This window comes from Mesocricetus auratus, unplaced genomic scaffold (genome assembly GCF_017639785.1).
Source record: "Mesocricetus auratus isolate SY011 unplaced genomic scaffold, BCM_Maur_2.0 Super-Scaffold_100707, whole genome shotgun sequence".
Taxonomy (NCBI): Eukaryota; Metazoa; Chordata; class Mammalia; order Rodentia; family Cricetidae; genus Mesocricetus; species Mesocricetus auratus.
In genome coordinates, this window is record NW_024429269.1 from 8150360 (window position 1) to 8222448 (window position 72089).

General features: G+C 41.9%; 2 protein-coding genes across 6 annotated transcripts in view; one reads left to right on the top strand and one right to left on the bottom strand.

Annotated features, from left to right (window-relative positions):
• Window positions 1-12084: 12084 nt before the first annotated feature.
• Window positions 12085-53392, bottom strand: Mtmr6 (myotubularin related protein 6). Of its 2 annotated transcripts, XM_040740567.1 has the most exons (15): window positions 53217-53392; window positions 39429-39545; window positions 35482-35644; window positions 34000-34157; window positions 30434-30562; window positions 27356-27490; window positions 26225-26338; window positions 24820-24952; window positions 23857-23966; window positions 23364-23489; window positions 20815-20864; window positions 20248-20448; window positions 18766-18897; window positions 17960-18086; window positions 12085-14138 (listed from the first exon to the last, which is right to left on the bottom strand). In XM_040740567.1, the coding sequence occupies exons 1-15, from the start codon at window positions 53238-53240 to the stop codon at window positions 13893-13895; spliced, it is 1965 nt and encodes a 654-aa protein (XP_040596501.1). In that variant the 5' UTR covers window positions 53241-53392; the 3' UTR covers window positions 12085-13892. The 2 variants fall into 2 exon arrangements, with proteins under 2 accessions (XP_040596501.1, XP_040596500.1); XM_040740566.1 differs by lacking the exons at window positions 26225-26338; window positions 53217-53392 and adding an exon at window positions 47985-48011.
• Window positions 53393-66706: 13314 nt separating this feature from the next.
• The window catches only part of Nup58 (nucleoporin 58), a 56909-nt gene continuing 51526 nt past the window's right edge, over window positions 66707-72089 (top strand). For 2 of the 4 annotated variants that reach the window (XR_005875086.1, XM_040740557.1), the window contains exons 1-2: window positions 66707-67000; window positions 70540-70682. Coding sequence is in view for 3 of the 4 variants with exons in the window: in XM_040740557.1 (XP_040596491.1) it covers window positions 66894-67000; window positions 70540-70682 (250 nt within the window). In the remaining variant the exon portion in view is untranslated. The remainder of the gene's footprint in view (window positions 67001-70539; window positions 70683-72089) is intronic. The other 2 variants (XM_040740558.1, XM_040740556.1) reach the window with 2 other exon arrangements.

The window sequence follows — 72089 nt, forward strand, 5'->3', positions numbered from 1 at the left end:
TTTATTTAAACTAGAAACAAGCTTGCTTCACTGCCAATCCCGGCTCCCTCACCCTCCCCTCCTCCCAGCCCCCCTTTGCCCCCCATCCCCACTCCACTCTCCAGGGAGGGTGAGGCCCTTCATGGGGGGAATCTCCAAAGTCTGTCATATCATCACGGGCAGGGCCTAGGCCCTCCCCCATGTGTCCAGCTGAGACATCATCCCTCCATGTGGAATGGGTTCCCAAAGTCAATTTGTGTGCCAGGGATAAATACTGATGTATTGCCTGAGGCCCCAAAGAATGCCGAGGCCTCCTCACTGACACCCACGTTCAGGGAGTCTAGATCAGTCCCATGCTTGCCTCTCAGCTATCAGTCTGGGGTCCACGAGCTCCCCCTTGTTCAGGTCAGCTGTTTCTGTGTGTTTCACCCGCCCAGTCTTGACCCCTTTGCTCATCACTCCTCCCTCTCTGCAACTGGTTTCCAAGAATTCAGTTCAGTGTTTAGCTGTGGGTGTCTGCCTCTGCTTCCTTCAGCCACTGGATGAAGGCTCTAGGACGACATACAAGGAAGTTGCCAATCACATTATTGGGAAGGGCATTTAAGCTAGACTCTCCACTATTGGTTAGATTGCCAGTTGGTGTCATCCTTGTAGGTCTCTGGAAATCTCACTAGTGCCAGATCTCTCTTCAAACTGATAATGGCTCCTTCTATTATGGTATCTCTCATCCTGTTCTCCTCTATTCTTCCCCAGACTCAACCTTCCTGCTCCTCCATGTCCTCCTCTCCCCTCTTCACCCCCTCTCTTTCTCCCAGCTCCATCTCCCCTCCCTCCACCCCCACTGCTCCCAATCCCCTCAGGAGATTCTGTCCTGTTCCCCTTCTCTGGGGTACCATGCATATCTCTCTCGGGGTCCTCCCTGTTTCCCAGACTCTCTGGCTGTGAGATTGTAAGTTGGCACTCTCCTGTTTCATGCCTAAAATCCACATATGAGTGAATACATACCATGCTTGACTTTTTGTGACTGGGTTACCTCACTCAGGATGGTTTCTTTTAGTTCCATCCATTTGCCTGTGAATTTCAAGATTTCATTGTTTTGCTTTGTTTTGTTTTCCACTTAGTACTGCATTGTGTAAATGTACCACATTTTCTCTATCCACTCTTGAGTTGATGGGCAGGTAGGTTGCTTCCAGGCTCTGGCTATTACAAATAATGCTGCTATGAACAGAGTGGAACAGATGTCCTTGTTGTATGAATGTGTATCTTTGGGGTATATGCCTAAGAGTGAAATTGCTGGATCTTGTGGTAGACTGATTTCCATTTTCCTGAGGAATCTCCGTACTGATTTCCAAAGTGGCTGTATGAGTCGGCATTCCCACCAGCAGTGTAGGAGTGTTCCCCTTTCTCCACATCCTCTCCAGCATAAACTGTCATTGGTGTTTTTTTATTTTAGCCATTCTGACAGGAGTGAGATGGTATCTCAGAGTTGTTTTGATTTGCATTTCCCTGATGGCTAAGGATGTTGAGCACTTTTTCAAGTGTCTCTTAGGCATTTTAGACTCCTCTATTGAGAATCTATTTAGTTCTGTACCCCACTTTTTAATTGGATCCTTTGGTGTTTTGGAGACTTGCTTCTTGAGTTCTTTGTAAATCTTGGAGATCAGCCCTCTGTCAGATGTGGGGTTAGTGAATATCTTTTTTTTTTTTTTTTTTTTTTTTTTTGGTTTTTACGAGACAGGGTTTCTCTGTATTGTTTTGGAGGCTATCGGTCCAGCCCAGCCTCGAACTCACAGAGATCCGCCTGCCTCTGCTTCCCGAGTGCTGGGATTAAAGGCGTGCGCCACCATCACCTGGCCAGTGAATATCTTTTCCCATTCTGTGGGCTGCCTTTTTGTCTTGTTGACTGTGTCCTTTACCTTACAGAAGCCTCTCAGTTTCAGGAGGAACCATTTGTTACTTGTCAGTCTCAGTGTCTGTGCTATTGGTGTTATGTTCATGAAGTGGTCTCCTTTACCAATTCTTTCAGGGTACCTCCCACTTTCTCTTCTAAGAGGTTCAGTGTAGCTGGATTTATGTTGAAGTCTTTGATCCACTTGGACTTAAGTTTTGTGCATGGTGATAGGCATGGATCTATCCGCAGTCCTCTACATGCCAGCATCCAGTTATGCCAGCACCATTTATTGAAGATACTTTCTTTTTTCCATAATTTTAGTTTCTTTGTCAAAAATCAAGTGTTTGTAGGTATGTAGGTTAATATCAGGGTTTTCAATCCCATTCCACTGGTTTACTTTTCTATTTTTGTGCCAATACCAAGCTGCTTTCAGGTCTTTAGCTCTATAATAGAGCTTTAAGTTAGGGATTGTGATGCCTCCGGAAGTTCCTTTATTGTACAGGGTTGTTTCAGCTATCCTGGGTCTTTTGTTTTTTCATATAAAGTTGATTATTGTTCTTTCAAGGTCTGTGAAGAATTGTGCCTGTATTTTGATGGGGATTGTGTTGAATCTGTAGATTGCTTTTGGCAAGTTTGCCATTTTTACTATGTTGATCCTACCAATTCAAGAGCATGGGAGATCTTTCTATTTTATGGTATCTTCTTTAATTTCTTTCTTTAAAGACTCAAAGTTCTTGCTATACAAGAATTATGATTGGTTAGCATTATCCCCAGATATTTTATGTTGTTTGGGGCTATAGTAAAGTGTGATGTTTCTCTGACTTCTTTCTCAGCCCATTTATCATCTGTATATATTAGGGCTACTGATTTTTTTTTAGTTCATCTTGTATCCTGCCACTTTGCTGAAGGTATTTTCAGGTGTAGGAGTTCCAGTGTAGAGTTTTTCGGGTCACTTATGTAAACTATCATATCATCTGTAAATAGTGAAAGTCTGACTTCTTCCTTTCCAATTTGTATCCCCTTGAGCTCCTTTTCTTGTGTTATTGCTCTAGCTAGAACTTTAAGTACAATATTGAAGAGATATGGAGAGAGTGGACAGCCTTGTCTTGTTCCTGATTTTAGAGGAATTACAGCCTTGTCTTTTTCCTGATTTTAGAGGAATTACATTGAGTTTCTCTCCACTTAGTTTGATGCTGTTGGTTTAGTGTATATTGATTTTATTATGTTCATGTATGTTCCTGTTATCTCTGATCTCTCCAGGACCTTGATCATGAAGGGGTGTTGGATTTTGTCAAAGGTTTTTTCATCATCTAGGGAGATGATCATGTGGGTTTTCTTTTTCAGTTTGTTTATATGGTGGACTATACTGATGGATTTTTGTATGTTGAACCATCCCTGCATCCCTGGGATGAAGTCTACTTGATCATGTTGGATGATTTTTCTGATGTGCTCTTGGATTCGATTTGCCAGTATTTTATTGAGTATTTTTATATTACTCTGAGATGTCTGTCTTTGAAGTTGAGGTGTTTCTTGTATGCAGAAGAAGGATAGATTCTGTTTTTGTATCCAGTCTGTTAGCCTGTGTCATTTTATATGAAAATTAAGACCATTAATATTGAGGGAGATTAAGGACCACTCAGTGTTAATTCTTGTTTGTTTTTGATTTGTTGTTTGTGCTTTTTTCTTTTAACTTTTGGTAAAGCTGGATTATCTATTGCCTTTGTTTTTGTGAGCATAGTTACCTTCCTTAGGTTGAAGTTTTCCTTCCAGTACTTTCTGTAGGGCTGGATTAGTGGATATGTATTGTTTAAATCTGGTTTTGTCATGGAATATCTTGTTTTCTCCATCTATACTGATTGAAAGCTTTGCTGGGTATAGAAGTCTGGGCTGGCATCCGTGGTCTCTTAGTGTTGGTAGAATATCAATCCAGGACCTTCTGGCTTTCAGAGTTTCCATGGAGAAGTCAGGTGTGATTCTGATAGGTTTGCCTTTGTATGTTAACTTGGCCTTTTTCCTTTGCTGGTGTTAATAGTCTTTCTTTACTCTGTATGTTTTGGGTTTTGATTATTATGTGGCAAGGGAACTTTTTTTGTGGTCCACTCTATTTGGTGTTCTGTAGGCTTCTTGTACTTTCATTGGCATGTCTTTCTTTAGGTTGGTAAAGTTTTCTTCTATGGTTTTGTTGAATATGTTTTCTGCCCCTTTGAGGTGGGTTTCTTCACCTTCTCCTATCCCTGTTATTCTTAGATTTGGCCTTTTCACAGTGTCCCATATTTCCTGGATATTTTGTATTAAGGATTTGTTGGACTTAAGATTTTCTTTGGTCGATGAATCTATTTCTCCTAGTGAACCATCAATGCCTGAGATTCTCTCTTCTAACTTCTGCATTCTGTTGGTTATGCTTGCATCTGTAGTTCCTGATTGTTTACTCACTTTTTCTAATTCCAGCATTCCTTCAGACTATGTTTGTTTTTATTTTCTCTATTTTAACTTTCAAAGCTTGTACTGTTTGAATTGTTTCTTGTAATTTTTGGCTTGTCTTTTCTTCCATTTCTTTACAGGATTTTCTCATTTCTACTTTTAGGGTCTCTATCATCATCATGAAGTTGTTTTTAAGGTCGTTCTCTTCTGCTTCATCTGTGTTGTGGTGTTCAGATATTGCTGGTGTACAGTCCCTAGACTCTGGTGGCATCATACTGGTTTTTCTGTCATTGAATTTGTTCTTATATTGTCATCTTCCCTTCCCTTCTTTCAGCAGGTACAAGTGGGGTCGATTCCTTTCCTGTTGGCTACGGATTCAAGGTTCTCTTCCAGTGGGTCCAGGCAGATCTGAAGCACTCCCTCTCCTGGTGGGTGGGAGCTGTGCCCTCTGCCCTGAGTGGGGGCAGGAGTAGACTGACTCTCTCAGCAGGCCCCTGGTTGCTCGGTCCTCAGGGGACGAGTCAAGCTGGCTGCAGTCCCCAGGTCAGGAGATCCCAGAGAGGCCATCCAGGGTCTTAATATTAATTATAAAATGCTTGGTCAATAACTCAGGCTTGTTACTAGCTAACTTTTAAAATAATTATCTTTATTTTACATGCATTGATGTTTTGCCTTCATGTATGTTTGTGTGAGAGTGTCAAGTCCCCTGGAACTGGACTTACAGTTGTGAGCTGCCAGGTGGGTGCAGGGAATTAAACCCAGGTCCTCTGGAAGGGCAAGTAGTCATTGCTCTTAACCACTGAGCCATCTCTCCAGCTCCACTCACTAACTCTTATATTTAAATTAACCCATATTTTTATCTACACTCTGACATGTGGCTTGGTAACTTTTCTCAGTATGACATGCTCATCTTGCTTCTCCCTGTGTCTGCTAGAGACTCGACTCTGCCCCGCCTCTTCCCAGCATTCTCTCTGTGTCCAATCTCTTCCTGCCCAGCTACTGGCCAATCAGCTTTTCATTAACATATATTAACATATATTTACAGTGTACAAAGATTGTTCCACGGCAGTGTAGGAAAGGATACAAGGCAGAGGAGGCCTGTGGGTCCTGTCAATCCAATTCACTTCTGTCTAAAATGTCTTCCTTGTGTAACATGTGCACATACTATTTAAACTTCTTCAGCTCAATGAGACTTAGAACCCAGCACCCACACACTGCAGAGGGAAGACCACAGAATATGACCACACACACACACATCCCCTGTCCCTGATCCTATCACCCCCCCTCCCATCCCATCAGTGTGATGGTCCCAGCTGTCAGAGCACCTGAAGTGCACTGGAATGGCATGCTCTATCTCATTCCTTTGAACTGGTCCACCTCCCCTCTCCTCTTCAATGAATGAATTCCTACCTATCTAGGCCAACTGCAGCTCTACCCTTCAATCACCCTGGCTCCTGCCACATGTCCTCCCCTGGCCAGTAGGGAGTGCTCCCTCCTACGAGCACTCTATGTCTCTATGAAAGTCATCACAGGTAAACGTGACGGACAGATCCCATGTGCAGCTTCATTGTGCTGTATGCTATCTCATGAGACTGTGGGGCTGAGATTACAATGTACTGTTTATTTTTGTATGTGTAGCGCCTTATACAATATCTGACACATAGGTCACTCACCAAATATTCTTTAAGGATAACATGAGATGGTCACTTGTTCAGGTGCTTCGTTGCCTCTTAACAGCATGGAGGATGTAGAGGTGTGTTCAAATAGCACGCGCCAGAGACCAGTGTATGGCAAAGGCATTAAGTGCACAAAGAGGTGGTTTTAAATAGCCAGGGCTTCAGCTCCTCTCCATTTGCCCTGCTCCACCAGTGGGAGCAGCTTTATCTTTTCCTTTTATATTTTACCCATTAAAATACAGTTCTGGAAGGGCAACTGCTATAAATTTTATTAGCTCCAATCAAAACCCCAGGAACTCAAGCTGGAATGCTACATGAGAGGCTTTGATGCAAGAGGCCCTGGGAAAGGGTAAGTGGAGAAAATGGCAGATAAAAAATTGGGTCAAAACATTCAATGAGAAAAATTGAAAAACCAGCCAAACACAAGCTCCACGCAGAGGAAACCTCTTCTCTAGCAGCTGCATAGGAAGGAAGGATGTGGAACATTTATTAACGCTGCACATTTTCAGACTCATTTGGCAAAGCACCCCTTGGCCTGACTCCTAGATTGAGGCCCGGCTGGCTACTACAGAGTGCACAGGCTTGCTAAGGGCCAGCTCCTATGTCAGCCAGCACAGGGGCCTGTAGCAATGTTAGGACATCTCCATTATCCAATTTCCTTATGTCTGTGGTCAACAGTCACATTTTAAAGTTCCAATTCAATTCCAATAATATAAGGCACTGAGATTTACTTGCCTGCAATTATGAGCGAGAAGAGAATATTAAAAGAGTAGTTCTAGTGAAGTGAAAAATTCCAGGCTAGTGAAGAATTAAAAGAATAAACTGGTGGGGGGGGGGGGTGATGCACGCCTTTAATCTCAGCACTCAGGAGACAGAGACAGATGGAGTTCAAGGCCAGCCTGGTCTACAGAGCAAGTTCCAGGACAATCATGGCTACACAAAGAAACCCTGTCTTGAAAAACAAAACAAAAAAGAATTAAAAGAATAATGTCAGAATCCCTCCTCATGGCAAGGAACCAATCAGAAGTTAGCTGGAAGGACTATGTTTTTTTTTTTAATTCTTTTTAACTTCATTTTAAATCAGGAATAAATGAGTCTGAGATGTCTAGCGTTATTTACATACATCCTCCTTAGCCATTTATCATCCCTCCAACCCACAACACACCTACCCACCCACTCATCCATCCATCCATCCATTTACTCATTCATTCATCCACTCACCTACCCTGTCAATCCATCCATCCTTGACATCCACTATGAGTATGGACCAACTGTTGAACACTTGACTTTGTGTTTAATCCTTGTAGGAAAAAAAAATGCTTCCCGACATAAAAAAGCTTATATTAAGGCTTAGGACAAAACTCCCCATGAGGTATCTTTTCTTTTTCATATTCAGTCTACAGGGCATGCTCATTCAAGTTTTCTGTTTTGATGATCTTTAATATAGTCATAGTGGAAAAGTTATACAGGTAAAGTTAAGGCGTGTTTTTCTTCCCATGTGTATAGTCTTCATATGCATCCTATCTGCTCATCTTCATGGATTACAAAGCCATGGGGATTTTATTTCTGTTCTATTACAATGACATAAAGAAATCCTTCTTGTGATGGTTAATTCCGACTGTCAGCTAGGATTTAGATGCACTAAGAATACAAGCCTCTGAAAGTATCTATGAACTGCCTTACTGAAACCAAGGGCAAGTCCAGACTCCAGCAGTTTTAGTTCTCGATTTCAGCACCATTTTTCTTTCCCTTTTCTCCTTTTTTTGGGGGGAGGAGTTAAGTCAACTGAGGTGAGATGATATACCCCAAATGCCCTTATTTGACCAGTCACCTCCTGCTCCTGTCACAATAACTTCCCTGCCACGATGATTGTGTCCCCTGGAACTGTGATCCAAACCAACCTTCCTTTCTTCCCTAATGCTTTTGTCAGGTATTTTGCCAAAGTAATGCAATGAGACTACTATACTAGTCTTAAAATAAAATGACCACTAGGTGGCATTTGAGATTGTTAGTAATTTTCTGCATAACCGAGTTTCTCTCTGGTTTTCCAGTGTTCTCCCCATCCCCAGCTCCTGGTCTGCGGATCAGGGCTCTATACTCATATACTCAGATCACCTATCTTATTCTAAGATGTCCTGGGAAATTGTACACACTTCCATAGCTTAATTCCCCAGCACAAAGAAGTGGGTTCCAGATCCCCTCTCTAACTGAGGTCTCTTCCCCTAATACTAGTTCCAGACTCCAAGTGTTATAAAAATAGCCCCTCCTCAGTGCCCCTCGGATGTTACCAACACCACACACCTTAACCCGGAACCATCTCCCCCAGCCTGTACTGATCCACTTTGGGAGTCCTGGCCCCCATTAATTGACTTTTCCTGTGCTCATGCCTAGGTCTAAACATTTAGGTTTGATCACTGTTTGTCTCCAACTGCCTTACTGAAACCAAGGGCAAGTCCTGACTCCAGTAGTTTTAGTTCTCGATTTCAGCACCATTTTTTAGAGGTCACATAGCTCAGCAATGCTCCCACTTGCTGTACGGCAAAAGGCACCAAAACATGTAGACCTCAACGGTATCAGGTGCATTAAAGGGTACTTTTGTCTATGCCAAATCACTTGAAACCTCTGGTTCAGCACTGCAGGGAGGGGAAGGGGCTAGCCAGCAGGGAAGAGAATTCCAGCCCAGTTCCAGCTTGACATTCCTGTCCTGCAACCAAGGCATGTGGTGTCTTCAGCAATAAAGTTTACTGCTAGTTCTTCCTGCTGACTGCCCGTATTGTTTTGGGTGCCTTGGGAGACACTCTGACCAGCTCCCAGGGAGACAGCCCACCCTTGGCACTGGTGTTTTTATTACTAACCTATGGCTGCTGGGAACAGCTTTATCCATTGACAAAGGTACAGTACCCATATTCAGGTTTTTTTGTGTATCTCTTACTTTATATTTTAGCTTACCAACAATCATACATCACTAGTTTGATTCACCCTTACCTCTGCTTCCCACCCTAGCCGCTCCATCTCCAGTATTCCCCTTTCATCTGAGATCATTCAACCACCATCCCCATATTAATCTTGCCCCCTTCTCATGGGCCCCTTTCTGCTTTCCTGGGCTCCGGACACACACACTCGTACAGAAATATGCACATATAAAAGAAGTTAGGATCCAGATACAAGAGAGAACATGTGGAGTTGTCTTACTGAGTCCAAGCTACCTTATTTAATGTATTTTCCGGTTCTATTCATTTTCATCTGTTGGTATGCTGACTCCGAGTCTTTACTATTATGCAGAGCAGCAATAACAAGACTACGCAAGCATCTCTATAGTAGGATGAACAAAAAGAAAAGCATTCTACCCACCGAACTACCCCCAGAAACTCCCTGATTGAAGACACTGAAAGCACGTGGAAGTCATGTTCAACATGTTATTCTAGACCCCCCCCCTTTTCCCCTGAGACATAGTCTTATGTAGCTCAGGCTGGCCTCAAATGCACATGCTCTTCCTGCTTCCATCCCAAGTGCATCCAGTCAGTATCTTGTCCTTGAAGGAGCTCAGGAAAAAAGCACTGTCAACTCTCTTTGCAACTTTGCTCTGTGGTTGAGATTGCCCAAAATGGGAGGGGGCAGCAAAGAAAGCCCCAAGACCCAGAGAGAAGAGTGACAAGACAAAAATCAGACTACATAACCTTGATAATTGCAACTGTGTCACCATATAGGGCATTCTGATTTGGTTTCTTGGTTGCTGAGTTTGTTTCACTTTTTTGAAACAGGATTTCCTTATGTAGCCCAGGTTGGCCTTGAATTCAAAATTCACCTGCCTCTGCCTCAAGAGGGCTGCGATTGCAGGTTTCTGCCTCCTGTACAGGGGCTTTGGTATGTGGACAAAACCTAATCTTCCAGAAGATTCCAGAATTACATGGAAGTGATGTATCATGAAAAAGATAAAGTCACTAATTTAAAAAATTTGCTAATTTGAAAAAAGTTTGGATCCATTCATCTTTCTATACACAAACACGAATTTTATATAGACCAGTCAAATACTTAAAAAATCAAATGCCTGAAGTAATGACACTCATTTAGCAAGGAGCACAGTTAGAATGTAGTTCAGTTTCTAGATGTCATTCCCTGGTTGAATTCTCCTCGGAGAAATGGCTGATTACCCACTCAAAACAGCTGGCCACTTCACTGGGTGTTACACTGTTACAGCTCGAATGGGAATGGTCCCCAGCCATAGTGCTATTTTGAGAGGTTGTAGAACACTGTGGATGCAGGGTGCAGTTGGCAGACCTTGGGCAGCAGGAGCAGGGCTAACGGACAGTCTGCCCTGTTCCTGCCAGTTGGAGATGTCTGCCTCTTGACTATCACTCATGAATTAGCTACTTCACACTCCTGCCATAGACACAAGGGTACACTCTGATGTGACTTCTCCAACCCAACTCACTGCACTCTCTCAAACCATGAAGCAAGTCCTTCCCTCTCAAGTTGCTTCTTCAGGTATTTTATCAGAGTGACAAGGAAAAATGACTAATTGTTTTAGTAACGATGATCTTCCAACTTTGTCTTTTCTTTTCCGTTTTTTTTTTTTTTTTTTTTTTGGTTTTTCAAGACAGGATTTCTCTGTATTGTTTTGGAGGCTATCCTGGAACTCTCTCAGTAGAGCAGGCTGGTCTCGAACTCAAAGAGATCCACCTGCCTCTGCCTCCCAAGTGCTGGAATTAAAGGCGTGCGCCACCAATGCCTAGCTAACTTTGTCTTTTTGTAAGACTTCAATTTATGTGTGTCTGTGTGTATGCCATGTATTTATGGGTACCTGGAGAAGCTAGAAGAGGGAGTCAGAACCTCTGGAGCTGTTGTGAGATGTCAAATATACGTTGCTGGAAACTGAACACATGTATCATGACACCATTATCTACAAATGTGGTGGGCTAAGTAAGGCCATACCTACTCTGGAGACACGAGGTCCACAGGCATCAAAACATACCTAAATGGTTACATGGGTAACTCAGAACTGTCGGCTGGAAAAATTCAGAATTCTCAAGTTGACAGGCGAAAAATATTCATAAAAAGACAGGCTTGTCCCACATCCTTGCCCATCAGATTAGCAGTGACAGAGGGAAAGAAGGAGGGAGATCCTGCATCTTTTTTCTCCTACTTCCCCACATTGCTCCTCACACAGAAAACTGGTTCTAAACACTTCTAGCAAAGACGCTCATTTCTTAACCCAATATTTCTTCTCTGGTATCCAAGCCTGGGTCAGTTCACCTTGAATGTATCCACTTGGTGGATCCAGCCTTCCATCTGCAAGCCAGCAATGGCACAGACCACACCTCACTGACAGAGAGACTCAACTGTCATCACTCCCTACTGAACCTGTCCTCCAATTAGCCTAGGTTAATTATTCAGGAAGCTTTTTTTATATATATGAGGAATTTGTCCACAACCTTTGGAAAATGAAATGCTAAAAACTTCACTGTTACGGTATGGTAACGTATGAGACCCTTTGCCTAAGCAAGGAAAAAAAAATCACAACTTGATCCATTTATCTTTTGTTTTCCCTGTTTAGACTTGCTTGTATGTACACGATTTCAAGACTGGCCACTTGCTATCAGATAACCATTTCCTGGGTTCATCCCTGGGACAGACTGATTCTCCCTCTCTCAGCAATCATCCATGTTGCCATGTCAACTGGTTCTGTCATTGTTCAGGTCTTGTTTAGGCCACCATATTATTATGTCACCATAGGTGTAGATTCTGTCATTTCCAAGTACCACACTCTCGAAACAGCCTTCCCGGTCCTCTGGCTCTTAGAACTCTGACACTCTTTCTGTCCGCCCCACCCTATGTTCCTTGAGCCTTACATCTGGGGCTGTGTTGTGCTGTGTCATTTAGTACTGGGCACCCCAAGGTCAGTTGTTCTTTGCATTTTGGCCAGTAAGGAATTTCTGTTATGGCTTCTGTCTGCAACAGAGAGAAGTTTCCTTAATGAAGATGAGAGGAAAACTAATCTGTGAGTATAAGGGTAAGTATTTAGCATGAAGTTAGGGATTCTGATAGTTTAGTAAAGTGACAGTAGAAGGTTCTTGAAGATCCTCATTTGTTTTTTCCCCAAAAGAAAAACATTCAAAGTAAAACATGAACATTTAATTGCCTTTAAATAATACATGAAATAATTTACATGCTATACATCCCAAAACACAATGAACATAAATCCAATTTTATAAGACATTTACACAGACTTTTGTCAACATATGTCCTGTATGTTACCCAGGATGTTATCTATGTGTGAGCATGTAAACACATATGTACATGTGAAGTTGAAGATTAGCATAATGAACCAAAATGATGACTATACGAAGTCTGCCATAGAAGAGTCAAAAACCACAACCTGATGGAACCAAGGCACAAAAGCTTCCTGTTGTGGCCACAGAGATTAAGTTTCCTTTCTCAATGTCTAAACACCATTAATTATATGCTATAGTTTTATAGTACATTTCTGTTACTTTTTAAAATGCAGTGTTTTTATTACATAAGGTCTTATGGAAGTGAACTGGAAAAATAAACAGAACTAGATAAAAATCACATACAATAAAGCTTTCTTCTTTTTCAAAACTAATATAAGAAATATTACAGATATAGGTGCAATCAGGAGATATGTAAAATAAGTTATGCAGATTTCTTAGTGCCCTTGAACTGTACCTCGTGTCATTTGTTTAAAAGCCAGCTGGTAATACTGTCAATAGAAAGTGGTTTTTGGAAAAGATATGTATATCCTAGTGCACAGAATAAACAATGACCATAACAAAGCAAACAAAATCCTTTTCAGAGTTCAAGCTGCTTTTGTTGGACATTAACCAGCTCCCCTCAGTGTGCTCCCTTCCTGTCCCTTCTATATTTAAGAGAAAAGAAATATATTTCACATAAAAATGATTGCTTTCAAAAATCACATAACCAAGCAAAATCTCCACTCTCCATATGCCCCTTTTCGCTTTACCTCAAAGTGTGTAGGTAGGGACACGAAAGAGAAATGTTCTAGGAAATCAGGCAGTTACATGTAGTTAGCACTCAGAACGCTCTAGAGCCTCGCCACTTTAAGTGGACAGTTCTCAAAGGAGTAAAGCACGAAGCAAGAGCTAACAGAATACAGTAATCCCAAAGTAAATGCCAAATGTGCTTATACTTGTCTAAGAAATCAGTCCTCTAAGCTGCAAATAATGAACTGTCAGCTGCAGCTTGAAACAAATGACAACCAGAACAAAGCCTCAGAGGTGCTAACTTTGAATACGGTTGGGGTTGGCCAATTACGATTTACTGGAGTCTACAGCTTTCTATGCAGGAGCACTGCAGCGTACAACCCTCAAGTAATGAGAGTGCAGTTCTTTTCATAAAGTAAGGCTGAATAAAGGAGAAATTAGACATCATGCCCTTGGCTGTAAAACCTAAAGAATAAACTGAGAATTTACTTTAAGGCCATTTCAGAAGTACTTCTCATGGCACTTCAATGTTAAAACATCACTAAATGGCAAAATCCACAAACAGTCACACGTCTCCTGACGCACATGCCATGTCAGTCATTAAGGGTTCGCATTATTAGGTCTGTCCTCTCAGAGTTAAATTACACTTAAAGAAAGCGAATTGAGCTCGGCTGTAACTAACATCTGATCAACAGACTGTCACCTCACTGGTGTATTGTGCAAGTCATTCCCAGTACATGCACCCAACACCACTCACTTCCTACAGAGATAAGTATCGCTCTTACTACAAGCAGCACTTAGCCGACATATTCCTCTCAAGAGCAGTTATGATCCTTTCTTCAACTGTTCACCTGCTGTTAAGCCCCAAATCACTGAATAAATCCCCCTGCCCACGTGTACAAACCATTCTCACGAGTACATATTTCTTACACTACAGTCAGTCCAGGAGACACTTGAAGGAATCTAACAAGTCATTCTTGCCACACCATACTCCAAGCTGACCACCGCAGGCTCCGACTTAGAAAACTCCTCAGGGAAGTCACAGTACCGATTATCTGCTGGGTTGCTGCCCTCTATAGCCCGAAGTGTGTCATTCACCGGAAGCAGACTCTGCTCTTTCAGACACAGGGAGGTTTTGAGGGCAGGTGATTCAGGGTGCGGATGCAGCAAGTCCTTCGTTAGGATGCCATTTTTGCATTGTGTAATTTTCTAAAACAGAACATTGAAAAAGCATTAGTAACTATAGAAAATAGGTAATCAAGCTACGTTAAGTGAAGAAAACCTGCTTTTGAAAGTGTTCCCCTTGTACATGCTACACAGTTATAAACTCAGTAACAAAAAATCCCAATAGCTTAAAACTTCTCAAGGAAAATGCATCAAGTTTTTACATTTGTCAATCAAGTCAGCCAGATTTGACTGGAAAGATCTCACAGTTTTCAGATATCAGAAGTGTACATATTACTTAAGAGTTTAACATGCAATCATTTTATAAGGACAGGGATGTAGAGAACATGCTCAACCTGAAGTCACTATAACACAACGACCATACCTTATTCAGCTGAAGGTCCTGCTGACAATGACAAGATCCTCACAGGGTGTCCCTCACTAAGGGTCGCCACGTGACCTTTGGAAGGTCACACAATCTTATTTTTTTTTAAACATAAGATTTAAAGTGCCAAATCAACTGTCTCTAGACAGTTGTCTCAAGCTGCCTATGTCTTGCCCTTCCTTGAGTTAACACTAACATGTAGCCTACAGTTTACTTAACCAGTCACTACTTTCTCATCTAAGAGACAATGAAAATCATTTGCCTCAGAGGCAATCAGGATGGTCTCCCTGAACAAAAACAACTGTCTTACATACATACATACATACATACACACACACACACACATATTTGTTCATCCTTTTTGGTTATATATGATGACAGAGAAATGATTACAGGAAAATCTTATCATAGAGAGCTATTTAACAGAGCATATGAAGATAATAGTAAGGTGGAAATGAGAAGAATAGGCCAGACAAAGGTATTTTTAATAAACCTAGCTGATGGGGATGTTTTCTGTACACATGTTTCTCTTATTGGTTGCTGAATAAAGCACTGTGGCCAATAGGGTAGCAAGACATGCGGGAGTAAGAGATGAGTATTCTGGGAAAGGGAGGCAGGAGCTGGCCAGAGTCATAATGCTGCTGGAGGAGTATCACCATACTGGTCATAATTAATGTAAGTTTCTGAGTATTCATTTGGGGCTGACATGGTTGTGGGACCAGGCTGGTGAGATAGAATGCTCATAACAAAATGGTGCCAGCTATGTGTGGCATGAATTTCCATGTAAACCTGACATAAGCTTAAAAAGGGATTTTAGAAACAAAGAACAGAGACAAGCACAGTTTCTTGATAGCATTATTTTCTCGGGTGGGCTCTGTCTTGCTAGAGACAAGCAGAGACTTGCAGCTCCTTTAAGGGAGGTTTTCTGACTCAGCATAAATGATTTAGCTTTTACTCATAAAGGTTTGAATAGAGGCAGTGAGCCCAGCTCCCAGTGCTGGCGGTAAACTTTTGACTTATGGCCAGAAAAAGATAAAGATAAACAGTAAAGACAGATTCAAAAGCAAAAAGCCTAAAGAATAGTGTGTTTAAAAATATATGTAGGCTTGTGAGAGAAAAGAAACAAGATACCGTGGAAGGGAGGGAGGGGGGAGGGAAAGGAAGGAGGAAAGGAAGGAAGGAAGAGTAGCTGGGAAGGTGGTGACACACACCTTTAATCCTAGCACTCAGGAGGCAGAGGCAAGCAGATGACTGTGATTTCAAGGCCAGCCTGGTCTACAGAGTGAGTTCAAGGGCAGCCATAATTACACAGAGAAACCCTGTCTCAAAAAATGAAAAAATAAAAGAAATAGTTATAATAAAAAAATAAATAAGCCACATAAAGATGGAAAATATGCAGGGAGTCTGGATACTGTATGTTTTTGTGTTATCTTTGAATTTTCTGATTGCTAAAGAAGGAGCAACAACTTCTAAAAGATATTTGATTACAAATGGTGCTGGATTAATCCAACTTATATATTTTGAAAACACTTTGACTTCTAAATTTAAGTATAAGGACAGGTTTCTTAGGAAAAGAGTTTCTTTTTTTTTTGTTTCCATAGAAAATGAAAAGCTGTGGTTTCCTTCCAGACTAATATGGTTTGATGAAGCAAGACCCTTCCTGAAGCAATGGCCCAAGTGATACAACATCTAAATCAGCTGAGATGATGCAGCCTTACACACTACAACAACAAGGACTTGGCCAGGTTTCTCTGTTTTCTAAGGATCCCCATGGTATTTCAGCACCCTCAAACAGCATGAAGCAGTTTGGAGAGAATGATGCCCACATTCCCAAATATTGTTTATAAATGTTTGTTTTCATTTAAATGGAATGGTTATAAATGATTAGTGATCACAACCAATCTCTTTAAAGGAAAAGAAGGGATTTTGATATAGAAATGAATACTTTGTATTAGAATGGATTTTCATTTATTGATAAAAATTTAAGGTCAATTTTGTGATATGTATATTTCTCCTCTTATTTAGGTATTATGATTACATAGATCATTTAAAATGTAATGTATAATTGAGCACAGATTACATACAGTCACCTATAATCGTCAAAACTTATAGTTTTGTAGTTAGGTAGTTAGGTTTTTATAGATATATAGAGATATATTTCAATTGGATAGGCATTCTTTAAACCTTTCAAAGACCTACAGAATATGGCATTTAAATAGGTTTAGGGTTTTTCATGACAGTGCGACACAACTGCTCCTGGCATACCAATTACTTCAGAGAGGAAGATGGACATTGAAGAAGCTTGTTATGGAGTTTGCTTTCGATATAGCAAGACTAGCCATTTGGGTAAGAAACTGTTCTTGCCTGGACTGTTTGACTTTATGCTGTATAACCTGGACATGCAGGACCCACAGGAAAATGACTACTGCACTTACAAAACAGTCCCTGTAGTGTTCCTGATTCATGGAAGAGTCTGCCAGACATTTTGCAGGACACAGAGAAAAATGACTGACAAACTGCCAATATAGGTGGATAGTTTAAAATTTCCTGCTTCACTGAGAAGTCTGCCAGACACACTAGGCCTATAGGCTGAAGATGGATGCCCTAACATTACAGAAGCACTTTGGGTGACTGCAGTTCAGGTAGCGAGATGTCTCTGTCAATTCTAGAGTTTATATACTGTTCTTCTGTGGTCTTTGATGGAGTTGAAGACAGATAGTTATGGCTATGGTTTCCCTTAGTTATGATAAAAGATAAGTTACATATAAAACTTTAGACTCACAAAGATAGGATAGAGTACTTTCTTTAAATATTCTATCTTGCTAAATATTAATGGATAAAATATTGTAATTATAGTTCTTGCTTAATAACTGTTTCTTTTTATTTAGACAGAAAAGAGGAGATGATGAGGATGTCTTCTGTACACATGTTTTTCTTATTGGTTGATGAATAAAACAGTGTGGCCAATATGGCAGCAAGACTGGTGGGACTAGGAAATGAGGAGCATTCTGGGAAAGGGAGGTAGGAACTGGCCAGAGTAGCAATGCTGCCAGAGGAGTAACACCATGCTAGGCACTACCAGGTAAGCCATAGGCTTGTGACAATACGTAGATTGATATAAATGGCTTAATAATTAAGACAGAGCTAGCCAACAAGAAGCCGTAACCAGCGGTCAACAGCATTATAACTAATATAGTGTCCATGTGCTTCTTTGGGCTGAGAAGGGTGGTGGGACCTACCAGGCCAGAAACTTTCACATAACACCTAGCACAGAATTAGTACCTAGTATATAAGGAACCCTGACAAATCAAAAAGAAAAAAGGCAAACAGGTCAAGAGAAAAGTGAATACAATCTGGAAGTTTATTATCAACAAAGGGAAACAAAATGCCCAACAGACTCTCTTCATCGAGGAAACCCAAAATGTAGGACACTTTCACACAATAACTTAAGTATGTTTCTTAGACAACTCAGAATACTTACAGACTCTAGGTCTTTAATGTCTTCCTCTAACTGCTTGTTTTGCTCATTCATATTCATAATTATGTTCAATACAGACTGTCGAGGATGGAGTGTCCGATCAAACTGGTGGTACATGTTTCTCCAAAACCTTTATGACAAAGAAGTTTTTACCAAACACTGTTAGATGGAATAGTGAGCTCTGAAGAGCTCAGTACAGCAGAATGAGAACAGCTCAAATGGCCTGTTCTAAGCTCTATAAACAACTGAGAGGAGTTTGCATACAGTAACAATGAGAACACAGAAACACCAACTGCTCTGATCTGATTAGCACACACTCTACATGGATTCCAAATATCACACTGTTCATAAACATACACTGTTCATTAAAATCAAGAAAATGATGTAAAAATGTGGGAATGCTATCTTCATTTGGTCATTATTGTATACATGTATACAACGATCACACTGCACCCCATAAATGTCTAATTAAAAAAATATTTTTAGGGTCTGGAGAGATGGCTCAATGGTTAAGAGCACTGTCTGCTTTTCCAGAGGACCTGGGTTCAGTTCCCAGCACACATATGAAGGCTCACAACTGTCTATAACTCCCGTTCCCAGGAATCCAATGCCCCCTTCTGGCTTCCATAGGCAGCACACACATACACACGCAAACACACACACACACACACACACACACACACAGAATGTAAATATATACGCACAGGCAAAACACTCATGCAAATAATAAAAATTAATAGTATTTTTTAAAGTTCCCAAAATTTGTTTGAGAAAAATCACATATAAATGCTTCAATGGTGCTAACTTACTTAAAATTGAAAGAAACTGTATTTGGCTCCAAGACTGTCAAGCTCTCAGATTTGGAATTGTAGAGAGGATTTAAGTACTTCTGTTTGTCATCCAAAAGAAAAGGCCACAGGGAGTAAGTCTTCTCCTTCAACCTTAGAGAATAAGGACACCATGAAAGTCTTACCCAGTCATGCACTGCAGTCTGCTAACTCCCAGTTTGCGACTAACAGCTCCTGTCTGAGTTCTGCTTTCCCTGTGTTTTCTCGCTCACTAGTGACCACAGGTAATAGATGTGTCTTGAGCACAGCCGGGTCAACCACTGTTTCTGACCCTTGTCTACACAGCCGTTCTTCTCCCATACCAGGACTGCCCACCCTCACAGCAGGACACCGATGCAGCTTTGCTGCTTATGCTCACAACCCCAGGCTGGGCCATGAGGGCTATGACACAGGACAGAAACACATTTCGGTGGAGGAGTTTGAAATGCCAGCTACGTGCTTGTCTAAAGTACCTGGGTAATGGACAGCTGACTGTAGAGAAGGCATCTACACTAGCAGGTGAGCTTAACAGATGCTGCAGGCATGCACCAGTCCCGTGTGCCCTAAGGTGACCCACAGGTGTGTTCTAAGAATGACTACTAAGAAATACCCATTGCTATTTTCTTCTCATTGTTTGAGGATGTATCAATTGAGAAGTTTCTCCTAAAATAGATTTGTACCCCAAGAAAAATCACCGAGCCAATTATAATAAGTCATCATGACTAGAGCACAAAGCTAATGTCATCTTGTTCCTCATCTGTTACTCCCTTTACACCTTTAGAATTTCCCATGTCTCCTCAGTTCTGCCGTCATTTCTACTGGAACATGGGCTGTCTTCCACCTACAACCAGGGTCAGCCTCTCTATGTTCTAGATTCACTGTTACTGTAGAAATCTAAACTCAGAATCCAAACCCCCAGACTCAAGTTGGTTAGGAAAGAGCGGTGAGGGGTCAAGTGTAGCATTCAGGGCTTCCATGAGATCTCCATCAGAGACACCTTGTAGCAGCCAATGCCAGCAGACATGTTTGCCTCACAGGGAGGAGAGCTATAAACCACCATCTTACCATAGGACAAACACTTTCTGAGAAACGAAATGGAGCACCAAGGGAAATTTCAAGGGCACAACAGAGCGTTCTTGTTCTGAGTACTGGCTCTGTGAGTGTGTGCCCGTGTGTGCGTGCGTGCGTGCGTGCGTGCGTGCGTGTGTGTGTGTGTGTGTGTGTGTGTGTGTGTGTGTATAGGCAGGAAGATTTACTGAGATGGCTACATATCCCATAGTACTTGCCTGGATATTATATTCAAAATATATTTTTGTAATTACCTGGGAGGGTGGCAGATATTAGTAGGGTACTTTAGCTTCAAACACACAACACAAACTCTGAAGCAAATTCAATTCTATCACAGCCATGATTTATGACCTGGGTGGTGCAGGAGGAAAAGGCCCATTTTCATCATCCACTTACTTGAGTTCCTCTCTTTCCTTCTGACAGTTCCCAAGGAAGTTCCCAAACTGGCATGAATGAACATGCTCATGGATCTGAAGAAGAAACGCTTCGTTGAACTCAAAGGCTTGTGGGAACTGCTCAGTCAGATGCCACACACACTCCAAGAACTGAGTAAACACCGGTGAGACTTCCTTTGGGTCACCGTCCAAATGGCCACACCTAGCCCCCCCAGAAAGCACACGCTTTTAAAAATGCCTCCAAAAGAAGTTCACTGCTTAGGTACTGTAAACTTAAACACACAAAACTAATACATACATGTGTCACATATGTAATACAGACATCCCCATCTGTAACCCCTGCTGGAGGACCAGAAATTCAAAGCCAACCTTGCTACAAGGCTGTCTCTGTCTCAGAAAAACCTCAATGGCCAGGAGAATTCACAGGCACTAAAAGAAAGAACTAACAGAGACATTAGGTCCCGCCTCATACAATTTACAGTTCCAGATCTCATGCCACAGAGATGTGCAAATTCCAAAGAAAAGGAACACAGTGTTACAATTTTGCAAAGATATAATTGTCACTCACCTCTCTGAAAATTTATGCCCAAATGATATCCAATCTTTTTCTATTAAAACCTGGTGAGAGAAAAAAAGGGCAAAATCAACTATATAACTTTTTCAACTTTAAAAAAAAGTCACGACAATTCTGCTAAGAACAGAAATTAAGAAAAACACTACAGGTAAAACATGGCCAGAGCCTAGACTACAGTGAGGGTTCAGAAGAGTGAAAATATATACACAGTGCCTTGTGACAAACTCTTTCTGTTGTACTAATTAAAAGCATGCCTGGTAAGGCAGAATTACACTTGTTTTTATACATATAAAAAGGACACCAAAAAACGCTGTAACCCAGCACTTAGAGGCTCAGCCAGGAGAATAGGGAATTTAAGACCTGTCAGGCTTCACAGGGAAACCCTGTCCTGAAATGGAATTTGGGGTGGGGGAAGGGGAACTAGGAAAATGTAAACTAAAAGCCTAATAATGGCCACCTCTGGGTAGCATGGGGGGTATTAAACCATTTGACTTATCTGTACATGTGTTTACATAGACATAAGAAGAATGGTAAGTAAGACCCTGTCTCTTGGGAAATAAAGTCAATGGAAGTGCCAGCTTTTACTCAAATCCCAATGCTTCCGTGCATGCCTCAGACTGAACTACATAGTCGAGTCTTCATGTCATGGATTCTCTATCGACTAACTCCACCAAAATAAGAGATCTTTCTTTCCTTTCCTTTTTTTCTTTTTTTGAACCAACTTGTCAATATGAAGCCCGGGTTGGCCTGAACGCTCCATCCTCCTGTCTGAGCTTCCAAAGGGCAGGAACTAAAGGCATGCACCACAAAGGTAGTGAGAGAACAGATCCCTAATGTTTGCAGTCAGATCTGAAGTAACTTCTTAGCGCCTGACACACCTTAGAATCTCATCACACAGTCACCAAACACACTCTTTGTCAAGATGGTCATGTTTTTTGGCATCTCCGATGTTGGCTCAAGGATGCAGTTTCGTGAGCACATGTACAGCTCTATCATGGATGGTTTTGTCACCTCTACACTGTGACCGTGGGTGGAGATACGGATTTCATCCTGGGCTCTCCACCGTTCTATCCATCCTAACTTAGTATCCTCTCCAGCCTGCTCCTCTACTTAGCTCAGAGAAGAGCGGGTACCACCAGACGCTGACTCAGCAGCCTGGAAACCTAGGCAGGGCTCCCATTCTCCACTCCCATTCAGCCCATGACTAGCTTGCACTGGTCCTCCTTTGCCATTGTCCCCTGAGCCCATCACCTCTGTCCACTAGTGTGGGCTCTGCTACCTTCCTTCCATGCCTCCCTCTTCAATTGACCTAATGGTTGCTATACTGGACCCTCAGCCTCCATCCCACTCCCTTCTGACTTCAAGATACCAAGATAACTTTTTACAGAGCATCTCTCTGTAAAGCAGAGAGCTACCACCTGCTCTTTTGTATTATTTAATGGCTCTCATTGCCCAGCGGGGAAAGTACACATCCCAGCATCATCTTCCTCAGGCTCTTACCCTACAATTCCTGTGCAGGAGGCTTACTCTCACACTGCCCCATGCATCACCTACATCTCCTAAAGGGGCTCTGCTGAGCTCCTGGTCATTTCTTACATGGCTTCATTCAAAAGCCTGGCAAATGAGCTAAGAATAACATTCCTCACTTATATTCAGAAAGTAGGCTTGATGTTTTTTATAAGCACTATTTTCGTGTACTTTTCTTATTTCCATTTAGTTTGTTGTTATTTCCATTTAATTTGGTTGATAATGGAGCCAAATAACGCTGCTGACCCTTGCTTGTCATAGGACACTGTTTAATACTTACAAGCTTAAAAACCTCTCTATTATCTGGTCATGTACTCACTGTGTATTTCTATGTAACTTTTTTTGTTTCTAGATAGGGTTCACGGAGCTCAGACTGGTCTCAAACTGATAACATACTAAAGGATGACCTTGAACTCCTGACTCTCCTGTCTTCATCTCCCAAATGCTATGCTTACAGGCTCAGCTTAATATACCTAGCTTAACAAGTAAAATTTGAAAGATAATCTAATGAAATACAGAATAGAAAATAAACAGAAGATGAAATCCTGCCTAGAAGAAAATTGTTCAACTAGAAATTTGGTTTCACAGACAGAAATGACACCATGGTGCTTCACTTAACATCAAGGTGCTATCAATGAGCATTCTCTCAGCAAGATTTAAATGAAGTTCACTACTGTAGTTTACACATTACTTTTGTTAGGTAAAGTGGGAGAAAATATCAACAATTCTGTTATTAACACTTTAGGACAGTGGGGTGTATATGTGTTTGTGCGCACATGTGCTCGCACACACGCAAACCTCTAGATCTGAAGTATTTTGCCAAGAAATGTGGCATAATTGAGATCAGTCTAACTGCAGGTCCTCTGCCGCAGAAGCACTGACATCAAGGGCCCAAGGATCTTTAACCACAGCTGTCCTTTGCAGGGTCAACTGCTTAGCAGAATCTCCAAGCTGCAAGACCTTAGTATAAAACTGTCTTTAGCTAAATCATTGGGTCCAATGGAATCAATCCTTACCATGAATCCTTTCAGTGTCCTGTAGTAGGAATCCAACAAGAGCGAGCCGAGGGAACAAACTTGGGAAGTCCTATCCCACCCATCTGAACAGTGGACCAGCACACTTGCATTTTCAACCACTATTGCCTGGGGGGAAAATGACACACTCAGATTCCTGTAAAATACCCTTTACATAAATCAGCAAGGTTGCATACTAAAACCCACACCAGAGGATAGATACACATTATAAAGAAGAGCTGGCCCTGCAATGACACCGCTGCCCCATCAATTAAAACAACAAACAACAAAAACAAAGTAAGTAAACAAAAAAACGTTGCTTCTAAGTATGCGGGGATTGTAAACCACCATATGATTTACCACTTCAAACTGAAGTGGACTCCATTAAATAGGCAAAGAAGAGCAAAGGTTGTCTGAGCAGAACAGACCTCTGTACCAAGGCTAAGTCCATTCCTTCCCAAACATGACAAACCCCAAACCAATGAGAGACAGTTACCTTGGCTAAGAAGATTGCAGCGTCCAAAACAGCCTTGATATGGCGAAGCCATCCTGAGCTCTCCAAACCAGAGTAGAAATCATTGACAGAAAGACCCTTGTTGCCATTCACTATGAAACAGGGAGGAAGGCTTCAATTAGAATGGGCCTAGAGCTCCCACTCACCCTTTCAGGATATCTCAAGGGAAGTGAATTGCAGAACTTGCATATAAACAAACCATATTAGAGGCCAAATAATGCTTTGGGGGACATTTTTCTGTCCTTCCTTAGGCTTAAAAGAAATGTTCAATTACCTTTTAAACAGGTAGTGCAAATGTTGAAATATTTTATATTTTATTTAAAATTACATCATAACTAGAATGTACTGACTATTCAGTGATCTCTAACAATAGGGATCTATAAAACCATTAGAGGCATGCAGATAGAGAAGCTACCACCCAAAATGGGGTTACTGAGCACCTGAAATGTGGCTAAGCCAAAGTGAGATATAAGTATAAAAACATTACTGCTTTCTAAGACTTGATGACAATAAAAGATCTGGTTGGTTGTGGTTGTGCATACCTGTGACCCCAGCACCTGAGATGCTGAAGCAAGAGGATTAGCATTTCAAGGTAAGCCTTGGCTACATAGTTAGTTCAAGCTTTGCATTAAATAAAACCCTTCTCAAAAAGCTATGAGTAACCAATTGAGTGAGAGAGAGTTGAGGGGAGGGAGAAGGGAGGAGATGGAGAATGAGGAGAGGGAAGGAAGAAGAGGGAGGTGAGGGGTAGAGAGGCTAGTCTATCAGTTTTTATGTTGACTACATGCTAAACATAATACTTTCACTATATTAGGTATATTACCAACATCAAGCCCATGTTCTCTTTCCTTTTTGAGTGTAAGTGACAGAAAATTCAAAGTCCTATGTGACTATCACTATATCTCTATCTCACAAAGTTTTCTAAAAGTTGTGCAATAATCATACCTTCCAGTAATTTCTGAAGGCTGGATCTCATGACATGAATATTTTCTATTCCAACAAACTGAAATCTAATATTAGAATAGTTGTCTTCGTTTTCATAACCTTTCCCGGCTGCTCTGTTAGCCATTGCATTCAGCTAAAATTCAAAATTTTAGAAATTTACAATCAAAGTATTTTTATCTTTAGTATACCAAAATGCCATAAAAACACTAAGTCACACTTTATAGGCAGGAGAGCATTTAAAGAAACTCATCAAAATTGAATAAGCTACTATTTTTAAGAAGCAAAACTGCCAAGTCATCAGCAGAGAAGAAGGGCCGTGTGGCTGTCACACAGAAACAAGTCTAGTCCAGCAGACTTTGATAACTCAAGAAGATAATTCACTACATTCTCATCAGCTTTCCACATTTCTGTAACAACTCAAAGTTAAAAAGAAAGGGATGGTTTCTATCTAAACCTAGATATGGAGATGGGCAGAGCTGGAGAGCTCGGTTTACAGAATCAGACTATGAGACCAGACCACAGGGGACCTGAGAGCCAGATGTGAACCACGGCTCTATGCTATGCAGCTTGCCTAGGGAGACACAGCGCTAATCCTCAGCTGTGTCTCCTATCTCAGCTGAGTCCTGCACAGCATCAGCCACCGGCCTGGCACAGCTCCAAGAATCGTGTCCAGGATAAACTGCTTCCCTAGAGGAAAAACAGACTGTGGACTGATCACAGGCCCTTAGGGTTCAAGCTTTCTGGTTTCTTTCAAACAGTATGTTAATATAATTGCTTTTATATTCTTTTCGTAAGTGTATGGATGAAGAAAATGGCCTAAACTGGGTGAAAATAACCTAAGGTGAATATGCCTTGGGTTGGTAACAAGTACAGATAAGTTGCACCCACTGACTCAATAGTTATCAGCATCTATGATGACTGAAGTAAAATTAAAATATGGTTCCACATCATCACTACTTAATTTTAAACTTAGAAAAGCAAGTGAAAAGAAAATCAGCATTTTCTGCATCAATGGCAATTATATAAATAAAAACTATTAGGTCTTGAGCTACAAATCACAGTCAGACCTTATCTTCAAAGCTTACATATTAGAATCATCTTTTATATTTAACATTGCCTAAAAAAAGATCATTAGATTACAAGCCTCCAGTAACAAGAAAACACATTTTTTCTTATGAGACACCACCAACTCTTGAGTCCTGAGAAGTCTTTTATATTTAACGAAACAAAAGATTATCAATACCAATTTCTAATTTGTAATGCTTTCTAATTTACTGGAATTACTCTCATCTTCCGTATTTTCCATTGTCTTTTGTGAGATTGCATAGTGATGGAAAATCACTCTAAAACACTACGATTCCTTTCACAATGCTGCCTAAAATCGCTTGTGTTCTATAGTGCTCACTCGCTTTTTCTCATCGCTTTCTCTTATTTTCTCATCATTCCAGATTTTTGAAGAAATCCTCACTATAATTCTGCCAATGTCCTTTTGTGTATCCCACCAGCTCTGCATGCGATGCTATAACAGAAATCAAAATAAAGTTAGCTGTCACCGCTGAAGACTGTAATTACTCTAATTTCAGGGTTTTATGTGAATCAGCTCTTCTGCTGTGCATATAAAAAGAAGCACAGATTTGGATTCAGTCTCAATGACAAGAATTTAGACTTGGACTACAAATACCAGGAGAGCAGCTATTTCCTGTGCATTACAGTTCTCTAGTTCAGTGTTTCCTAGGTTAAATAATTGTTTCCTCTAATTTTTAGTCTTTCAAATTATGGCCAAGTTATTGTAACACATACTGTTTTGTCAATTAACAGTTTTAGTAACAAAGAGAGTAATAAGCTGGGTATGGTGATGAATGCCTATAATTCCAGCATTTAGGAGGTAGAGGCAGAATGGATCAGGATCCTCAGCTACACAGTAAAATGCTTCATGAAACCTTGTCTCAAAAAAACTAAAACAACAGGACACAAGGAAGAAAGAAAATAAGGAAGGAAGGAAGGAAGGAAGGAAGGAAGGAAGGAAGGAAGGAAGGAAGGAAGGAAGAAAACAAAACTAGGGGAGGGTATTAAGATGTAATAAGACAAGAGTTCCAGAATTCTGTATGTGGCAGGGCATGGTGGCACACACCTTTAATCCCAGTACTTGGGAGGCAAAGACAGGAAGATCTCTATGAGTTCTAGGTCAGCCTGGTCTACATAGTGAGTTCTAGAACAGCCAGAGCTACACAGTGAGACCCTGCCATGAAAAAAACAAAAACGAAGCAATTCCAAATGTGTATGTATAGCTATGATATATATATGTGTGTATATGTGTGTATATATGTGAGACAAAAGAAATCATGCCCTAGGACACTGAGAACTGGTCTCCTAATTGGTATCCCTCAGAGGACTGATTTGATTTTCTTCCTAACATTAGCCTGTGTTAATTTAAAACTACAATTCAGGTATGTTATATCTGGGCAAATATATTTATTCCCATCAATTAGAGACATAAACAATAAAGATAACAGTTGCATGGTACTTGGATACATACCTTGGGCCTGGTATCCACAACATACATGTAGTGGTTTCCTGAGTTGGCTGTACTAATGGCTTTAAGTAATTTCTCATCCTCCAGGCACCTGGCACTGAAGCCTGACAATGGCTGACTACATCGACAAATGGCAGCCTAATTTAAAAAGAAAAACCAGATTACACAAAGATTCTAAAAGCTTAGAAAAAGACCCCAAGTGTTAAAATCAAACACACTGTATGTTTTAAAGTCAGCAAGAAAATTAGAAGGCATTAACTTTGGAATATTATTTGATTTAAATACCTTGTCAGAATCTACATGCTGTCTATTCTTCCTGTGGTGGTTTGAATGTAAATGGCCCCCATACTCACTGGGAGAGGCACTACTAGAAGAGTGGCCTTGATGAAGTAGGTGTGGCCTTGGAGGAAGTGTGTCACTGAGAAAGGGCTTTGAGGTCTCAGATGCTCAAGCCAGGCTCAGTATCACACTTCTTCCAGCTGCCTGCTGATCTAGAGGGAGAATCAGCTTTCAGCTCCTTCTCCAGCACCATGTCTGCCTGCACGCCACCATGCTCTCCACCATGATGATAATGGACTAAACCTCTGAACCTGCAATCCAGCCCCAATTAAATATTTTCTTTTATAAGAGTTGCAGTGGTCATGGTGTCTCTTCACAGCAATACATTCTAAGACACTTCCCAATATTCTCTTCTTCTAAGAAAACTAAATATTTCCATACCTATCTTACACACACACACACACACACACACACACACACACACACACACACACACACCAAGATCCTAAGGAGCAGCATTTGGTCAACTGTCTATCAAGGAGGACACACCTGTATTCCAGGTTTAATATGAGCTACAAGATACTTTCAGCTCAAGCTAAAGTCAAGAAGATGGGCTAGCAATACAGAAGGAACAGGAAATTCTAAGATGCTGCTGAACATAGGTGCTGGGAACTGAACTGGAGTCCTCTGGATGGGCAGGAAGCACTCTTAACCACAAGCCATCTTTCCCACCCTTAACAGGAACTTTTAAATTAACATCTCAAGCTGGAAAGATAGCTCAGCAGGTCAGAGCACCTACGGCTCTTCCAGAGGACCGGGTTTTGGGTCCCAGAATCTGCATGGAGATTTACAACCTTTAGTAACTCTGGAAGATCCAATAAGTTATCAGGCATATACCCAGTACACAGACATACGTTCAGGCAAACATCTATCCATGTAAATAACATTAAAATACAAATTAACAACATCTGAAATTTTATTTCCCTACTAAATATCAGAAAGTGAGACATAAAGATGAGAAAAGAAACTCTAAGAGGAGGCATATCTATAAAAAGAAAAGGAGTGACTTATTTTTTACTATATTTTAATTCCTTAAAAAAATTAAAAGCTTTAGAAGCATATCTGTCCCTTCCATCTTATCCGCATCACCTCCTGCTTAACTCTACAGAAACATCCCAATGGTGTATCCTTGAGGGAAAGCATTATAATTACATGTCTGTATATTTTACCTGCACACACAAAATACGACCCCCAAAATTATAATGGCAGAAGAAAATGAGGACTGTTATATTCTTTTTAATGTTCAAGAGTTCTTTCTAGCTGGGCAGTGGAGGCACACGCCTTCAATCCCAGCACTTAGAAGGCAGAAGCAGGAGAATCTCAGTGAGTTCAAGGCCAGCCTGGTGAGTTCCAGGACAGCTGGGACTGTTATACAGAGAAACCCTATCTCAAAAAAAAAAAAAAAAAAAAAAAAAAAGAATCAATAAGTAAATAGATGAGTTCTTTCCTATTTTTCTGAAAAAAAAATTTTAGTCAGTTTTGTATTACTGGATGTGGTGTCCTAGTTCTCAGAGCATAAATAAATTTCTTTGTTATTGTTTTAAAGGAATGTTCTACATGCCTTTTACACCTGTCTTCTCATTACTAAGTAGACCATAGAGTATTTTTAGTCTATCTTTCCAATAAACATTGTATGCCAACAGGGTGTGTCCAAGGTGGCCAGGTAACTCCCAACAGCTTAAGGTAAATTAGAAACTTCTGTTTAACATTACCTGAACAAAGTTCTAACAAATACAAGGTATATGAGGCCACCAAAGAAATGCCAACAGAGGTGTGGTGACATGTGTGGGAACTGGAAACTGCTTTGGGAGAGGAAGTGCCTACTACAGGAAGGAGCAAGGGGAATCTATCAGCAAGGTCATAGTTGGCACCTGCAGGCGCAGGGTGTGGCTAAACACACAGAAAGGTGAGTTTGACCTCCAGACCTTTTTCCCTGGACACAATGTTTAGTCTATAAAGAGGATTAACATCAAGATTGGACCCAGTAATGGATGGGAGTGAAGCCTTGGAGTTCCCTAAACAAGAGGATAGAATATAGTCTACCCGGCAGAATGTGAGCTCCTTCCTAACTGTTACATCACACAATGTCCTTTTGCTGATGCGCCAGCAGAAACACACTGTGGGGAAGCCAAATGCACAGCAGAAAAATAGAAAACCAAAGGCATTCAGCTTCAGGAATGCAAATTTTTAATGACTAGAACATGAGGAGAGGGAGAGGCACACAGAATTCCTTAAACAACAACAACAACAACAAAAGCCTGTCTGCTTGAGAGCTATTGACACCAAATCAGTCAACAGGAAATTAACTAAAGGTATTCAGAAAAGAGAAAGACTCCTTAATGTCAAAACACCATCTCAGAAATAAAGAACCTGAGAGTTGAATGGGAAACAGTTAAGAACTCTTCCAGAAAACAGAAAGACATGGAAAGCAGGAAGGAAAACAGCAGAAATGGAGGATTACACTGGAAGCCTCGCTATCAACTAACAAAAGCTAAAAAGAAAAAATACAAAGAAAATTAAGAGAAAGAAAATGCTGCAGAAACAAAGAAGTATTCCAAGATGAGATCAGAGTTTCTGGGTAGTCTATAAATGGCATGCCAAGGTACATCACTACATAGTGAAATGCTACCTCACACAAAACAAAATGAAACGAAACAAAACAAAACTGTTAGTGTTCTTCCAGATGCTTAGTGTTGCCTGAGTTCATTGCACTTATAAAATAAAAGCAGAAGAGTCTCTTACCTCGGTGCCCTGCCGGCAGTAGGACAGGACTGGAAGTCTGCCCTTGCTCCGGAAGTTGGAGCTACCCATGATCATTGGCAGGATGGCTGACTTTGGAACGTATAGCTCTCTTGGGTAAGTCTCACAGACCTGGGAATATCAAATGAAAGTACTTAACTCCAACCAGGAACCGTGAGGCCAGTGGCAGCATGTGGGCTAACTATAGATTTTCACCTCTCCCTCCTTTCCCCAAGTCAACCCCTCAGTCTCATCCCCAGCGCTATACAGCCTACCTTTTGCTGTGGCCCCATTCTCAGGGGACTAATTAGATCCTGGTGGAACACCCTGTTTTTCTCATGCCCCTCCCCAGCCCATCCCCATTCCTAAGTGTCAGCTCCCAATACCTTCACGTTTTACCTGTACCCCCAGTGACCACACCTATTTGGATCCCAGATAAATTTCCTACCAGGCAGCACACAGCCACCACACGCTACTAAGAACCAGAGAAGAAAAAGAAAGCAACAAAGCATTCACCCAACAAAGACAAGACCAGACATCAGCACCTACAATTACAATAACCCCAAATCAAGATGCCAGAGTGAAAACACAATCATAACAGGCAGGGCAGAATGTCTCCACTAGAGCCCAGCAACCTGATCACAGCAGGCCCTGGGTATTCCAACATAGCTGAAGCACAAGAAAAAGATTTTAAACAGACTGTGAATACAACAGAGGTCTTCTGAGAGGTAATGATTAACTCCCTTAAAGAAAGCTATGAAAACACAAGCAAATAGTGGAAGGAAAAGAATAAAACTGATCAAGACCTGAAAGTGAAAATAGAATCAACAAGGAAAACCCAAACTCAGAAAGTATGGAAATGAAAAATTTAGGAACCACAGAAACACAAGAGAGACTCTCAGACATTGAGAACATGATAGAAGAAGTAGATGTATTGGTAAAGAGTACGTTAAATTTAAAGAAAATACTGGCATAACACATCCAGAAAACCTGGGACACCATGAGGAGACCAAATTTAAGAATAGGAATAGACGAAGGAGAAGAAATCAGATAAGGGGCACAGAAAATATTTTCAACAAAATCATGAAGAAAATTTCCCTAACCTAAAGGAGATGCCTATTAACGTACAAGAAGCATAAAGAACACCAAAAAGGCTGGATTAGAAAGGAAGGTCCCCTCAGCATATAATAATCCAAACACTAAACATACAGAGCAAAGAACGAATATTAAAAACTACAAGGGAAAAAGTAAGTAACACATAAAGGCAGAATTTTATCTGACTTCTCAATGGATTCTAAAAGGTAATAGAACTTAGACAGATGTGCTGAAGACTCTTAAGAGACCACAGATGCAAGTCAAGACTACTCTACCCACCAAAACTTTCAATCACCATAGAAGGAGAAAATAAAGACATTTTATGATAAAACCAAACTTAAGCAGTACTTTATCCACAAATCCACTCCTACAGAAGGTGCTAGAAGGAAAACTCCAACCTAAAGAGGCTAACTCACATCCAAGAACATATGGGGAATAAATAATCACAGACCAGCAAAATCAAGAGGGTAAGTGTGCATGTACACATAATCATACATGCATGTCCATGCATAAGAGTGAGCACACACACACCACCACTGCTGCCACTGCCATCACCATCATCACCACTAAAATATCAGGAAACAAAAATAATTCATCATTGATATCTCTCAATATGAAAGGTCTCAATTCTCCAGTAAAAAGACACAGACTAACAGAATGGATATGTAAAGAGCATCCATCCTTCTGTTGCATCCAAGAAACACACCTTAGCATCAAGGATAGACATTACCTCAGAGTAAAAAATGGAAAAATGATATTCCAAGCAAATGGACCTGAGAAGCAAGCAGTGTAGCCATCTTAATATGTGGCAAAATAGACTTCAAACCAAAACTAATCAGAAGAGACAGGGAAGTGCACTACATATTCATCAAAGGAAAAACACATGCAGAGAACATCGAAATTCTTATCATCTATGTACCAAACACTAGGGCACTCAAGTTCATAAAAGAAACACTATTATACCTTAAATCACACATTAACCTCTACACACTGAAAGAAGGAGACTTCAATACCCTACTCTTACCAACAACAGGTCATCCAGACAAAAACTAAACAGAGAAAGGCTGGAGGTAATGGACATTGTAAACCAAATGGACCTAAAAGATACTTAGATAACATTTCATCCAAACACAAAAGAATGTCTTCTTTTCTGCATCTCAAAATTAGCCAAAGTAAGTCTCAACAATACAGAAAAACTGAAATAACGCCTTATCTAACCACCATGGATTAAAGTTCATATCAACAAGAGAAATAATAGAAAGCTGAAAACTGAACAACTCAAGACCTAATATAAAATGGCTCAGGACGCCAGGCGTTGGTGGCACATGCCTTTAATCTCAGCACACGGGAGGCAGAGGCAGGAGGATCTCTGTGAGTTTGAGACCAGCCTGGTCTACAGAGTGAGTTCCAGGACAGCCTCCAAAGCCACAGAGAAACACTGCCTCAATCCCCCCCCCAAAAAAAAATGGCTAAGGAGAAAAGACTTTCTAGAACTGAATGAAAATGAATACACAATAGACCCAAACTTATGGGTGTTGCAGGATATTTGATCATACTATGAACCCCAAGATAACCTAAATTTCTGGAAAAACCTGCTTCTAGCTGTGGTATGGCCCAGCCCTAGTACACACCTGTAATTTAAGAGTTTTCTGTTTATTTTAAACAGGATTAAATAAAATCAATCATATGTCAAAAGGCAGAGCAATCAACTAGTTAACAGGAAGTAGCCATAGAGAGTAGGAGGAGGTCAGGAAGATGGACAGAGAGATGCACAGGAAGTAGGAGGGAGGAACTTTGATTTTGGAGGTCCTTTTATGTTTGGAACTGTGGAGGAGGGTCAGCTGGCTGCTTTTTCTGCCTCTCTGAGCTAACAGGTTTTCACCCCAGCATCTGGCTCCTGTGTCTTTATTGGTAAAATAGAAAGGACTGAGGCTTACTTAAAACAACAATTGTCTCCCTACACAGACACAGCTGGGCGGCGGCTGCAGAGGTGCAGTAAGATCAGGTGGAGCAACTGTGCCTCAAATATAAAACACATGGGACACAATGAAGGTGGTTCTAAGAGGCAAGTTCCCAGCACTAAGTGCCTACATAGAAAACTGGAGAGAATAAAAGAAACATTGGAGACTAGGCGCTGGTGGCGCACGCCTTTAGTCCCAGCACACAGGAGGCAGAGGCAGGTGGATCTCTCTGAGTTCAATCATGGCCAGCCTGGTCTACAAAGTGAGTTGCAGGATAGCCAGGGCTATACAAAGAAACCCTGTCTCATACCCTACTCTCCCCACACCCACCCCCATCTCCCCCACCCCCGCCAAAAAAATTAGGCGGAAACTATGAGACTAAAAAGAAAACAAAAACATCCCTTTAAAACATTTAAAGAAGTAAGAGCAGCATGCTGTTCTTCAGACAGCTGGGACCCTGCCACAGGTTACCCTCTGGAACTAGTTTCTGACCTGCTCCAGAGCCTGGTTTACCTTGTACTCTCGATTGGCATCAGACAGTTTCCATTTTTCATTAGGCACTCCCATCCTCGCATATTCCTTGGCAAGGTCAATGACCTGCCAGCCCTTCAGTCGTTCGGAATCATTTTGTTTGGGGTTATAAGAAAATGCATAGAGATCTTCATATTTTCCTGTAAAACAATAAAAGTCCATACAATGTAATTTATAAGGCAGTGGAATACAAATAAAACTAATTTTCATGATTTTTCCCTCCTTTTTTCTTCTAATTTTAAGAAGCAGCCAAGACATGAACATACCTGAATCTAATATTTTCTAAGTTCCATAAAACAAATGACTGTAGCTATAGGCATATGTAAAGACCTTAAAGTAAACCATTATGTGGGTGCTGGGAATGAAACTCTGGTCCTCTGGAAGAGCAGACAGTGTTCTTAACCACTGAATCATCTTCTCCAGCCCCAGAATTATCCATTCTTAAAGGTCAGTATGGACCCAAACAGACAAGGACATCAGCATATAACCATCTTTGTACCTTGGTTCCACCTAGGACAATGGAATATAACAGGCTCTGTGCTCTGAGAGAACATGGGCCTGCTCCTACATCACTCATGTGGGCCTCCAACTAAACCACTCAGCTGAAATCCACACAAACAAGTAATCCAAGTCATGCTGGGGACAGAAGCCTTCAGGGCCCCAAGCTTGTGTAATGGTAAGATTCATTTTTAGGGCATCTATACCTCCCACCCTCCATCTACTAAGATGGGGACTGACTCCTGTCTCTGGTGAATCTACTACCTAGTCACTGCTGATAGAGTACCATGCACTTCCACGGCTTTCTATTTAGTAATACCTCTTTCATTAATAGAGAAAACCCACATTTAAAACAAACAAACAAAACAAAACAGTGAGCAACTAGGGAGCTAGGTTGGTCAGTAAAGTGCTTTCTATGAAAACAAGAGGACCTGAGTTCAACCCCAGCACCCAGGTATAAGGCCAGTTGCGATAGCACATGGCTGTAATTCTAGCACTGGAGAGGAAGGGACAGGTGGCTCTCGGGGCTTGCAGCCAGCCAACCTCACCTAAACTGGCAAGTCCCAGGCCCCAAATGACTGTCTCAAACAACAAAGCAGATGGCCCCTAAGTAAAGACACTGGATCCTGGCCTCCATACACAATGTACACATGCGCCAGCACATCTGCGCACACACACAAATACATACACAATGTGCTAGTTTTAGAGTGTTAATATAATCTAAGATAACTTCAGGCTGTACTATAATCATTCTTTACATCATTCTTTCTTTGGACACCATTCTTACAGTTCAAAGCAGTAGTTTCTATTATTTCTAAACCACTGTGGGGCATTTCTAGACCACTGAGGGGATTGACAGTACACAGCCTAAATATAACATAAAGACAAAATAATAACACCTTAAAGTATGCTGGAAAACCCATCTCAATTGAGTATGAGAGCTCTGGCTCTCTAAGAACAACATACCTTGTTTTGACAGTTGCAGCAGAGAGTTGTAAATATCATGGCAGTCTCTTTCCCTGGGAACAATGAAATGCACAATCCTGAAGTTCTTGCACTGAATCACGAGCGGACATCCAGAAGTGGTCAGGGCAAGCTTCTCCACAGAGGCAATATGGTGGTGTAGTATCTACAGCAAAAACAAATGTCCTAGTCAGCAACACACAAGGCGCTGGCATACTGTCTTCTCCAGAGTATATAAATGTGAAGGCTCAAATAAGCCTCAAATGTTATGTTCTAGCACACTTAACACATATCAATGCTTGATGCTTGAGCCAAGACTATGTTGTCATTTTTGTTAGTTTCTTCATGTAAGTATATGCTGGCTGGATGAGGGGCTAGGACCAGAGCTCAGCAGGAGAGTGCCTGCCCGGCATGCACAAGGTCTTGCTTCCCAACCCAACATTACAAAAGTTTCAATTAATCAATGTTTACCAAATGTATGAATAAAAAAAGTCTCACTACAGATTCATGGATTGATGGCATTTGAAAACATAAGACTATTATCCCAAGTGCTCTTGGCATTTTGTTTGCTACTAAAAAATTTACTCTTTCTCAATACCATTTCTAGTCACTTAAAATATTTAAAGAAAACATTTCTGGAGGTTTTAGGTTCCTGAGTGATAAAAATTCAATCACAGAAGAGATCCAACAGTCGTAAATTAACCTTAAAATGAAGTATAATTTGCAGCAACAAACTCCATCCTGTTTAGTAGGCTATTTTTTATATCTGTTTTCAGTGGAAAGGAGAGGGATGGAAAACTATATGTGTGCTATATAATTATAGTATGTTAGTATTAGTAAGTATATTAACTGTACATATTAAACCTAAGGCTGACATGCATGATTAAACACATACAAGTAATAAAGAAAAGCTTGAAAAAGCTTTGATGAGATAAACACTGGGTATGCCATTCCCTTTCCTTCTCACCTTTCAATAATCCAATCTTCACCAACATATCAAAAATGTCAGAAACCTGCATTCACTGCCTTCCATTCAAATACGTGTTTCCAAATGTCCCAATATGCCAACACTCAACACCATGGAACACTGTCAGGGTTACCTGGGTAAAACTCCCTGCTAAAAGGAAGGAATGCGGAAGCACCCAACCCGCAAGCAGCAGAGCCAGCCTCTGAGTCAGTACTGCACCACGGCACTAAGTCCCTTTACTACCCTTTAGACTGGGTGACACTGTCTCCATCAACACATCCCTTGCCTTCAACTTGTGCACCTATAAATAGGGATCACAGAACCTGACATGATCAGGGCTGTAAGAAACGTGGCCAAGGCACTCCCTCTGGAGTACACCACCCCCTTTCCTGTATCTCTGCTTAGGGTGTAATTTGCATTTTCCTTATTTGTCATTTGTTTCTCCACCCTGGAGTATCTCCATGAGAACAGAAGTTTTATGCTAAGACTGGCTATTATTTCCAAAACACCTACAACAGTGATATGAAAACACAGCAGGTATTCAGTACCTATCTGCTAAAGAATGAGTGAGTAAGGGAAGAAAAGGCGGTAGTCATGACAACCCTGAAGAACAGGCTGAGAGGATCAGCAATCCTGGCCGTGTACACATGAAAAGCTACCGCTAACACAGAAGTGAGACAGGCAGAGTGGAGCCGATCGTGAAAAGAGCAGACGGGCAGCTCAACAGCCAGCAGCCCCCACATATCCAGAAGCTTCACGCGAGAGAGCTGGTCCAGTGACAAAGGGAAGGAAGCAGCCAATAAATGGTAGCAAATAAGTGGGATGTCACCCCACACCTCTAAGTCTCTCCCAGATGTGAGGCTAAGAATTGACGTGTGGACACTTGAAAGCTTCAGAAGAAGAAACCACAGAAGCAGCTTCCTTACACTGACACTCAGGGAGGCTTCCTAAGTGTACTACAAATGAAGAAAACCATAAAAGGAAAAACTAAAAAAAAAAAAAACCTATGTTAAAAATGTGAACTTTCGTTAAAAGACGTGTACACAAAAGCATACAAAAGACTAGCTGTAACTGGAAAAGCCAATGATGACACACAATCTGATAAAACATCAAAAGCCAGAACTCTTTGTACAATCAAAAGACAGAGTTGGGGGTGTAGCTCAGTGGTGGAATGTTTGCCTTGCACGTCAAAACCCTTCTCTAGCACAAAAATAAATGAAAATATATTCTAAAAGTCAGTAAATAGAAATAAAAAGGAGAGATAATCTAATAGAAAGAAATAGATAATCTAAGAGCCAAAGCATCCACAGGGATGACGCCTCTGGTCTCAGCAAGCTTACATGCCAGTTGCTCCTCTGAATTAGATAGGCCAGGGTCTTTAAGGAAGCAATGCCACTGTTTCTGAGGAAACAGGAAAACCTAACACTCCACCGAAAGGAGTAATCTGAAACAGCCATTATGAAGGAACAACATGAAAGTTTAAATATGCATTTCTACAAGACCTAGCAATGTCTTCTCACTCCCAGGAAAATGTCCAAGAGAAATCCCCAGCATGTATGTAGAAATAAATTATGTACACAGATTTTGTGAAGCTGCACCCTCAACATCACAGGACTGGGGGCATCAACACCTTCACCCCAGGAAAAAGCCCAAGCTTAACTTTGGCTCTCCCCACACTTCACCACTAATAATCTACTGACTACATGTATTTCCAGTAATATAAGCCATTAAAATATACATCAGACACAGTGGAAGTACATGAGGTTCCTGGGCCATCACTTTTACTGCACTGTGCAATTTCCTGGAGAAACAAACAGTATCTGCTCATGATCTGATGGTCAGCAGCCCACAGCACCTTAAGCAAATTCTTGCAACTGTTCATCTTGCTGCACTAGTAACACAAGAGACTACAAAAATATTTCAGTAGCATACTACGTAGTATGGTAACTCCAAATGCTGTCATCTACACCTTGTGTCTATCTGTGTAAATTCTGATAATTCTGTATAATAGATTTTATAATAGTAAATGAAAAAAAATGACCACATGTTTAATGCATGCATGACATATTTAACTTTTTTTTGATTTATACACTACTTCTATGCTACATGGTTTGCCTGTAAGTTTTTTTTTTTCAAATTGTAGTCTAAAAAGAAAACAAACAAACAGGAAAAGAAAGAAGAGTTGAAGAAACAGCTCGGCAGTTAAGAGCATGTACTGCTCCTGCAGAGAACCTGAGTTCAGTTCCCAGCACCCATGCCAAGTGGCTCACAGCCACCTGTAACTCCAGTTCCAGCAATCTAATGTCCTCTTTTGTACTCCATGGGCACCTGATTCATACATGCACATAGCCCTACACAGAAATACACACATACACATAAAAATAAACCTTAAAACCAAAAGAGAAAAAAAACCAGCATATGAGTGGACCCATACAGTTCAAATCTAACATGTTGCTGAAGCACCCATTGCAATCTGTATATGTGCACTTTTAAACATACTTAAGAGTATGCCTACAATGCATATTTGGACATATATAATAGCTCTAAAAGTATACTGGAACATTTAAAGTTACAAAAAATAAATCTCCAAATGTAATTTGGCATTAAGATACTATGGAATATACTATACAATCCATATGAGTGTTAATATGCACAAACATTACCTAGATTTTTAAAAAACTAAAAGGAAGAACATTTTCTAAGAGGTTAAAAAGTCTAGTATTCTACGTAATTCCATGTCACAAATGATATAAGTGACTCATAGAAGGGAGGTCACTTGAAGACAGAAAAAAAGTTGACTGACCTGTGAGTAGTTACACTGGTCTGTAATCCCAGCTCTCCAGAAGATGACAAGTTCAAGGCCAGCCTGAGCTACATACAAAGCAAGACCATGTCCAAAACAAAAAACAAAAACAAAACTAACAAAAATCAACCAGTCCATCATTACTTCAACAGTAGCTGGTCCTACTACGGTTCACCTTACCCAGGTTTCTTTTTGTTGAGTGTCAATAAATAGCAGATGTGTGGCTGTAAGATACAGGGTTCCCGTCAGTGACTTGTTGTTGGTACTAAAGCGGTCAAGTAACTTCACTTGTTCAACCTAAGAAAGAAAAAGATGTTATTTTTTCATTTCAAATACAGTCTTTTTATTTCTGTTGCTGTGATAAAACACTGACCAAATACAACATACGGGAGGAATAGGTTTGTTTGGCTTATACTTCCAGGTCAAAGTCCATCACTGAGGGAAGTCGGGGCAAAAACGTGAAGCAGAAAATAGGAGCTCAGGCTTGGCTGGCTTGCTTACACAGCCCAATACTATCTGCCGGAGGAATGGGGCTGCATAGTATGCTGGGCCTTCCTACATCAATTAACAATCAAGATTCACAGATGTGCCAACAGACCAATCTAATCCAGGCAATTCCTCAATGATCCTATACCGTGTTAGGTGGATGATAAGGCTAACCAGGACAGTAGTTGAAGGGCTCTAGTAGGTTCCAGCAAGGCAAACAGGGCTCTAGCAGGCCTTGCCCTTCCCCCATTTCCTCTGCTTGCTAAACCATTAAATTACATTCCTAATGCTAGCTACCAAGGTCTATTCCTTTACTTGGCCATTTCCTCCTCCTAAGGCTGAACTACAAGGTTCAACTATCAAAGTACTGAAATACAGCAATCAAAAGTCCCCTTTTGGTTACCCTAATTAACCTGTCCAGTCTAAATTAACCACCTCATCCTAGCATGGAGATTCCTTTTCCCTTTATAAACTGCCATTTGCCTCTGGGTCACACCTGTTTCCTCTCTATCCAGAGGCAAACACCCCTGCCCACTCTCCCTTGTATCCTCTGTCTTTGTCTCTTATTCCCTGCCCTCTGTCCCTCTGGGGCAAATAAATCTCCTTTGTGCTGAGAACTTGGGGTGTCTTGTGTCAACTTTGATGTCCTTTCAGCAATACAAATAAATTTTTCTAATCCCAGGAACTGCATGTATCACTATGCTTTGTTTCTTCTTTCTTGTCCCAAAACACAAGTTGCTTACTATTCAGGGTAAAATTTTATCTGTCTCTTGGAGAAACACGTAAGTCACAAGCAACAGAGATAGTATTTATATGTCAATGTAACCCAGGGAAGGTATTAGGAAACACCAACACTAATGTACAAGGAGTGCAGTGTGTGTAAGCAAAGTACTTTTCACATCTAAGAGCCCATTTTACTGTACATGCTGCCATAGAGAGCACCTAGTATCTGTCGTGCCCCAGTTTCCTACAGGATTGAACCATTTCCACCCTCCTTAATCAGGAAGATAAACAACTGAAATAGATTCAGGAAGTCCCTGAAACTAGCTAGATACACTAGGCCCCTCCCTTCCAGAGTAAGCAATAAAGCCCCTGAGAGTCATTCCCAGACAAGACAAGCTACAAAAAGGGCTCTGAGACCAGACCCTTTGCCAGGAAGAAGTCGAGATTAAAAACCAGCTGCCTTGAGAAGGTTTAGAGCAACCAAGCAGCATAGAGGGGACACTCTCAGCTGAGCAGTGGTGGTGCACAACTTTAATCCCAGCACTGGGAGGCAGAGACCAGCAGACCTCTATTAGTTCGAGGCCAGCCTGGTCTACAGAGTGAGTTCCAGGACAGCTAGTGCTACACAGAGAAACCCTGTCTTGAAAACAAAAATCAAGAAACAGAGACACTCTCCAACCTGTTGAGCTGCCTGCAGGCTGTGCAGTGTGTTCCAGGTCCCCAGTGTTGGGTGGGCTTTGGTGATGTAACTGTCTTGGAGTCATGTGTGATGCTGTAAGTAATCCCTCCCTCACATTGCTGTAAGTAACTACAATAAAACTCATGGCTCACCAAGGTGAACTTCGGTGGTATCCATACTTTGGTTTGTTGTGGGCTCCCTATCTGAGGTGAGTAGAGAGATGTATGTAGTGTCTCCCAAAAAATTCTGTCACATGACACTATTCAAATTTTATCTTAAGTGGAAAATCAAGTAATCACACAAAAGTTCTAGAAGTATATGACTGGGAAGAGTAAATCAGGAAACCACTATTCACAAGCTCCAGTTTATGATCTATATTCCACACACTGCAACAAACAAGGCTGCTATGCAGCCAGCTCTGGCTCTTGCTCTCCTACAAGGCTCTCTTCCACTCAGCACAGTGGCAAGCCTTCTCCTAGACTCACCTATGACCTAACTCGGAGGTAACTCTTACTTACAAAGTTAATTTGTTACTTATGTCACCTTGTCTATTTACTGAGTTCCCAGACACAAACTGTCCTGAGTTGCACTGGCCTCCTATAGTGTCTAGGATGCTGAGATCCACATTACATAAGTAAAATAGCATTCATGTCTATTAATACTGGTGTACATACACACACACACACACACACACACACACACACACACACACACACACACACCCCTCTGCCACAGGAGTGCAGAGTGGGACTGGGACTAGTCAGGAGACTATAGCCTTAAAATTTAACGTCATCCATCTTATAAAAATACACATAAATAAGTGCTACCACCATAGCTTTAAATGTACAGCTCTATCACAGGAGGCTGTGGACAGTTCTTTACAGTGTGTACATCTTCAAACTAGAGTGCTCACCATCATAACATTAATTCTATGTTTTCCTGATGTATTTAATTTTCTCTTACCACAGAACAAAACACTCCCATTATGAAAATATTAATTAGCTGATTGTCACCAGGTGGTGGTGGCACACACACCTTTAATCCAAGAACTCTGGAGGCAGAGGCAGGTGGATCTCTGGGTGTTTGAGGCCTGCTTGGCCTACAGAGTGAGTGCCACGACAGGCTCCAAAGCTACAGAGAAACCCTGTCTTAAAAACCAAAGCAAAAAAACAAAACAAATTAAAAAAAGGTTAATCATCTCACCTTTCTTCAGTCTCCATAATTTACTTCCATGGAGAAAACACTGTTTGAACAATTTAAAACTTACCTGTATTTTTAAAAAAAATTTAATACAATACTTTATTTGCATGGTTAAGATAATAAATTTATTATGGATACTTCCAATTGGAAACTCAGAGATTCAGAGATTATGGCCTAACATACAACTCAGGTCTGACATGGATAACATACAACAAGTGATCATTTTACAATGACTGTCAAGAACGCAGGAAAGCTGGGTGTGGCGGTGTACTGGAGAGGCTGAGGAAGGACGATCAGGAGTTTAAGGCCAATGGGGGAAGGGATATGGGGAGGTGGTAAGAAAGCTTTCTCCTCCATGAAGATTTCTCTTGAAGGTCAACGTTTCTTTCATTGTCTAGGGCCATTCATTTCTTCCTCAAGAAAAAATATGACTTCATTTTATTACATTCAAAACTGAAACTTGAATTTAAACACCTTAAAGACAAACAGGACCAACATCTGTCCATTCCTCTCCAATTGTCAAGACTTGGCTGAAAAGGGACAAAACCAACAACAAAAACCAGGCCATGATGGGCTCTCTCTTACTACCCTTAACAAGAGCAGTAGTGATATGTATGCAGCTTAGGGTTATGGGAAAGTATCAACACCACTGGAGAGATCAATGACTCGGGGTACTTCAAAGAGCTCCTCAGAGAAAATAAAAAGGATTTTAATGGGTGCGGCTATGAACAAACAGGAAGTCTGCTTAAAAGGAAGTCCATATGAAGCCAAACACAGAAATACTTTTCTAGCCCAAGCCTTACACTGTGATTTTTCTTTTTAAAAATATGGTACAAAGCTTGTCTGCACGGGAGACAAACTCAGTTTTCATTCTGGGTTTTAACTACTAGTCCCTCACAACTCTGAATCTGAGGGACAAACTAATATATTCTATGCTGTGCAGGCCTCCTGCAGTGTCCGAGGCAGGAAACTACAGCAAGTGTCTCTATCGGCACTAGTCTCAAAATGAGGAAAAAAGACAGACAGGAAGGCATCTCACATACCCAGATGAAGATTCCGTCTGCCAGTCACTACTACTTTTGCTCAAGGGCTCCTTCTCCTTATTGGAGGGAAGGGGAGTGAGTAGATTTGCTAGATAGCCCAGGCTGCAGTGGACTTTTCCATCCTCTTTTTGTTGTTATTGTCTCGTTTTTATTTTTAGAGACAGGATTTCTCAAGACAGGTTTTGGAGCCTGTCCTGGAACTCGATTTGTAGACCAGCCTGGCCTCAAACTCACAGAGATCTGCCTGCCTCTACCTCCTGAGTGCTGGAATTAAAGTCGTGCGCCACCACCGTCTGGCTTTTTTTTTTTCTTTATTCTTTTCCATCTTCTTGCTGCAGCCTCCTGAGACCTGGGATTGAGGCATTACAGGCATGTCTCACCTTGAGCAGCTAAGGGTTCATTCCCTATATGAATCTTATCCACTATCATTATATTATATTACCATTTTATCATTAGCAAATAGGCTCATTTGCCAATGACTCCCCAAAAGCTGACTGACCGATCCAAGATCTTACTGTTTACTATACATGTAAGAATATTTCCTCACATAGTAAGTATGATAAATTCTTGCCAAACATTATTTTCATTTTTGCAGCTAGCAGTTCCAACCTTGTGGTGTCCTCGCTCCTGAACTAGAATGCTTAGCCTGGCATTATGTTGTCTGCACTTGAACATCTTCAGAGCTCTGACTTACTGATTTCCTTCCCTCCGCTCACAACACAACCCTAATTCTACATTTCACACATGACTTCCATTATGTCATCCACATCAAGTTGCCAGCACTGGAAGTCATCCTACTGACTTCCTGACTCATCCACTCACCTACCTCAGGCTCTGCTCTTTCCGCCAGTATGAGAGCACTGACAAGGCTAAGATGAAAGCCTGTTCAAGTGTATGTCTCTCACTAAAAACCAGTAGGTATCTCGGGCAATCACTACTCCTTTTTTCTCTCCGAGTCCCTCCAAATGGCTTCAATAGCATTTGATACAATGGATGTTTACTGACCTCAGCTGAACTGCCAGGGAGAACTTACTTCTCACAAGTTGAAAACACATGGAAGATGCCCACAGTATACCAGTGAGCCCTTGCTGAAATCAGTCATGGGGTTTATAAAATAGGATTCCTTTGTCTCATTAGTCTGTTATTCCCCATGCCGCCTTTTCCTTCTACAGTGGCTGACCAGCAAACACTCAGTAATTCATGCATGAGTCAGAAATTAAAAGCAAGTAGAAAACCTACCATAAAAGTTACTGTTAACCTTGCTCTACCGTCTCTCTCCATCCCCCCACCCATTTACTTTGGCAATACAATTCTTACTGGTAATTTCAGTTCTCTATCCCAAGTTCATTACCCAATGAGGGGAACTCCCCATCCCCCTTAGAGTATTCTAGAATTCTCTACAAGGTTTTCTCAGAGCACTATATAAATAACTATAGGATTCTTATGAGTCTCCATCAAGGTGGAAAGTTTGAGTTGAAAATGCTCTAATAATTTGTGTTTATTTCCTGCCTCCCATCTTACATTCAAAAGCTCTATATTTAAATTTGGTTGGCTCTGTTCAAGATTCAAGGTCCATCTGTTCACTGGGATAACCTCCAAAACTGCAAAGGTACCAGTTCCCAACCTCACCTCAGCTCTACCTCATCATGGGAGAATGGAAACCAAGACAATGCAGGGAAAAGGGACTAGTCAAAGAAACACACGCTAAACAGAGCCCAAGAAACACACTTTGGCCCTGCAACCAGAACCAAAGAAATGTACCCTGACCCCAAAACAGGTGCCAAAGAAACACAATTTGTCCCTGGAATCAGAGTCAGTGAAAGAAATACACCCTGGTCCTAAAAATTGGAGCCAAAAGGCTAAAAAGGACCAGAGAAAGAAACACACTTTGACCCTGAAACTAGAACCAAATCTGATCCTAACCCTGTGCAAAAAACTAACCAATCCTCAAGCAGGAGCTCTAGCCAATCTGAGCTCAGTATTGGGGTCTGACCAATCCCCACCCTGAAAGCCCTATATAAACCCTGTGTTTGTTCAGCTTGTGGCTGTTCGTGCTACCTGAACAGCCACTCTCCTGGATTCTTCCCTCCCAATAAACCCCTTGGGTGAGTTTTGGGTGAAGATCTTTTACAGTGGCGATGGAGCAGAGGCAACCCTGGGCAGAGCAGAGCAAGCAGGGCTGTAACACTTTTGCCGGGGAAACCTTCCCTTGGCAGAATGGAGTTGTTAAACTCTCCCGGAGCAGAGCTGAACTGTAGCAACTTCGCCCAAGAAACCTCCTGCAAAGCAAAACTGCTACACTGGGCGAACATCCCAAGCTGGAAGACCCTGCCCTGCCAGAGAGGAGCCGATACACTGGGGAAGCCTTTCCCTGAGGCAAGGCTGTAAGCTGCCAAGCTTCCTACAACCTGTGGTAGCCCTAGGCTTCCGAGCTCCAGGATACCTTTGTCTGTGAGCTGTGTAACACTCAGTATTCTGTGACTCCTGAGTGCCAGAACACCTGTCCCACCCGATCCGACCAAAATGCCTACAGGCAGTATTTAAGGTCTGTTCATTCTTGCACAACTGTCCTTCTACGTCTTAGACTGCCCAGTCTGAATTCTTCTCCTGCTACTCCTCAGCTCACACAAACTAGCTTCCCTGTCTACCTTTAGGCTGTTTCCCTAAATACTTAAGGCTCAGCATGTCTAATTCTCCCCCTTTTAAAAATCATTTTATTACAGTGTTGAGCCTTTAAAAACACACAGAGACACTCACACTCCAAGTCCTTGAACATGTATATAAATACAGTTTTGCTGGTTCTCTCAGTAAAAATATATGTGCTATTAACTCAAGGCTACTCCATCTGGGTCTCATTCTCTCACCTGTAAAACAAAAGCAACCATTGCCAAAAGAGGAATAGGTTAGATAATGAATGTTAAGTATTGTAACCTGGGATCCTACAAACAGGCAATAAAATGCTCAAACAGATGAAATAAATGTTTGCAAAAGTTATTACAGTTATCTGGCAAGACAGCCTGTGGCCTGCTAGTCCTCAATGCACCTAAGTTCAAAAGGAGAAAGGAAAAGTGTGGTTTAAGAAGCAAATTCAAGGGCCAGCAAGACGACTCAGCAAGGGAAGATGCTTGCATCTCTCCAGGCTGACCACCTGAGCCCAATTCCGTGAACCACACAAGCTGTCGTTTGACCTTCACACGTATGCCATGGTACATGTGTACCACGGCACATATCCCTCACACCCCAAAAATTTGTTTTTAAAAAGTCAATTTAATACCCCATGTGCCATAAGGCTGTAAGATAAATTTCCTCTAATAAATACTGTTCAGGGCAAGAACTAAGCACCTTCTTCACTCGGAGTAATACAGAGCAAACAGAATTCTCCATGGAGGAGACATAACATCATTTTATCTGATAAAGGAATGCAAACAGGCTTTTAAGTGCGGTTGTCCATGATGGGTACCAACACCAGCACTCCAGTGTCAACAGCAGAGAAAATGCTGGGCTAGGTGGGGTGACCATCAGAGACTAGGGAAACAGTGTTGGTACAGAGCAGGCAGAAGGTCTAACAATTCTGATCTAATAACAAAACTAATGCCAGGAAGAAGAAATTGAAGGATCCTTTTATTCATTACTATCAACTTTAAGCCTGTCAGAATGGGCACAGAGAAGGGAAAGTGAGTCACCAAAAAGCCGATCTTGAGTATGGTTGGTGATGGAGAGTTAATCACTACCTTGGTAAGTGCCAGGTTACATTCAAACCAAGGGATACAACAGTGAAAACCATTACATATAACCAGCAGCTTCTACAGCACCTCAGCACATGGATGTAACACATGAAGACATTACCTTGAAGTTAAACCAAAACGTTTACTGTCTGCTTATAGTTATGGAGAACATAAGAGTGGTTTGGGGGAAACACGCTCATTATGCTGTGCTTTGCTGCAAATCTGCTCCAAAATTTAAAAGTGCATCATTTCTTTGCTATAACCACCAGCATACAAATTACAAACCAGGCCAGAGCCCAGCTGCTCCTTTCTACTTCCCCTCCCACCAGGAGGAAGTACCCAGGCTGTTTTGGAAGAAACTAGAACTATTTTATGTCACTACAAAAAACAGCATCAAGACCCTTAGAAAGCAAAAAAGTAAATAGAGGAAAAGATAAATGGCGAAAGAATGAAAAATAATGGGGCAAGGAGAAAGAAACTTTGTCCAGGGGTGGTAAGTGCCAGCCCATGTTACTTAACTCTTGCCAACTACAGGTTAAGGGTCTACAGGAAAAAGTCAAACTTCAGCTGCTTAAGACATTGGAGATGAAAAGCACAGGTCATCACAAACAGAAAATGACAGTATAAGAAGTTCAGACACTTGTTCTTCCCTCTCTGTGACCAGAAGGGAGCAAGGGCCTCCTTCAACCAAACTTCTGTGATCAACAATTGTGACTGTTCCACAGCTATGTTACTCCGCTGGCCGTGGCTCCTCGGCCCAGACCACAGTCAGCTACAGGGGACTCTGCTCCCTCCCTCCAGACAGACATCTCTGAGACATTCAGATCATTCTACAGACATCCTGTGGAGAACTAGCTGTAGGAAAGGAAGAGGACATTACGTTGGTACGCATGCAGCAGATAGTGAGGGCACTGACTCTTCGATCCTGTCCTGAGTTGCTAGGACATCTGGCAGCATAAGTTATCAGGGAAGCAATTATGGACTTCCTAAGACAGAAAAAAGAGTATTCTTGGATCATAAATCCCGCGGCAACTTTTCAGTTCTTCTTTCACTATGTTCTTCTGCAATGCTGAGCACAGAACTTCCTATCTCAGAGTGAAAGCAAAGATGTATAAAGGTGGCTAATGGCTCCATGGATAAAGGCACTTGCTGCCAAGCTGAGGACCTGAGTTCAATTCCCAGGACTCATGATAGAAGAGACACCTCCTGTAAATTGTCCTCTGACCTCTACATGAGCACTGCAGCGCTCATGTCTGTCTGTCTGTCTCTCTCTGTGTCTCTCCATCTCTGTCTCTCACATAGACACACACACACACCTTCAAAAGTTAAAAAGGTTAGCCGGGCGGTCATGGCGCACAACTTTAATCCCAGCACTCGGGAGGCAGAGGCAGGTGGATCTGTGAGTTCCAGACCAGCCTGGTCTATAAGAGCTAGCTCCAGGACAGCCTCCAAAGCCACAGAGAAACCCTGTCTCGAAAAAAAAAAGTTAAAAAGGTTTAGCAGTGGCCTTCAAAAGTCTGCAGTAACTTGCCCTCCCCCAATTTTACTATTCTATAGAAACCTCCTTTACCACTCTGTCCAGTTTTCTCACTAGTTCTTAGCCACAAGGCCAGCAAAGGGGAATGTTTTAGCTGATGTTGCCCACCCTACCCCACCCCTCCACTTCCAATGTGTTGTCGCCTCCCAGCATTTACTGCCATCTAAGGCAGTGTAGACCTGGTCCACCAACTATATTTGCTGTCTTTCTTGATTCAAAATGCATTTTCTCAGAGCAGTGTTTGCTTGTCTAGTTCACTGCTATCCACCTTGTTTCCTAGTGTGTGGAACAGTGCCTGGCTGGCGCAGAAGGCCCAGAGGGGCACAGGGGGCACAGAAGGGATCAGTGAACTCTCTGCCCTCTCTCTCACAGCTCTTCCTCCTCAGCACCCTGACGGTATCTTTCCTCGGGCCCGGGGCCCTGACACCCTTCGCTTATCTACGGAGTCTCAAAGTGATCTTACATAAACTCCCAATGATTACCTAGACATCCACATCAGCCTCTTTCCCTCACCCTTTCCCCTTGCTCAACACCGTCCCAAACAACTGGTTACTACACAAAACCTTACAGCCTAGTTGCTCTCATTCATCTAGATCTTTGTCTCCACTCCTACTCACGCTGCCCTGCCTCCAGTCTAACCTCTTGACTAGAAAACTATTCTGTTAGGCAGGAAGGAGAGTGTGGCGGTGAGACAGACTTCTTATCAGAAAGACCTGGATCTCAGAACCCAGCTCCTGCCTGCAAGTAGTGAGCCAATAACAGATGCTTAGTCAGCTGAGACAGGATAGTTACTTATCTTGACAAATTGTAGGTTTCTCACCTGTAACGGGATAGTATTAAAGACAGACAAAATGGTGTCCTGCTTGGAGCAAGTGTTCAAGTATGTCTTAAAATCTAAGATCTCGGGGGCTGGATATTGGCTCGGTGGTTAAGAGCACTAGTTGCCCCTACATTCACATGGTGGGCCACACTCTTCCCTAACTCTGGTTCCAGGGCATGACCTCTGTGGGCACCAGCCATGCATGTGGGACATATACATCCATGCAGAATCAGTAACTCCAGTTCCAGGGAATCCAACCCTCTTCTGGCTCCTTGGGCACCAAGCACATACGGTGCACAAACATATATGCAGATAAAACACTCACACATAAAACAAAGAAATCTAATAAAAACTAAAAAAACAAAACAAGATCTCAAGGCTGGAGAGACAGCTCAGTGGGTAAGAGCACTTGTTCTGCAAATACAAGCACCTGAGTTTGAATGCCCAGCACCCATGTAAAAAGCAGGATGCCGTCACATGTCCCTGTGGCCCCAGCACTAGGGGAGCCAAGACATGAGCTCTAAAGAGCTCAGCCAGCCTGTCTGGAAGGCTAAGCTTCTGGTTCAGTGAGAGACACTATGTCACAGCAAATGTGATAAAAACAGAATGACATACCTAACACTGAATTTTGGAGTTAGGAAGTTATTTAATTAGTACTCAGCAAAAAAACAAAAACAAAAACAAAAAAAGCTCATCTCTAAGTAAGAACTCTAAATGATACAAAAACAAGAATATAAAACCATAATTCATGATAAATTTAGAGAAGGAAAAACCTTTTAGTTACTATTTTCTAAGTGAATACCAATTTAACAATTTTATTAAAGCTATTCATGCTGGGGAAAGCATACCTAGCTTTTGAAGTAAGACATTAGTTTAAAGTCTAACTGCCACACGTGGCTAAGCTGGCAGGTCATTCAATTTCTTCCCTGTATATAAATGGAGATTCTAAAACCACTGCCAGGGCTCATTTTTAAATCAGTGATTGTCCTAGTTCCATTTCTGTTACTGTGATAAAATACTCTGACATAAAGCAAGGGTTTCTTTGGCTTAAAATTTCAGGTCACAACCCACCATTGTGGGGAAGTCGCAGAGAGAAAATAGCTTCATGAATGCTGTCCCCTTACTTTCTTCACTTTATACGTTCAGGACCCAGACCACAAAATGGTGCTTCCCACACCAGGATGGCCCTTCTTACCCCAACCCACTTAAGTAAAAAAACAAAAAACAAAAAACAAAAAAAAAATCAATTAGGAAAAAAAAAAAAGCCCTCACAAGCATGTCTCCAGGCCAGCATGGCCCAGGCAGTCCCTCACTGGGACAAGCATTTTTCCAGGCTGACATGGCCCAGGCAATTCTTCAATGGGACAAGCGTTTTTCCCAGGCCAACATGGTCCAGGCAGTCCCTCCGTGAACCTCCCTCCCACCAAGTGATTCTACACTGTAACAACTTGATAATTAAAAGAAACAATCACAGTCATAATATCTAAGAAGTTAATACATTTGTGAAATGTGAACATTGTGAAATTATGACAATATTACACAACTGTGTCCACTGATTTAATTGCCAACAGAAGGTAACTATTACTTTTAAGAAAACAGCAGTTAGACAACATTAAAAATTTTAACTGAACAGTCATACAGCATTATAGCCAATTAAAAACGGTTTATTACTTTTACTTGGGGAGGGGTGGGGTGGGTGTGCACAGGCCAAGAAACCTGTGTGGAGGTCAAAGGGCCACTTTCAGGAGCTGGTTCGCTCCTCCCACCACGTGGATTCTGGAGAACCAATTCAGGTTGTCAGGTTTGGCAGCAGGTGCCTTTACCTGCTGAGCCATCTTGACAGCCCTACAAATAATATTTGATTGCATTAACTAAACTACACAGAGTTTAAAACCACAATCTACTTCCAGTTTTGAAATACAATTTTTGCAGCAAATTAAATATGTCTAGATGAAGACTACACATAATAATAATAATTTAAGGAAATGGTTATAGTCTACATGACAATTATCAGGATACATTGTAAGGTTCATGTTGATCTTGCTGTGGTTTGCCCAATATTAGTCAAGTGTGTACACATCTGTACCTAGCAAACCTCTGTTGCACTGTAGTCCACACACACCCATTTAAGATTATTCCAGAGAAGTGAGTAGATACAGCAACAACCACACAAAGAAAGGAGCTCCCCTAGAGGCAACTTCACTAGGAACCAGCTGGAAAGCTCTTAACCTTTAAAAAGACCTGAAGAACCCTTACCTAAACACCAGCAAAAAGCAGCCTTACCTAAAACAAATACCAGCATGGGCACACCATGAAAAATCAGGCTTCATCAAGAACAGTCTTCAAGATCATAAAAGCTACAGTTATACACTTCCCCAAGACATAGATATTTAACAATTAATCATAAATTAAAGGAGGGCGTGTTTTAAATAATAAGGAAATCATCAGGATGTTTGCATCAGTGTACACTCTTACCATTCACTTAGGGATAGGGTGTGTTTTGCTTGCTGGATTCAGTACGCTTTCGTGTGTGTGTGTGTGTGTGTGTGTGTGTGTGTGTGTGTGTGTGTGTGTGTGTGTTTGTGTGTGATATTCACAGTAGCAACCAAATGAGAGCGGCAATAAGGTTCAAAAAGTAGTTTCTGAGCCAACAGCTGCTAGGGCCCTGTGACCAGGATAAGAACTGGCTTCTCTTGCCCACGGTTCCCTTCCTTGACTTAGCGCCTTCTACTGGACAGTTAATTACCCTTCCATTTTCAAATTTGTAAATGTCAGCAACTCAAAACTCTCCAATTATTTTATTCTCCTTTTCTTTAAAGAAGACGATGTCTTGGAAAAGGAGGTGGGTTTTCAGCATCTCTAATTAAGTTACGCAAACTTCAAAATAAATGCTAACAAAAATCCGTGTTATGTTATCCATAACGTAAAAAGCTGTGAAACGTCTTAAAGAACAATGAAGATAATTCTCAAAAGACCTTTAGGACAGGTAGCAAGTAACTGTAATGGCTTTGACAAAGCCAGGATTGTTGTTTTTCCCATCTTAAAATGATATTCAAATATATTAACCTCCGTTTCTGTTTTTTGGTCACTTCTAAAGCTGAAGTTTGGCTAACTCATTGTTGTTAACAATCCAGTGTCATTTCAGTTTTTAAACTTGAAACAAAAACCATTTTTTTAAAAAAATCGCCCATTCTCTAAATTCCCTTCACAGAGAAAAATGAAGCACGGACTTGACAAGCTCAGTTGTGGGGAAATTCCATGGACCTTTTACAATATGACACAGCCTTTCCCCTTCTGCATAAATGCTGTTCAAACTGGCTCCCAACACTTAGGACAATGCCTAAAGTTGGAAGCACATTAGTCCCAAATCTAAGTGGCTGGAGGACTAGAAAAGTGAGCGGGCTCGGATGCTCTAACATTGGCACCCCGAATCTGCGGGATGGGTGCGTTAGCTGGAGCAAGACTAGTTCACCCCGCACAGTACTAGTACTGATGATGCGGGACCCACCCGACTGGGGGCGAGCCAGGCGGCGATCAGCCGAAAGCCCCCAAAGTAAAAATAGCCCCAATCTTGCCCAAGAGCGCGGAGCTCGCTGGGCTACCACCGTTGGTCGACTCCCCAAGCACCTCCTGCCAAGGCGCCTGCGCCGTCCTCACGGCCTCCGCACCCCCAAACTGCCGGCCCGCAGCTGAGGCCCCGCACCCCCAAACTGCCCGCCCGCCTCTGCCGGAGGGACCCCGGCGGCCGCGACTACCTTGGTCGTCCGGATGTGCTCCATCACGGGGCGACGCCCGCAGGCAGCCGGCCTTAGGAGCGCACCATCGGGAGAGAAACGGGGCGGTGACAGCCACCGGCAGGAACTCCCTCAAGCCGCCAGCGTCAGCCAGCCCGCCGGCGGCGACCACTGCGCAGGCGTCGTCCGCGAGCGCTGTCGCCTAGATACACTTCCGCAAACCCCCAACCACCGAGGTGATCCTGACTGCGAGCAGAGCGTCTCCAACCCAGATTGGCGCTGGCAGGGTCGCACCCATGGACATTGTACAGCGCCCTCTCTGGTGGAGGACTGGCATTGCCAAGGCCGACCCAGCCCACCCCTGTTAAGGACCAACAAAGCAAGGCCTCTGAGGAACTAGAAGGAATTTCTAGGTTTGAAGATAAGACCGGACTAAAAGGAATTTGCCAGTGAGGGAGAGAATGGATGTCTCTGAGCTCCATTACCATGCCAGTTTAAACCACTTTTAGAAACCCATTGGGCACTGAGCTGGTTTAATGAACTAAAAATTTATTATGAATATTAGTATTAAAAATGAGTACGTTTTATATGATCTTTGTTGCCAAGTGTCAAGATACAACTCTTACAGTTGCTCTTTGATTAAGATGTTATGTGAGCCAGGCGGTGGTAACACACGCCTTTAATTCCCGCACTTGGGCAGCTTGGTCTACAGAGTGAATTATAGGACAGCAAGGGCTACACAGAGAAATCCTGTCTCAAAAAAACTGAATGATGACGATGACGATAATGATGATGACGATGATATACTAACGGAATGGCTTTTTTTATTTGAAAGACATTTTCTCACGACTCTTTCCTATAGTTTGTTTTCCCATAAGTAAGCAAAGATGGCTAGGGATGGACAATTAGACTTCCTATTAGCTGTTTTGCTGTCTCCCTTGCTGTCTTCTGCAAAAGGCTTTCCATTAAACCAACACTTTTAAAACTGCATGGCAACCCGGGGGGCCAATAGCTGACCGAAACGTAATTAAAAAGCGAATGTGCAGTCAATCTAAAGGATACAGCCTGTTTCTGGCATTACTCCTCTCCAACTGTGGACTTTGTTCATGCCAGCTAACTACTGAGGAAGTACCTCAGCTCGGATTCCATCTACTGTATGTTATGAATTACAGTGTTTATGTTATGAATTGCAGTGCTTTTACAGTGTGTGCAAAATGTTCTACTCTTATAGAAACAGTGATTTAATTACAGAAAGCAAAACTTCATATTTTCCTGTTACCATTCCTTAGCACGGATCAAATTAGTGTAGCTTTGGTTTGAGCTGTATTAGAAACACATATCCACTTCTGCTTTAGTTATTAATAAGTAGTTAAGATGCACGTGCACAAAACAATTGTTTTTAAAAGCAAATTATGGTCTGGCGTTGGTGGTGCACACCTTTAATCCCAGCACTCCAGAAGCCGAGGCAGGCGGATCTCTGTGAGTTTCAGGCTACCCTGATCCACGCAGTGAGACTGTAAAGAACAAACAAGCAAAAATATTAGCAAATGTTTGACTTGTACACCTATTTTAATGTACCTATGTAGCCAAGGGCAAATTTTTTCTGCTAAAAAGGAGTCATGAGAGGAAAGTTTTTAAAAAGATTTTTAAAAGGACTACCCTTAAGCCAGAATCAGTTCATTTTTGTTTGATTTTGGCTTGTGTTCATTTTCTCCTTAAGTGATACTTTTAATAGTTTAAGATCTTTCACAAAAACTGACTTTTAAAGGGAGGCAACATTAAGTTAATGTTTGGCAGAAATGAAATAACTAGAATCTGACCATATAACCAGACCTGATTGTGAGGTGGGACCCAAATTATCATGTGCTATCTTTAGCCCCCTAAATAATTATCAACTTATTGCCCTTTTTGTGTGTGACCTAACACCCTTATGTCTGTTGCATTTATCCTTTTAGAATGTACAAACAAATACCCTAGATTCCACCAATCTGAAGGCTGACACTGTCACCTGAGTACTAGCTAAAGGCTATAGTCGTCAGAGAGCACCTGAGGCTGAAGCAGAGGCTAGTGTGCCTTTCTGGATCCTGCCTTCCAGGTGTTTCCACACACACAACTGCAAAATGACTTACAAAGTTCTTTGTTCTTTTACTATAAAAATTTCTTAAGATTCCTAACATGTTTTAACACAGTATTTGGGGTAACCTGAGTTTGTGTTCCTTGGACACAGTCACTCATATCTGGCTCCAGAATAGACTCCTATTCTCTTTGAGAGCTGTTCTTACCACTTTAAGCTTCAATTCATATCTAAGAATACCATGTTTCTAACTCCTGCCCATTGACTTATATTCATCACATATAATCATCTATGGCAAAAAATGTAAAGTTTTCATTTAAAGAGATTGTATTGGAAGCTGATCATCTAGAAGAGCAGCATGTGTTCTTAACTGATAAATCATCTCTTCAGCCCTGACACATGTCTTTGAAATAAAAACATCATTCACACTGAATCTTAAGTCAAAGTGCAGCTGTATCTACAAACCTGTCTGTGTTATGTCCTGACACTCAGCAGCAAAGGCCATATAAAATGTACTCAGAGCCTAAAACCACCATGACGAAAGAAGTTGTTGTGATAGAATGCTGGCCTCTGAGCATAACACTTATTACCATCCTAACGAGGACAGTTGTGACACCTGGAAGAGATCCTCTTGTTGAAAAAGGGGTGTGTGATCAGACGCTCACCTGAGAGTCCAGCCACTTCTTTCTGGGTCCCATTTCAATTGCATGTAATTCTAGCCCCAGTGCTGGTCTTGGGGGTACTAGAGTACAGATTGTGGAAGGCTAACTGAAAAGGGGTGTGTGCCATCATCCATGCTCAGGTGAGATTTCATTTCATTCATGTTGCTCAACCTTCACCTGTGCTCCTGTAAGTAAGTCCAAAACACTCATTGGTGCCCCACACTAGACTAGGGAGGAGCTGTAACTTTGTCATCGGTGCTGTCTCTGAGGTGAGAGAATACTGTTCATATCCCCACCCCAGGAAGGGCAAGCTAACATTAACGTTTTATATGCATATACAGATTGTTTAAATCCAATTTCTAAAAGTCACTAGCTCATCATTGGGCAAATGTCCAAATGCTGAATTTTGCGCTATCTTTTTTCCCTTTTCCATTTCTTCAATTCATCACTGTCTTCTCTCCCTTTACAGATACATTGCTGCGTGAACATTAAAAGTGCGGTAAGTAAATGCTGTGGAGCAGTATCCTCTTAAGAGCCAGCATCTCCATCAGGACAGCTGCCACAGCTTGCAAGCTCAGGCCTTTGACAATCCCTCAAAGGAGGAAGGACCGAGGAGGGTCACGGGACCAAGGCGTTCCAGCCAGTTCCTCCTATACATCCCAATCGATGATGTTTGTTACATGTTTCTGCCCGAATTGTGCATGGCCTGGTGTTTCCAGATGTGCTGGAGTATACAGTGTGTGGAAGGTTAACTGAAAGGGGGACTTAATCTGTGCAGCTATGGGGAAGTCATTCATAGTGAGGTGAGACTTACTGGTATGGGAAGTAGCTTTGGGGTCACCCATGCTCTGTAAGTAATTTCATTAAACTCACTGGTTTGTCAAGTTAGATTTTGGTGGAATCATACTTAGGTTTGTCGTTGATGTCCTGTAAGGAAGAGACAGTCATTTATTTATGTTCCCCCAGAAAAAGAGTTTCTGAAACAGTTAAAAAAAAACAAATTAAATGGGGCTGGAGAGGTAGCTCAGCAATTAAGAGCACTGCCTTCTCTTCCAGAGGACCCTGGTTCCGATTCCCAGAACCCACATGATAGTGCATAACCATTAACCATCTCTAACTCTAGTTCCTGGGGATCCAATGCCCTCTTCTGATCCCCACAGGCTTGTGGTGTACACACATATATATGCAGGCAAAACACACATATTAATAAATGTAGAGCCTCCAAAGCTACAGAGAAAGCCTGTCTTGAAAAACCAAAAATAAATAAATAAATAAATGTAGAACAGATTTTTAAAATTAATTTAAAACCTAAGTTATATAGGTGAAATTTGTACATAACGTGGGTATAAAAAGTTACCCAGCAGAACAAAGGGGCAAACATTGTCAAAGAGCATTTATGGCCCTGAGAGATAACAGAAAAACCATGCAGTCAGGTTGTGCCCTCAAGATTTGTTCTATGCTCCATTCTTGCCATGCTTCCTTTAATTAAATCTATTAATATGAACAGTTCCATAGACTAAGAATTGATGTTTAGTAAAATGCACTTTGCCTGACTGCGAAAGATGCCAAGAAAAGCAAGTGTAGCTAACAGTGCCTGAGCACTGTAAAACAAAACAAAATAAAAATAACAAAAAACCACTGTGAACAGAAAAATTCATAATAAAAAAGAACAATTTGTTATTAACATGAAAATTTTCCTACACATTCCACAGACAAACCAAAAAGATCAGCAGTGAAGACAGTAATAACTACAAATATCGTACCTTATTTCCTATTTTGCCTGTAGATTAAGTGAAAAACATTAGATTTTAAAGATTTACTCTGCTATTAAGTGTGTGTGTGTGTGTGTGTATAGGTGTATGTGTGTGTCCTGTGGTGTGTGTGTGTGCCAGGATTGTTTTAGTTTTTGCCAGACATTTTGCCCTCACAAACCTGGGTAACCTCTAGATGACACTACAGCAATTTCCATTTAGACAGGAGGAGGAAGCCCTTGAGGGTGGCCTAGTGGGAGTGTGGGGGCTGCCATCACTGGTCCTAAAGAGAAGATCCTATCCTATGACTGGTGCAAGCACAAATGTGGGATCTTTGCACATCTGTGTGCACATCTGTGTCAGATGCTATACCCCTTCTCCTACTCTATAAATGGGCTGCTCAGGCTCACTTGGTTAGTCAGCTAGGAGACACTAGCTCTTTCCTTTTGTAATATTAGGCTCAATAAAAAGTTTCTTTCTTTTTGGGGGGCTGGGGTCTGGTTCAAGAAAGGGTCTCACTATATAGCTCTGACTGTCTTGAAACGCACAATGTAGACCAGGCTGGCCTCAAAGAGGTCTGCTTGCTTCTGCCTCCCTCCTAGTGCTAGGATTAAAGGCATGCACCACTACACACAGCTTACAAGTTTCTTTTTTTTTTTTTTTTTTTTGGTTTTACGAGACAGGGTTTCTCTGTATTGTTTTGGAGGCTGTTGGACCAGCCCGGCCTCGAACTCACAGAGATCCGCCTGCCTCTGCCTCCCGAGTGCTGGGATTAAAGGCGTGCGCCACCACCGCCCGGCACAAGTTTCTATCTGTTTTCCCCCTCTCCTACTTTTAGTAATGCATGCTGACCTGATAGTGCAAAGGAAGAAACAATTGTGACATAGAGTGACAGTGGCAGTGAAACAACATCTGGGAAGTTGGCAGGTCAAGCTACAAAAGCAGCACAAAACAACAACAACAAAACCACAAACCAACCAAACAAACAAACCAAAAACCCAAAAAACAAAACAGCAGACAGACTCAGAAAGGAGCCGGGGTGGAAATAAAAAGAAAAGTGGAAGTAGACAGAACAGAGAATTGAGGCTAATGATGGACAGACGGGTAAACAGAAGTAAGAGAGAGACAAGGCAGGTCCTGGTCACTGAAAGATTGTCTTAGACGTGACCTGTCTACATGAGAGAAGCTGTACTACTGGCAGCCTCAAGTGCCAAGGAATCCCTGAAGTAAGGTCAGCTTGGATGCTGCAATTCCATCTGCTACCAAGACCTAAGGGGGCCTACTTCTAGGCACATCCCAGAACTGAAAACAATCATGCAGCTTCCAACGCCAGCACCTGAAGCCTGCACTGGAGCTGTAACACTAGCCTGCTGTGCCTCTCACCAGGTTGCCCTCAACTATCAGACACTGAGGGCTGCACAGGCTGTCAAAAGACCAGCTTCTCCCTGCTCGCTCCAGAATTTCTACACAGGTGGAGTTAAAGAACCTAGCCAGTTGGTTAGAAACTAGGATTTATTCCAAAGAGATATGGTTATTTGAAACAAATTCTCCATTTCCTCAGGGTTTTGTAATTGCAGTGTATTCATTTTGTGTTAGTGTAGGCAACCATTAAAATGAACCATCTGGGGCCTGGAGAGGTGATGGCTTAGCAATTAAAAGCACTTGCTGTTCAAGGGGGAGGGCCTAGGCCCTTCCCGGAACAAAATGACAGACTCTAGAGATGCCCCATGGAGGGCCTTACCCTCCCTGGGGAACGGAGTGGGGATTGGGTGGGGGGCAAGGGAGGGCTGGTGGGGAGAAGCGAGCATGGAGGGGAGGGAAAGGGAACTGGAACTGACGTGGGAGGCAAGCTTGTTTCTAATTTAAATATATAATAAAAACGTGTTAAAAATAAAAGCACTTGCTGCCCAAGCACCCACAGCAAAGTCAGATGAAGTCCTGTGCATGCTGGTAAACCCAGAGCTGAGGGAGATGAAGACAAGATTGCCTACATTTTGCTGACCACCAGCCTCACTGAAAAACACCTGCTTCAAGTTCAATGAGAAATTTTGTCTCAAAGGAATGAGATAAGAGAGGTGGTCACCTGATGCCTGTCTCTGCCCTTTGTGTATGTACGTACACAGATACACACACACACACACCATATATAAAATTCTCTGTGTCATCCTATTGACTGATATTCTCCCCCCAAAAACAGTTATGATGTATTACTAAATGAACAAAAAGGAGTCACAATAGAGCAAGTTCAATGTGACCAGGAAATAGTTTACAATTGCAAGCAGAACCTTAGGTGGTTTTTGTAATTCCTCTGACACTATTTAAAAGCATTTTCTTTCTATGTGATGTCTAGTGAAATCTGACATAATACTACTGACATCTAGTGTGTCCAAGCTAGCTGCAATGTGCCAGAGAAGCCTACACAATAAAATCCTCCTGCCCTAGAGGGCATCAATGAAGAGGTGGAGAAGGCCTGTTTCATGCTGACCAAAATTTCTGAACCCATCAGTTTCACAATTGTAATTAGAAAATGGTATTTTTAGGACTGGTGAGATGGCTCAGCGGGGAAAGTGCTTGCAACAAAACTATCAGAGTTCAATCCCCAGAACCTCTATACATGTCCCGGGACACACCTGTAACACACACACACACACACACACACACACACACACACACACACACACACACACACACACACTGCTCTGAAAAGAATGGAAATGAAGAGAGTACATAAAAGCACATTACACTGTATAACACATAGTAAGACTCTCACAATAAGCTTTTTATGTCATTTTGATTCAAACTTTTGTCTTTTTCACTCTCTCCCTCTTGTTTTGTGAAAGTTATCATTTTCTCCCTTCCAAATTTTCTGACAGTAATCCTGATGTTAGCTAATGTCTGTTGGGATTATCAGGTGACAGAAAAGACACTAAGCATCTTTTCAGGATAGTACTGTTGCTTTCCTTTTTTAAAAGATGCAAAATGAAATACAATGAAATAAGTTGTCTGATATTACAGAGTAGATAAAGTCAAGAGTCGTGGCATAAAGCCAGACAGTCTGACTCCAGAGTCTGTGTTCTTATTAGCCATTCTATATTGACCTGCTTTTCAAAATCCATATTAAAGTTCTGTTTATTGGTAATATGAGAGGCTAGAAAACCACTCTACTTAAAACAAAACCTCAAGTACTGGAAACTATAAAATCAAATTCTGTGAAGCATTAAATAATTGGCAAGATAGTGAGACTTATATATAGAAATCTGAAGGAACGCATGTGTCCATAGAGGTGAGCAGGGCATTGATGCTGATACTGCAGAAAGGCCATTCAATCAGGTCAGTTGACTGATACCCTCCCAGGATGCCCAGAGAAAAGTCAAGTGCAGGATTCAATTTATGTGGGAATCTAATGTAAAACCCACTCACATAAAGCCATATACAGAGAGAAACTCAACCAATCCAGTGCCCCAGAGTTTAAATGGGCTGGGGTTAATTGTGCCTTGATATTTTATTGTAACAAATATAAATCCTTTCTGTAAACAATCTCAAATAATTCTTATAACTAATCTTCCAAGAAAAGCTAAATTAAAACCACAGTAAAGTAGCACATGGGGAAAATATCTTGATGTAGGAACAACATGATGACAATAAGAAGATTATATAATGGTCAGGCTTAGCTTACTAAAAAATATGTGAGATATGTGTAAGGAAACAAAAGACAATAAAAATAATTGCAGCACTTAGGAAAAGGCCTTGTTGCTTACACTGGAGTAGGTTTAGTGAGACCTTTTCTTGGAGAGTTGTGAACAAATGTCTACTCACTCTAGATAGAACCCAAAGGATACATCCCACCCAAGTCTAGTTTGGGCCAACCAAGATAATTGGACTTGCTTACAAGAATGGGTTGGGAAGGGTAGTTATGAGTACAAAACAGATGCACACTGAAATCTTATCTCAGTATGAGTGGTGGCTTCTCCACAGTGTATAGATGGAGTTCCATCTTCAGTTAACTTTCCACATGCTATAGCTTTACACAAACTCCAGCACCTCCTAATGCCACATGCTGCTGAGGCAAACTACATACAATTGGGAAGTGTCAACAGAGGGAAAGGACTTTTTAGGTGCAGTCTTAAACTTTGTACTAGCATAGAATAAGTAATATCATTGATCAGTCATTCCAGATTGGTTTTGTCTATGCACTGTGTCTCTGTGGTCATTTGTCACTGTATAATAACTGAATGTTGCCATATATCAAACAATATATGAAAAATTTATGAAGTTGATAGAATAATTTTCTTGTTAACTTGAAAGGTTCCTCTGAAAGCACAGCTTTTCTTCTTCTCTTTACTCTCTCTCTCTCTCTCTCTTCCTTTCCTTCCTTCTTCCTCTTCATCTTCCTCTTCTTCTGAACAAACTTTTATTAGAGTAAGGTTGAAATTTTAATAAACTTTGAATTTTAAAGTTATAGATTTACAGATTACTGAGTATAGCTGTGTTATTATTTTAATCTTTGGGCCTGCCATCCATCCACCAAAGAAATACATGGAGAATTATCCTTACTTATGAATGCCTCGCCTTAGCTTGACTTGTTTCTAGCGAGCTTTTCTAACTTAAATTATGCCATTAATCTTTAACTACATTTTGCCTCTGGGATTTTTGCCTTTCTTTATTCTATATATCTTTCCTTCCCTTTTACTCTGTGGCTGGCTGTGCGTCTGAGTGGCTGGCCCCTGGTGTCCTCTCCTCCTTTTCTCCCCTGTCCCACTCTCTCTTTTTCCTAGATTTCTCCTCCCATTTATACTCTCTGCTGGCCATCCCCACTTTTCTTTCTCCTGCCTAAATATTGGTCATTCAGCTCTCTATTAGACCAATTATGTGTTTTAGACAGTCAAAGTAACACAACTTTACAGAGTTAAACAAATGCAACCTAAAAGAATGCAGCACATCTTTGCATCATTAAATATTCCACAGCAAACGAATGTAACAATCTTAAACTAATATTCCACAACAACTGAGTGTTCCAATATGCTCACAGTTAGTTTTCTGGTCATAAACTTGCTAGCCTCTACTGTATTCTAAAATAATCATCCCTCCCCACTGACCTCATGTGTCCTACGTGCCGGGCATGTTTCTCTTGCTAATCTTATGTTGGTATCAAGTTTTGGAAAGAATACATTGGAGAATTAAAAGACTTATCTTTCTATAAAAATCTTGACTCATCTTTAAAGTTTCTTTTTCAGTCAAAAGGAAATATTCTCAATTGTAGGACAGCTGCCCCACTACCCTATAGCCACGGTGTTCTCTAGACTTTAAACACATATTAACTCAGTGTTTTTCTTCTTTTCAGCAGCTATGATTTTCCCTATACCAGTTTACGTCCCTTTTCTTTACAAAATCATTTCCATGATCACTTTTGTTTAAGGTGCTATTTCTTTTTCTTCTAACATAAATCTTTATTTATTATTTCATACATGCATACAACGTGCTTAGGCCATATCAACCCCCCATTCCATTTTGAACTCCTTCTATGTCCTCTCCTCATCTTCACAGCATCTTTTCACAGCCCAGTGAGTCCAATCAGTGCTCTCTTTATGTGCATGGGTAGACAATCCACCGAAGCATGGGCACCCTAAGCAGGGGCACTGGGCACTTCTCTGAAGAAAACTCTTACCCCAGAAAGGATCAACTGCCAGAGCTACCTAGCTAGGAGCAGAACTTCATGAGACCTTCTCTCACCTGCACTGGCATTTTGACGGCTTGTTCTTGTGTGGGTCTTGTGTGGCTAACATGTCTACTGAGTGTAATGGCTCTTACCTGTCCAGAAGCCAACCTTCCTAAACCCATCCATCATTTATCTTCCTGTCTCCTCCTTCAAGATGTTTCCTGAGCTATGTGTGTGTGTGTGGGGGTATGACATAAATATCTATTGGTGTTCACTCCAACATCACTCATTTTATGCACTCTGCTAGCTGCAGGTCTACTTTAATTTCCATCTTCTGCAAAATTAAGCTTCTCTGATGAGTGTTGAGTGCTGCATTAATCCATGAATATAGAGCTAGGCATTAGAGGGCAGTTTGATACTGTACCTGGCTAGCAAAATAATGTCAGATTATGACCTAAGGTCTATGACCTCACCAACCATGGGTTCTTGGCCAGGTTTACACTATCAGGCATGAGTTCCATCCTGTGGATTACACCTTAAACCTAAGCAGAAGACAGCTAGTTACCCCTACATCATTCATGTCCCTAATGAACCAATAGTTGTATCTTGTCAGGTTAGTTCTTATTGTAGCCTTGCATGGTTCGTGGCTGAGTAACTGTTTTACTCACCCAGCAGCCTGTAAATCCCCTTCTGGCACTCTGTATGCTAGCCAGTAGGGAGGAGTTTTTCAGGTCAGTACCTGCTTCATTCCTTCATAGCCTGTGATCTCTCTCTCTCTCTCTCTCTCTCTCTCTCTCTCTCTCTCTCTCTCTGTGTGTGATGTTCTACAACAGGGTCTTATCACTAGTTCTGGTGATAACCAAGAGAAAATGGCAATAGCCCTTTTTGTTTTGGCAGTCTATGGGGCCTCTCTATCAACACATAGATGGTATGTTAGTTTTCTTGGGCTACTGTACCTATATACAACCCACCACAGTGGTAAAATATTTACTTCTCACTGCTTTGGAATTTGAGAGACCAGGACCAAGGTGCCTGCAGACTGAGTTCCTGCAAATGGTCTTATTCCTGCCTTTCAGAAAGCCCCTCAACAAGGTGATGTAGCATGACAAATAAAAGACCCAGAGACAGATATTGGGGTTCAAGCTTCAAGCTGAAGATCAGAGAAGCAAAGCAGCCAAGCCAGTAGATCTTACCTCTATCCAGCTAAAATGGCAATCCTATCTCCATGAGTCCTCAGAGGCAAATGCTCTCAGTTCCTGTCTCTTCCCTATAGTCCTTTCTCTGCCCAGCCATATCACTCCTGGCTCCATCTCCCTAGTGCTGGGATTAAAGGTGTGAGCTCTGTTACTCCTCACTCTTGTGAAGGGTGGCCTTGAACTCAGAGAGATTCTTCTGCCTGTCTCCTGAATCCTGGGATTAACAGTTTGTGCCACTACTGCTTGGCTAGCTAGTATGGCTGCTGGGATTAAAAGTGTGTATCACCACTGTCTAACCTCTATAGCTTGTGGCTGGCTTTGCTTTCAGAATCTTCCATTAAGCTTTGATAAATCATAAATAGCATCACTACACGGTGGAGAGCTCTGTAGTCTTAGAGGGTACTAATGTGAAAAACACACCTTCTAATGTCATCTAACTTTAATCACATGCAAAGGGAAATGATGAGGAACAGAGAATTGACTTTGTAAATGAAGGGACACTAGCTCACTGGAGCATGTGGCTCTGGCAGGCCTTGCCCTCTTCCTTGCTAAACACCTTTATATTACATTCTTAAAGCTAGCCATGAGGTCTAGTTCCTTATTTGGCCACTTTCTTCTCCTGAGGATGACCACCAAGGTCTAGCTATCAAAGTACTGAAGTCCAGCAGTCAAAAGCCCCCTTTGGCTCACCCATTTGACATGACCAATTAAAATTAAACACCTCACGGGGGGGTGGTGGTGGTGGTGGCGCATGCCTTTAATCCCAGCACTCGGGAGGCAGAGGCAGGTGGATCTCTGTGAGTTCGAGGCCGGGCTGGACCGACAGCCTCCAAAACAATACAGAGAAACCCTGTTTCGTAAAACCAAAAAAAAATAAAAATAAAAAATAAAAAATAAAATTAAACACCTCATTCTTCCACAGTGTTCCCTGTTAGCTTTATAAACCCCCATTTTCCTACGGGCCACATCTGTCCCCTCTCTATCCAGAGCCAGTTCTTTGTCCCTCTCCAGGACAAATATCCCTGCCCTTTCTCCATTATGCCTTTTCCCTTCTCTCTTGTCCTCTGTCTTCTGTCCCTCTGGGACAAATAAATCTCCTTTGTGCTGAGAATTTGCTTTTGACACGTCCTGAGTCGATAACGATACCCTTACAATAAGAGTTTGGGGGAGAGGTTAGGCCTATACTATGGATTTGGAAGGAGCCCTAATTTAGTTGCAGGTCGCAATGCCCAAGGTTAACACAACAGAAGTGCTAAATGATGGATGGGTTGTGTGAAACGAAGGGCCAAGGATTTGTCATATAGAGGGCATCGAGTGCTAGATTTAGAGGTCACTGAGCTTCTGCTCAAAGCACGACTGTGAGGGATGCGATGATGACATCAACTTCATTGAATGTGACCCTGCCGGTAGGCAAAGCAAAGCAGGAACAACATGCCAATTTCTGACGGAGAACCAGCCACGTGATGACGGCAGGGCCTCCAGACCACCGCTAGGAAGCTTTTCTTGGTGCTCCTGTTGCTCCAGGTCCCCGTACATTCTCTCCTAGGTCTTACTGTCATTATACTTTCGTAGTTCCTCTAGTAAATAGCCCAAGGTGTGGGAAAGCCACACGACCACGAAGCAGTCATCGGTCCCCAAGAATGGCACGCGCCACACCCTCTGCTCACTAGAACTTTGGGGCATGGCATCTTGCCCTCAGGCTGGGTGGCAGCGAAGACAGAGAGCACCAGGAGGGGCTCTGGCCGGAAGTGTGTGTATGTGTGTGTGTGTGTGTGTGTGTGTGTGTGTGTATTAAAACCCGTGAATCTCCGAACCATCAAAAAGTAGACACCCTCCTTTTTTCTCGGGTGCAGTGACACCCAACGAAACCCAGATGCCTCCCTGCAGGAATAAGAGGTGACTACTAAGGTTCTTCCCAACATTGGGGCTTTTCGCGTGGTTTTTTGGCAAGAAGCCTGACAGAAGCAACAATTGGGGAGGCGGGGCTTCACTCAGGAAGTAAAGCACAAACTACCGCGAGAACCTCTTTAGTAGCGGGCACTCCAGGTGCTTATCTCTTTAAGAGAGTAGGCGGGGCGCCCACCCCGGGCTGCCTGAAGCCAGCACCGCCTCCACTCCGATCCCAGGGTCCCCTGCGCGTCGGGTGCGCTTCCGGTGCGTGCGGGCGCGCGGGCAGCGGCGCGCGTGCGTTCAGGCGTGGCCTCGCCCCCTCCGCCCTCGCCGCGCCGCTGCTGGGGTTGAACTTCCCGCCTGGTCCCTGCCGGGCACAGCGATGTTGCACGTTCTGCCTCGGCAGTGAGGGGACAGAAGCGTCCCAGGTCTCTCCCTCCTCGCTGACGGCGTCGCGCCCACGGCCGCCATGTCCGCCGGGTTCTCCTTTGGGTCCGGGACGCTGGGCTCCACCACCGTGGCCCCCGGAGGGACCGGCACAGGCGGCGGGTTCTCCTTCGGGACCGGCGCGTCTAGGTAACCGCGTTAACAAGTCTTCGATGATCCGGTGCTTCCCCGCGAGGCTCGGCTTGTCGAGGTCTGCTCCAGGCTGCTTGGCTTCCTGCGAGCCCCGCAGCAGGCGGGCGGGCGGGCGACGGTTGGGTTGGGGACCTCCGGTGCCAGGGCTCTGCAATCCCCAGACGGCGCGGAGGCCTGACTGCGGGAAGCGGCCTGGCATCGCGTCTACGCCTTCGCGACATTTCTGTCTCAGGGAATAGAAGGTGTCGAGTGAATGACAACTTGTTGCTGGCTTTTAGGAATGGCAAAACAGGAGGAGAATAATCAGAAATTTCCCCTTGATAGTTCAGATTTCATTACAGTAGTTACGATTTTTTTTTTTTTTTGGTTTTACGAGACAGGGTTTCTCTATTGTTTTGGAGGCTGTCGGTCCAGCCCGGCCTGGAACTCACAGAGATCCGCCTGCCTCTGCCTCCCGAATGCTGGGATTAAAGGCGTGCGCCACCACCGCCCGGCAGTAGTTGCGATTTTTAAACGTTACGGTGCAACTGTTTTTGTTGCACGAGATTCTCAAGTACCCGTTTATCAGTAGTAATTTTGTACCGTATGCATAATATCCTAAAGGATTTGTGTTATAACCACCCGCATTATTGTTTCCTTTCTCTACAAACTTAAGTAGTATATTCATAAGTTTATGTAATATAGTCAGGTAATGGCAAATGTATGGCTAGGGATTTCAGAAAGACATTTCGGTGAAGGAGTTAGTCGTTAGAACTCCGACTTTGTCAGGAGTTCATAAAATCAGGAACTGTGTATTCGAGGGACAAGGTATCTCCTGAAGCTTAATAATGTGGTTATAGACTAAAATGGCTAGAGATTTAATATCCCAAGAAAGCTCATTTTTCCCCCAGCTCATGTTAGATATAGCAAATCCAAGGTAATTGCTATCAGACTGCTTCAGTCATGTTTTTGCATATACTTTCTTGTACTACCTATGCTGTCTAGATACCAGCCACTGTACGCTATACTCTTTTTTTGTTTGTTGTTTGTTTTTCAAGACAGGGTTGTTCTGTAGCTTTGGAGCCTGTCCTGGAACTTGCTCTGTAGATCAGACTGACCTTGAACTCACAGAGATCCGCCTGTCTCTGCCTCCTGAGTGCTGGGACTTAAAGGCATGCCACACCACCACCCAGCTATGCTGTCATTCTTTTTTTTTTTTAACTTTCACTTTTTGTTTGTTTGTTTGATTGGTTACTTGGTTTTAGGTTTGTCATTTTAATGCATTTTAATGGTGTAATTCACTTGCTTTTTAAAAATATTTAATTTTTTTAATTTAATGTGTGTGTGCGCGCGTGCGCGCGCTCGCGTTGCCCTAAACAGTGCACCATGAGTGGGCATTGCCCTCAGAGGCCAGAAGAGGGTATCAGAGCCCTCCCACTCCCCGTCCTTGGGGTTAAGGCCTACTGTGAGCTACCACGTTTTAAATTTAAAGTAAGTGTGCGCGCGCGCGTGCATGCCTGCATGCATGTGTGTGTATAAGGTGTACCAAGGTATGCTACAAAGGCCAGAGGTTATTTAAGTCACCTGGTGTGGGTGCTGAGAACTGAAGCGATTTTCCTTGCCCTTAACTGATCCATCTCTCCAGCTCTACTTGGTTTTAGTTGTAGTCAATAATATGTTTTATAAAGGCTTTTTGTTTAGAGTCAGTGGGTGACCAACACAATAGAGTTTCCTGCTATGGAACTCATCCTAAGTTCTAGTTCTTCAAGAAGCTCCTTTGTCACCAAGACCCACCACTCCCTAGGTATCATCTGCTACTTAACTAAGCTTCCGTATTGAAAGTATACATTTCTACTGCTTGAATTGCAGCTTCCCCTCTTGGGCTCCCAAAGTGTGCAGAAAGCTGAATGGCTCTTCCAGCTGACTCTGGAATTGATGGTTCCTGGACTTGAGTAACTTGGAGTGATATTCTGACCAGGACTGTGGTTGTCTTAATTTAGCTAGCAAGCAATGTGTTTGTTAAATAGGAGCTATCTTAATCATCGATGTACTCCATCACTGTGTGGTTGTTGTTTTTTGTTTGTTTTTTGCATATGTGCTGGGGATTGCACCTGAGGCTTTGTGCGTGATAGACAAGCCTCCAACCCTGAGCCAAGTATTATATTGCATTGGACTGAAGGTGTACGTGTGCAAGCGCTCCATTGCCGAACTGTATCCCCAGCACTTTTCTATTTTTTATTTCATGGCAAACTTAGATGTCTATGTTGATGTTGAACACATTCTGTAGCTCAGGTAGGCCTTGATTTGACAATTCTGCTTCTCATAAGTAGCTAAGATTACAGAACTGTGCCACCAATTCAAGCTCCTTTTTAAACAAATTTGATTATAGCCTCAAGCTTGTAATTCTTCAGAGTAACTGGATTGCAGTCTTGTTAGCATGTCTGCATGATTTTGTCTTTACGAAAGCGGTCAGATTTCCCATTGTGTTTTATGTATTATAATCTCTATTAATTTCCTACATGATTTTTTTTTTTGTTTGTTTTTTTCGAGACAGGGTTTCTCTGTGGCTTTGGAGGCTGTCCTGGAACTCGCTTGGTAGTCCAGGCTGGTCTCGAACTCACAGAGATCCGCCTGCCTCTGCCTCCCGAGTGCTGGGATTAAAGGCGTGCACCACCAACGTCCGGCCCTACATGATTTTTGAGGTGTCAGATTGTTAACTTTTTGTTTATTTGCAAATGTGAGTCTCTAAGGCTTGCTATGAACAATTAAGAAGCTTTGAAGTTCACATTGCCCTGTTTTGACTAGCTGTTCTTTATTCAGGTTTCCAGAAGCTCTGTAAAGAGTTCCTCCTGTGAATACAGACTTGACAGGGAACATGATACTATAGCAATGATGGGGTAGCAGTAGAGAGACCTAGAGTAACTTTTTTTTTAAAGTGTGTGTTTTTTTATGTGAGTAGTTGTTGAACTGTTGTATTTACAAGTGTGAACTGTACTAAGATGGTTTAAAAGAAAAACAATCTGTGACCATTTCAAATATTATAGGGTTCAGATAAAAACTTGAGAGCAGCATGTTTGTGACCCTGCTGACGACTGTCTTGTGATCTAACCCTAATTGCTTGTAGACTGCCTTCCCAGCCTTGTGTGCCCCTGTTTCTGTAGTAGTGAGGTCAGAAGGATGTACATGCTTACTGCTGCATTGTATCTTAAGCCACGTTTGGTTTGTAAATTTTGAGCTGTAGGCTCATTAAGTTGCCTAGATTGGCCTTGAACTCAGTCCAGCCATGAAGTTGTGGTTCCTTTGCTTTAGCCTCCCAAGGAGCTAACACGTTCAGGTATGTTTCAGTATTGTTGTATTATTTAAGATTAACTTTACATTTAACTTGTTTTTAAAGGAGAAAAGGGAGGTATTTGAATTTGTTAGTATTCCTTTTACTATCTTTAGTCTTAGATGTTATGACAGTAAACAGTCCCTAACCAGTTTTTTTTTTGTATTTTTCCAGAGTAAATACTAACATTAATAGGCTTTTTATTTTTGTTTTGTTTTTTACAAACAAGCACACCTTCTGTGGGGCTCAGCTTTGGAACTCTCGGAAGCTCTGCCACCCCAGCATCTACATCTGCTTCTGCCAGTGGTTTTGGATCAGGACTCTTTGGAGCTAAGCCTACCACTGGGTTCACGCTAGGAGGAGCAAGTTCAGGTAAGGAGGGTGCTCTTGTTCTCAGGGGTCAATGTGGCAGTTCTTCCCCGGTTTCATCTCTGTCTTTATTTAAGGGGCCATCGCTGACTGGAGAGCTTTAAAAAGGAGGAAAGACTTGGACTGTGTGGGTGAAGGAGTAGCTCTGGACAGGCTCTTGAGAGTTGTAAACACAAATTACAGTGATTTTTGTAGATTAAATATTGCAGTTTTTTCCTTTAGTAAAGATTGCTTAAAGCTCTGTTACTTATTTGTTTAAAAATTTGATATTAAAACAGTTGTTTTAGCAGAAAGAAAGTATAGTTCTTGAAAATTTCTGGTCCGCATTTGAGTGATAGCTTTCGTTTCTAATACTTTTTAGCTTTAGTAATAGATGCTTCAAATATGTTTCCTTACTTTTATTGTCTACCTCCAGAACCTCTTGGTCTCGGTTGCTGCCTTTCGTTGGCTGTTCAGTGTGGGTAACACATTTCACAGGTGTGCCCATGAAATAATAACAGGGCTACAAACCAGTAAGCTTGCTCAGCTAGTTGTCAGTTCCAGGGCTCCATTTAGAATAACATCCTCCTACCCACACCCTCCACTGGGCTTAACTTTGTTATAAGTAATGCTTGTTTGCCTGTACCCATTTTTTTGTTTTTGTTTTTTTTGTTTTTTGTTGTTTTGCTTTTACGAGACAGGGTTTCTCTGTATTGTTTTGGAGGCTGTCGGTCCAGCCCGGCCTCGAACTCACAGAGATCCGCCTGCCTCTGCCTCCCAAGTGCTGGGATTAAAGGCGTGCGCCACCAACACCCGGCTACCTGTACCCATTTTTAAATCCTGTTTTATCAAAACCAGTACCCTAGAAAAAAATGCTTGTGTTTGTTGCTAAAATACATATTTGGTCCTATTAGAAGTGTGCTAGTCTCTGAAGATAGAGTCTAGAAGGAAGCCACCCTCATTGATCATTCAATTTATTTGTCTATTTGTCTCTGGGAATAATAGCTACAACCATAGAATTCTGGGTAAGAAATTTTGAGAAGAGATGAAACTCTGGTTTTCTAATGAATTGAGTAGCTTTTCTCCTCTCATCTAATATTTCAGAGTATGGGGAAGGAAAATAATGATAAAGAATTTTGTCTGGATTCCACATAATTGTTTTTCAAAAACCTTTCAGTATTTGGGTATATAAAAAACTGAATGTTTCTGTATCATGCTTTTGTAAGTTATAGGTGTATTTTAAATATAGATAGCTTTTGCTGTGGAAGTTTATGTCACATTGCATTTCCAGGTATTTGACTTTAGAGGAGAAAGCACCAAACAATGACAGTCTTAGAATTGGCCCTGCTGTATCTCTGAAAGGTTGTGAGATGTTAGCTGTCCTATCATACCTTGGAGCAAAGCTTTTAGTTATCTATAACATTACAGAAT

What these genes read in the sequence shown, in the direction of transcription:
- Mtmr6 (XM_040740567.1), bottom strand. Translation starts at nt 53,240, where the DNA reads ATGGAGCACATCCGGACGACCAAG. An exon ending in ATGCCAATCGAGAGTACAAG is followed by an intron (nt 30,563 to 33,999) that starts GTAAACCAGGCT and finishes TGATATTCCCAG; the next exon opens with GTCTGTGAGACTTACCCAAG. An exon ending in GGACACTGAAAGGATTCATG is followed by an intron (nt 20,865 to 23,363) that starts GTAAGGATTGAT and finishes TTCTCTCACCAG; the next exon opens with GTTTTAATAGAAAAAGATTG.